The sequence below is a fragment of the Pseudophryne corroboree genome, chromosome 8 (genome assembly GCF_028390025.1).
Source record: "Pseudophryne corroboree isolate aPseCor3 chromosome 8, aPseCor3.hap2, whole genome shotgun sequence".
Lineage (NCBI taxonomy): Eukaryota > Metazoa > Chordata > Amphibia > Anura > Myobatrachidae > Pseudophryne > Pseudophryne corroboree.
In genome coordinates this window covers 302,482,834-302,554,922 of record NC_086451.1, presented here as the reverse complement: position 1 = coordinate 302,554,922, position 72,089 = coordinate 302,482,834, and the positions used below count along the sequence as shown (strand labels likewise).

Here is a 72,089-nt window from a genome sequence, read left to right as displayed (position 1 = left end):
GGAACTGAGGGCCATTTACAATGCCCTGAGTCAGGCAAGGCCTCTGCTTCAAAACCAGCCGGTACTGATCCAATCAGACAACATCACGGCAGTCGCCCATGTAAACCAACGGGGCGGCACAAGAAGCAGGATGGCGATGGCAGAAGCCACAAGGATTCTCCGATGGGCGGAAAATCATGTGTTAACACTGTCAGCAGTGTTCATTCCCGGAGTGGACGAATGGGAAGCAGATCTTCTCAGCAGACACGACCTCCACCCGGGAGAGTGGGGATTTCATCCAGAAGTCTTCCAAAGGATTGTACACCATTGGGAAAGGCCACAGGTGGACATGATGGCGTCCCGCCTCAACAAAAAGCTATAAAAGATATTGCGCCAGGTCAAAGGACACTCAGGCGATAGCTGTGGACGCTCTGGTAACACCGTGGGTGTACCAGTCGGTTTATGTGTTCCCCCCTCTGCCTCTCATACAAAAGGTACTGAGAATAATAGGAAGGCGAGGAGTAAGAACGATACTCGTGGTTCCGGATTGGCCAAGAAGAGCTTGGTACCCAGAACTTCAAGAAATTATATCAGAGGACCCATGGCCTCTGCCGCTCAGACAGGACCTGCGGCAGCAGGGGCCCTGTCTGTTCCAAGACTTACCGCTGCTACGTTTTGACGGCATGGCGGTTGAACGCCGGATCCTAAAGGAAAAGGGCATTCCGGAGGAAGTCATTCCTACGCTGATTCAAGCCAGGAAAGATGTAACTGCAAAACATTATCACCGCATATGGCGAAAATATGTTGCTTGGTGTGAGGCCAAAAAAGGCCCCAACAGAGGAATTTCAACTAGGTCGATTTCTGCATTTCCTACAAGCAGGAGTGTCTATGGGCCTAAAATTAGGCTCCATTAAGGTACAGATCTCGGCTCTGTCGATTTTCTTCCAGAAAGAACTAGCTTCAGTACCTGAAGTTCAGACATTGTAAAAGGAGTGCTGCATATTCAGCCCCCGGTTGTGCCTCCAGTGGCACCTTGGGTTCTCAACGTGGTGTTGAGTTTCTTAAAATCACATTGGTGTGAGCCACTAAAAACCGTGGATCTAAAATATCTCACGCGGAAAGTGGTCATGTTATTGGCCTTGGCTTCGGCCAGGCGTGTATCAGAATTGGCGGCTTTGTCATATAAAAGTCCTTATCTGATTTTCCATATGGATAGGGCAGAATTGAGGACTCGTCCCCAGTTTCTCCCTTAGGTGATATCAGTTTTTCACTTGAACCAACCTATTGTAGTGCCTGCGGCTACTAGGGACTTGGAGGATTCCAAGTTACTGGACGTAGTCAGGGCCTTGAAAAATTATGTTTCCAGGACGGCTAGAGTCAGGAGAACTGACTCGCTGTTTATCCTGTATGCACCCAACAAACTGGGTGCTCCTGCTTCTAAGCAGACTATTGCTCGCTGGATTTGTAGCACAATTCAGCTGGCGCATTCTGCGGCTGGACTACCGCAGCCAAAATCTGTAAAAGCCCATTCCACAAGGAAGGTGGGCTCATCTTGGGCAGCTGCCCGAGGGGTCTCGGCTTTCCAACTTTGCCGAGCTGCAACTTGGTCAGGGGCAAACACGTTTGCTAAATTCTACAAATTTGATACCCTGGCTGAGGAGGACCTGGAGTTCTCTCATTCGGTGCTTACGGAGTTCCCAGCATCCACTAGGACGTCAGAGAAAATAAGAATTTACTTACCGATAATTCTATTTCTCATAGTCCGTAGTGGATGCTGGGCGCCCATCCCAAGTGCGGATTGTCTGCAATACTTGTAAATAGTTATTGTTAACTAAAGGGTTATTGTTGAGCCATCTGTTGAGAGGCTCAGTTGTTTTCATACTGTCAAACTGGATATAGTATCACGAGTTGTACGGTGTGATTGGTGTGGCTGGTAAGAGTCTTACCCGGGATTCTAGATCCTTCCTTATTATGTCAGCTCGTCCGGGCACAGTGTCCTAACTGAGGCTTGGAGGAGGGTCATAGTGGGAGGAGCCAGTGCACACCAGGTAGTCATAAATCTTTCTAGAGTGCCCAGCCTCCTTCGGAGCCCGCTATTCCCCATGGTCCTTACGGAGTTCCCAGCATCCACTACGGACTACGAGAAATAGAATTACCGGTGAGTAAATTCTTATTTTACTTTAATAGTTCATTCTGAATTTCTCAATAGGAAACTTTTGGCCTAGGGGTGCTGTGAAAAAAATTCTGATACTCTAGGGCGCCGTGATTCAAAATAGTTTGAGAACCACTGGAATATGATATATTAATATCACTTGCAATAAAAATAGTATTGGAGTTGAACTGCACTATGCCAAAAATGATTTAAGTGTAATAAAATAAACAGCCTAACAGCGTGTATATAAATTATTTAACTTATCTGGCAACTGGTTTGTTCAAAGTGAAGTTCACTGATTATTTATATCACTGAATACCCTGATAAAAAATAAATATATTTTTGGAAGAAACTTATTTTGCTTTTTTAAATGTGTTGTAAAATATTGATTTTCACCCGCAACAGGTCATGGTTTGCGGATTTCTATCTATGGAATGAGGTGGGGTATTTACTGACCCAGCAAATAGAGTAACTCACCTGTGAATGATTAACGAAATCCACAAAATGTGACCTGTTGGTGTTACTTAATAAGGAATGGAGTTGAGAACCCCTATTCTAAAGCACTGATTTTCCACCAGTGTACAATACAGTAGTTATTAATGTAATAATGTTAACTATCCACTAGAGGGAGGCAGACACAATGTGAAAGGGGACATGTAAAAACACTACTAAACAAAGGTGGTCATTCCGAGTTGATCGCAGCCAGCAACTTTTTGCTGCTGCTGCTGCAATCAACTAGTTCACGCCTATGGGGGAGTGTATTTTGGCTTAGTAGGTCTGTGATCGCTTGTCAGCCCTGCTAAGCTAAAAAAATTTCAAGCAGAAGTTGTCTAGCCCTGGACATACTTACCCTGTGCGACGATCTCTGCGTTGCTGGAGCCGGCTTTGATGTCAGACATCCGCCCTCCGTTCTCCTGGACATGCCTGTGTTTTCTTGTCCACTCCCCGAAAACGGCCGAGAACGGTACGGATCCGCCCAGGAACGCCTTCTTTCTGTCAATCTTCTTGCGGTCGGCTCTGAGACCGCTTTCTTCATATAGCGTGACGTAACTCGGCAACCATTGTCGCCGGGGTAACGATGCATGTGCGCAGTGCAGCCGCTGTGCATGCGCATTCCAGACCCATTCCCACCGCAGCGACAAACCACTGCGTGCGAACGGGTCGGAATGACCCCCAAAGTTGCTGTAGGATCATTTGATACAGTTCAAAAACATTCTCCTCTTGAAGTGCATTGTTTTACTGAAGCTCAAAGAGCACACCAGAGGAACTTATTTACTGTAACTCTCTGAAGTTATTAATGTTAAATCTTCCTTATTTTCGGCTTTGCCAATGTTTTCATAATATACTGAGAACACGTACTTATAGCCAGGAGCAGTGGCGGAACTACCGCCAGTGCAAGCGGTGCCTTGCACTAGGGCCCACCACTGTCAGGGGGCCCAAAGCTGACTCATTACATGCCGCTGTGTGCTGCGGGCCACCGCCGCCCGCCAAGGAGAGGAGCAGCAGGGATGCAGCGGCCACAGGGAAGGGGGGGGGGGAGGAGGGAGGTGGAGGAGCGCAGTTTAATTGGCGGAGGCGCTGCTGCAGCTGTCCCTCTCCTTCCACATAGGCTGTCCTCCGCCGCTGTGAATGCTGGGATGCGCTTCTCTCATCACAGTGGCGGTAGGCAGCCTATGTGAAAGGAGAGGGACACCTGCAGCGGCGCCTCCACCAATTACATTGCGCTGCTGTGGCTCCCTCCTCCCCCTCCCTCCTTCTTCTTCTCCCCTGCCCGGGAATTGCGGCTGCCTGACAGTGACTGCCTGCACCGAGGAGCCTGACTGCCAGTGGAGACAGTAAGTATAATCTATTCTTTCTTTCTGTCTGTCTGTCTGTCTATCTATTCTGTCTGTCTGCCTTAATGTGTAAAAAGTGGGCACTGTCTGCCGTAATGTGTAAAAAAAGGGATGCTGTCTGCCGTAATGTGTAAAAAGGGGACACTGTCTGCCATTATGTGTAAAAAGGGGACGCTATCTGCCGTAATGTGTAAAAAGGAGACGCTGTCTGCCGTAATTTATAAAAAAGGGGACGCTGTCTGTTATAATGTGTAAAAAGGGGGACTGTCTGTCGTACTGTGTAAAAAAGGGGACTCTGTCTGCCGTAATGTGTAAAAAGGGGACGCTGCCTGCCGTAATGTGTAAAAAAGGGGATGCTGTCTGCCGTAATGTGTAAAAAAGGGACGCTGTCTGCTGTAATGTGTAAAAAAGGGGCGCTGTCTGCCGTAATGTGTAAAAAGGGGGACTGTCTGCTGTAATGTGTAAAAAAGGGGACTCAGTCTGCCGTAATGTGTAAAAAGGGGACGCTGTCTGCCGTAATGTGTAAAAAAGGGGACGCTGTATGCCGTAATGTGTAAAAACGGGATGCTGTCTGCCGTACTGTGTAAAAACGGGATGCTGTCTGCTGTACTGTGTAAAAACGGAACGCTGTCTGCCGTACTGTGTAAAAACGGAACGCTGTCTGCCGTAATGTGTAAAAAGGGGACGCTGTCTGCCGTAATGTGTAAAAAAGGGGACACTGCCGTAATGTGTAAAAGGGGATGCTGTCTGCCATAATGTGTAAAAGAGGGGACGCTGTCTGCCATAATGTGTAAAAAGGGGGACTGTCTGCTGTAATGTGAAAAAGGGGACTCTGCCGTAATGTGTAAAAAGGGGACGCAGTCTGCCGTAATGTGTAAAAAAATGGGACGCTGTCTGCCGTAATGTGTAACAAAGGGGACGCTGTCTGCTGTAATGTGTAAAAAGGGGGACTGTCTGCTGTAATGTGTAAAAAAGGGGACGCTGTCTGCCGTAATGTGTATAAAAGGGGACTCTGTCTGCCGTAATGTGTAAAAAAGGATGCTGTCTGCCGTAATGTGTAAAAACAGGACGCTGTCTGCCATAATGTGTAAAAAAGGGGACGCTGTCTGTCATAATGTGTAAAAAGTTGACGCTGTCTACCATAATGTGTAAAAAGGGGGACTGTCTGCCATAATTTGTAAAAAAGGGGACTCTGCCTGCCATAATGTGTAAAAAGGGATGCTGTCTGCCATAATGTGTAAAAAGGGGACGCTGTCTGACGTAATGTGTAAAAAAGGGGACGCTGTCTGCCGTAATGTGTAAAAATGGGACGCTATCTGCCGTAATGTGTAAAAAGGGGGACTGTCTGCTATAATGTGTAAAAAAGGGGACTCTGTCTGCCGTAATGTGTAAAAAAGGGGACGGTGTCTGCCGTAATGTGTAAAAACGGGACGCTGTCTGCCGTAATGTGTAAAAGGTGAACTCTGTCTGCCGTAATGAGTAAAAAGGGGACGATGTCTGCCGTAATGTGTAAAAAGGGGAATCTGTCCGCCATAATGGGTAAAAGGGGCTCTACCTGGTGTAGTGATGCTACTGTGCAGCGTAATTTGAATAAGGGAGACTACTGTGCACCGTTATATGAATTGGTATTATTTTGTGGCCACAACCCTTCCCCATGAAGCCACGCCCCTATATTTTTTACAGCGCGCACTGCCCCTGTTTTACATAGAGGGGGGGCTCTGATGCCGTTTCTTGCACACAGCGCTAAAATGTCTAGTTACGGCACTGTTGCTAGGTATCCATTTCCCTGGCCCTGAGCAGGTCCCCCTCACCATATCCTCTCCAGGGGTGATGGGGTGGACTTGGACATGATGGGGGGGTGGCTAAAGCATTTTGTCGCACCTGGGTCCATCGCTCGCTAGTTCCGCCACTGGCCAGGAGCTAATCATTACATCCACCCCAAATTTTGCTATGGGTCGTGGTGATGCACACCATTCTCTAGCTGCTCCAACTCTGCTTCTCTGAGCATGGGGCGGGGCCTGCACACCTGTAGTGAAGTCTCATTTGAGCCTCATTAAGCATGCTCGTGTGTAACAGCCACTCCTGCAAGCTGCATGCAGTTGTGAACTAAGGCTACTGCAGGTTGTCAACTGCTATGACCCCTTACCTCTAGGCCCTATAGCCACTGCACCCCTTACAATGGTGCTATTTATACAAAGGTTATAGATAGGACTAAAATTTATAGACTAAAAAAAAAAAGTGTGATGCCGACACACAAAATTAAAAAAAAAAAAAAATCATACACTGGTAAAATGAGATGAAATGCAATGGTTCAGTTGATAAGTATTTATAATACCCAAACAAGAAGTAAGGTGAGGGAGGAGCTGTGCCTGATTGGAAAGAGGGGCAGCAAATGACAGTAAGCGTGAGCGCACCACCTAATGCGCCCAGGTATGAGTTGAGTCGGCATCTGTGACTGTCCTGCTTTCAGATCATAAGAACCCAAATAGCGTTTCACATACTGAACGCTGTTAAGGGTTTTTCTACCCCTGATATGGTATAGAAGCTAATACAAGTCAATGTAGTTATGAGGTTGGACTGGATTATATATTACTGTTGTGCGTAACTCACCCTCTTCATTATAACAATGCTTAAACATTTTGTATATACTATACAGTAAAGTACATAGAAAAAAAGCTTAAATTGGTAGATTTGCTAATTTTTTTATTTTTTTTATTTTTACTAACCACTGATTCTCTGCAGTTTTTGGTGTTTTGTGAAAACTGCTATTTTTTTTTAAGGTAATATAAGAATTGCTTCTTTAAAAAGTATCTGAAATTGTCATTTGTTAAAAGAGATGCTTTAGTAAATATACCCCAGATCACATAAATCCTCCCAGTGCACATTTAACCACTTAACTGGCTAATAATTTTCCAAAAAATGCTAAAAAAATGTTGGTTTGTTTTTATGATTGAATTAGGTCAAGAGTCAAGACATCTGTTTAAAGCAAGAAAATTGCAATATTGAATAGTGCAAAGAATGAGTGCCTGGAGCTATTCAATTAGCTGCAGGTTTCTGCTCGTACTCTCCTGAGGTGTGAGTAGAAATTTGACCAAACTAGTGGTGCGATGTCAGTTGTGGCCTTGCCGCCTGTGCGACCAGTATCGCACTTGGCACTTAAGTCAGAGAATGCCTTTTACCGCAGTGATGGGATGGTGACAAGCTATTTATAACTGAACTTAATGTAAGTGAAATGTGAAGACTTTATGTTGGATTTATGCCTTCATAATATAATCTGATGCTTTTCAACAAACAAATTGTGCCCTTTACAAACATCTAGTTGCCCACCAATAAAGCAGGTCATCAGCAATCCTGATATTTTAGAACCCAGATAGTGTATAATGTAGAGATGAGCGGGTTCGGTTTCTCTGAATCCGAACCCGCCCGAACTTCATGTTTTTTTTCACGGGTCCGAGCAGACTCGGATCCTCCCGCCTTGCTCGGTTAACCCGAGCGCGCCCGAACGTCATCATGACGCTGTCGGATTCTCGCGAGACTCAGATTCTATATAAGGAGCCGCGCGTCGCCGCCATTTTCACACGTGCATTGAGATTGATAGGGAGAGGACGTGGCTGGCGTCCTCTCCATTTAGATTAGAAGAGAGAGAGAGAGAGAGATTGACCTGATTTACTGGAGCTTAGGAGTACTGTAGAAGTGTAGAGAGTGCAGAGTTTACTAGTGACTGACCACAGTGACCACCAGACAGTGCAGTTTTGTTTTATTTAATATATCCGTTCTCTGCCTGAAAAAAACGATACACACAGTGACTCAGTCACATACCATATCTGTGTGCACTGCTCAGCCCAGTGTGCTGCATCATCTATGTATATATATCTGACTGTGCTCAGCTCACACAGCTTATAATTGTGGGGGAGACTGGGGAGCACTGCAGTGCCAGTTATAGGTTATAGCAGGAGCCAGGAGTACATATTATATTAAAATTAAACAGTGCACACTTTTGCTGCAGGAGTGCCACTGCCAGTGTGACTGACCAGTGACCTGACCACACTGACCACCAGTATAGTTAGTAGTATACTATATTGTGATTGCCTGAAAAAGTTAAACACTCGTCGTGTGACTTCACTTGTGTGGTGTTTTTTTTTTTATTCTATAAAAAACTCATTCTGCTGACAGACAGTGTCCAGCAGGTCCGTCATTATATAATATATACCTGTCCGGCTGCAGTAGTGATATATATATATTTTTTATATCATTATTTATCATCCAGTCGCAGCAGACACAGTACGGTAGTTCACGGCTGTAGCTACCTCTGTGTCGGCACTCGGCAGTCCATCCATAATTGTATACCACCTACCCGTGGTTTTTTTTTCTTTCTTCTTTATACATACATACTACTACATCTCTTTATCAACCAGTCTATATTAGCAGCAGACACAGTACAGTACGGTAGTTCACGGCTGTAGCTACCTCTGTGTCGGCACTCGGCAGTCCGTCCATAATTGTATACCACCTACCCGAGGTTTTTTTTTCTTTCTTCTTTATACATACATACTACTACATCTCTTTATCAACCAGTCTATATTAGCAGCAGACACAGTACAGTACGGTAGTCCACGGCTGTAGCTACCTCTGTGTCGGCACTCGGCAGTCCGTCCATAATTGTATACCACCTACCCGTGGGTTTTTTTTCTTTCTTCTTTATACATACATACTACTACATCTCTTTATCAACCAGTCTATATTAGCAGCAGACACAGTACAGTACGGTAGTTCACGGCTGTAGCTACCTCTGTGTCGGCACTCGGCAGTCCGTCCATAATTGTATACCACCTACCCGTGGTTTTTTTTTCTTTCTTCTTTATACATACATACTACTACATCTCTTTATCAACCAGTCTATATTAGCAGCAGACACAGTACAGTACGGTAGTCCACGGCTGTAGCTACCTCTGTGTCGGCACTCGGCAGTCCGTCCATAATTGTATACCACCTACCCGTGGTTTTTTTTTCTTTCTTCTTTATACATACATACTACTACATCTCTTTATCAACCAGTCTATATTAGCTGCAGACACAGTACAGTACGGTAGTTCACGGCTGTAGCTACCTCTGTGTCGGCACTCGGCAGTCCGTCCATAATTGTATACCACCTACCCGTGGTTTTTTTTTCTTTCTTCTTTATACATACATACTACTACATCTCTTTATCAACCAGTCTATATTAGCAGCAGACACAGTACAGTACGGTAGTCCACGGCTGTAGCTACCTCTGTGTCGGCACTCGGCAGTCCGTCCATAATTGTATACCACCTACCCGTGGTTTTTTTTTCTTTCTTCTTTATACATACATACTACTACATCTCTTTATCAACCAGTCTATATTAGCAGCAGACACAGTACAGTACGGTAGTTCACGGCTGTAGCTACCTCTGTGTCGGCACTCGGCAGTCCGTCCATGATTGTATACCACCTACCCGTGGTTTTTTTTTCTTTCTTCTTTATACATACATACTACTACATCTCTTTATCAACCAGTCTATATTAGCAGCAGACACAGTACAGTACGGTAGTCCACGGCTGTAGCTACCTCTGTGTCGGCACTCGGCAGTTCGTCCATAATTGTATACTAGTATCCATCCATCTCCATTGTTTACCTGAGGTGCCTTTTAGTTGTGCCTATTAAAATATGGAGAACAAAAATGTTGAGGTTCCAAAATTAGGGAAAGATCAAGATCCACTTCCACCTCGTGCTGAAGCTGCTGCCACTAGTCATGGCCGAGACGATGAAATGCCAGCAACGTCGTCTGCCAAGGCCGATGCCCAATGTCATAGTACAGAGCATGTCAAATCCAAAACACCAAATATCAGTAAAAAAAGGACTCCAAAACCTAAAATAAAATTGTCGGAGGAGAAGCGTAAACTTGCCAATATGCCATTTACCACACGGAGTGGCACGGAGTGGCACGGAACGGCTGAGGCCCTGGCCTATGTTCATGGCTAGTGGTTCAGCTTCACATGAGGATGGAGGCACTCAGCCTCTCGCTAGAAAAATGAAAAGACTCAAGCTGGCAAAAGCAGTAGCACCGCAAAGAACTGTGCGTTCTTCGAAATCCCAAATCCACAAGGAGAGTCCAATTGTGTCGGTTGCGATGCCTGACCTTCCCAACACTGGACGTGAAGAGCATGCGCCTTCCACCATTTGCACGCCTCCTGCAAGTGCTGGAAGGAGCACCCGCAGTCCAGTTCCTGATAGTCAGATTGAAGATGTCAGTGTTGAAGTACACCAGGATGAGGAGGATATGGGTGTTGCTGGCGCTGGGGAGGAAATTGACCAGGAGGATTCTGATGGTGAGGTGGTTTGTTTAAGTCAGGCACCCGGGGAGACACCTGTTGTCCGTGGGAGAAATATGGCCGTTGACATGCCTGGTGAAAATACCAAAAAAATCAGCTCTTCGGTGTGGAACTATTTCAACAGAAATGTGGACAACAGGTGTCAAGCCGTGTGTTCCCTTTGTCAAGCTGTAATAAGTAGGGGTAAGGACGTTAACCACCTCGGAACATCCTCCCTTATACGTCACCTGCAGCGCATTCATAATAAGTCAGTGACAAGTTCAAAAACTTTGGGTGACAGCGGAAGCAGTCCACTGACCAGTAAATCCCTTCCTCTTGTAACCAAGCTCACGCAAACCACCCCACCAACTCCCTCAGTGTCAATTTCCTCCTTCCCCAGGAATGCCAATAGTCCTGCAGGCCATGTCACTGGCAATTCTGATGATTCCTCTCCTGCCTGGGATTCCTCCGATGCATCCTTGCGTGTAACGCCTACTGCTGCTGGCGCTGCTGTTGTTGCTGCTGGGAGTCGATGGTCATCCCAGAGGGGAAGTCGTAAGACCACTTTTACTACTTCCACCAAGCAATTGACTGTCCAACAGTCCTTTGCGAGGAAGATGAAATATCACAGCAGTCATCCTACTGCAAAGCGGATAACTGAGGCCTTGGCATCCTGGGTGGTGAGAAACGTGGTTCCGGTATCCATCATTACTGCAGAGCCAACTAGAGACTTGTTGGAGGTACTATGTCCCCGGTACCAAATACCATCTAGGTTCCATTTCTCTAGGCAGGCGATACCGAAAATGTACACAGACCTCAGAAAAAGAGTCACCAGTGTCCTAAAAAATGCAGCTGTACCCAATGTCCACTTAACCACGGACATGTGGACAAGTGGAGCAGGGCAGGGTCAGGACTATATGACTGTGACAGCCCACTGGGTAGATGTATGGACTCCCGCCGCAAGAACAGCAGCAGCGGCACCAGTAGCAGCATCTCGCAAACGCCAACTCTTTCCTAGGCAGGCTACGCTTTGTATCACCGCTTTCCAGAATACGCACACAGCTGAAAACCTCTTACGGCAACTGAGGAAGATCATCGCGGAATGGCTTACCCCAATTGGACTCTCCTGTGGATTTGTGGCATCGGACAACGCCAGCAATATTGTGTGTGCATTAAATATGGGCAAATTCCAGCACGTCCCATGTTTTGCACATACCTTGAATTTGGTGGTGCAGAATTATTTAAAAAACGACAGGGGCGTGCAAGAGATGCTGTCGGTGGCCAGAAGAATTGCGGGACACTTTCGGCGTACAGGCACCACGTACAGAAGACTGGAGCACCACCAAAAACTACTGAACCTGCCCTGCCATCATCTGAAGCAAGAAGTGGTAACGAGGTGGAATTCAACCCTCTATATGCTTCAGAGGTTGGAGGAGCAGCAAAAGGCCATTCAAGCCTATACAATTGAGCACGATATAGGAGGTGGAATGCACCTGTCTCAAGCGCAGTGGAGAATGATTTCAACGTTGTGCAAGGTTCTGATGCCCTTTGAACTTGCCACACGTGAAGTCAGTTCAGACACTGCCAGCCTGAGTCAGGTCATTCCCCTCATCAGGCTTTTGCAGAAGAAGCTGGAGACATTGAAGGAGGAGCTAACACGGAGCGATTCCGCTAGGCATGTGGGACTTGTGGATGGAGCCCTTAATTCGCTTAACAAGGATTCACGGGTGGTCAATCTGTTGAAATCAGAGCACTACATTTTGGCCACCATGCTCGATCCTAGATTTAAAGCCTACCTTGGATCTCTCTTTCCGGCAGACACAAGTCTGCTGGGGTTGAAAGACCTGCTGGTGAGAAAATTGTCAAGTCAAGCGGAACGCGACCTGTCAACAACATCTCCTCCTTCACATTCTCCCGCAACTGGGGGTGCGAGGAAAAGGCTCAGAATTCCGAGCCCACCCGCTGGCGGTGATGCAGGGCAGTCTGGAGCGACTGCTGATGCTGACATCTGGTCCGGACTGAAGGACCTGACAACGATTACGGACATGTCGTCTACTGTCACTGCATATGATTCTCTCCCCATTGAAAGAATGGTGGAGGATTATATGAGTGACCGCATCCAAGTAGGCACGTCACACAGTCCATACTTATACTGGCAGGAAAAAGAGGCAATTTGGAGGCCCTTGCACAAACTGGCTTTATTCTACCTAAGTTGCCCTCCCACAAGTGTGTACTCTGAAAGAGTGTTTAGTGCCGCCGCTCACCTTGTCAGCAATCGGCGTACGAGGTTACATCCAGAAAATGTGGAGAAGATGATGTTCATTAAAATGAATTATAATCAATTCCTCCGCGGAGACATTGACCAGCAGCAATTGCCTCCACAAAGTACACAGGGAGCTGAGATGGTGGATTCCAGTGGGGACGAATTGATAATCTGTGAGGAGGGGGATGTACACGGTGATATATCGGAGGATGATGATGAGGTGGACATCTTGCCTCTGTAGAGCCAGTTTGTGCAAGGAGAGATTAATTGCTTCTTTTTTGGGGGGGGTCCAAACCAACCCGTCATATCAGTCACAGTCGTGTGGCAGACCCTGTCACTGAAATGATGGGTTGGTTAAAGTGTGCATGTCCTGTTTTGTTTATACAACATAAGGGTGGGTGGGAGGGCCCAAGGACAATTCCATCTTGCACCTCTTTTTTCTTTTATTTTTCTTTGCGTCATGTGCTGTTTGGGGAGGGTTTTTTGGAAGGGACATCCTGCGTGACACTGCAGTGCCACTCCTAAATGGGCCCGGTGTTTGTGTCGGCCACTAGGGTCGCTTATCTTACTCACACAGTCAGCTACCTCATTGCGCCTCTTTTTTTCTTTGCGTCATGTGCTGTTTGGGGAGGGTTTTTTGGAAGGGCCATCCTGCGTGACACTGCAGTGCCACTCCTAGATGGGCCCGGTGTTTGTGTCGGCCACTAGGGTCGCTAATCTTACTCACACAGCTACCTCATTGCGCCTCTTTTTTTCTTTGCGTCATGTGCTGTTTGGGGAGGGTTTTTTGGAAGGGACATCCTGCGTGACACTGCAGTGCCACTCCTAAATGGGCCCGGTGTTTGTGTCGGCCACTACGGTCGCTAATCTTACTCACACAGCTACCTCATTGCGCCTCTTTTTTTCTTTGCGTCATGTGCTGTTTGGGGAGGGTTTTTTGGAAGGGACATCCTGCGTGACACTGCAGTGCCACTCCTAGATGGGCCCGGTGTTTGTGTCGGCCACTAGGGTCGCTAATCTTACTCACACAGCTACCTCATTGCGCCTCTTTTTTTCTTTGCGTCATGTGCTGTTTGGGGAGGGTTTTTTGGAAGGGACATCCTGCGTGACACTGCAGTGCCACTCCTAAATGGGCCCGGTGTTTGTGTCGGCCACTACGGTCGCTAATCTTACTCACACAGCTACCTCATTGCGCCTCTTTTTTTCTTTGCGTCATGTGCTGTTTGGGGAGGGTTTTTGGGAAGGGACATCCTACGTGACACTGCAGTGCCACTCCTAGATGGGCCCGTTGTTTGTGTCGGCCACTAGGGTCGCTAATCTTACTCACACAGCTACCTCATTGCGCCTCTTTTTTTCTTTGCGTCATGTGCTGTTTGGGGAGGGTTTTTTGGAAGGGACATCCTGCGTGACACTGCAGTGCCACTCCTAAATGGGCCCGGTGTTTGTGTCGGCCACTACGGTCGCTAATCTTACTCACACAGCTACCTCATTGCGCCTCTTTTTTTCTTTGCGTCATGTGCTGTTTGGGGAGGGTTTTTTGGAAGGGACATCCTACGTGACACTGCAGTGCCACTCCTAGATGGGCCCGGTGTTTGTGTCGGCCACTAGGGTCGCTAATCTTACTCACACAGCTACCTCATTGCGCCTCTTTTTTTCTTTGCGTCATGTGCTGTTTGGGGAGGGTTTTTTGGAAGGGACATCCTGCGTGACACTGCAGTGCCACTCCTAGATGGGCCAGGTGTTTGTGTCGGCCACTAGGGTCGCTTGAAAAAAACACCCGAATCCAAAACACACCCGAATCCGACAAAAAAAATTCGGTGAGGTTTTGCCAAAACGCGGTCGAACCCAAAACACGGCCGCGGAACCGAACCCAAAACCAAAACACAAAACCCGAAAAATTTCAGGCGCTCATCACTAGTATAATGTAGATTTTATTCCACATTTTACAGTAGTATATAAAGGAAACAACAAATGTAGAGGTTAGTGTACAAAGCAAAACACATATATACTGTAAAGGCTCACCCCTCATGAGGGCAGCTATTACTGTAAACAGAGTAAACTCTAAGATCCGGGTTAGTATATAAAATAGACATCCAGTAACTAAAACAGTATATAAGCAGACCTTCAAATCTGGTGGCAAATGTACTGCATAAAATATTTTTTTCCAATCTGGTGAATAGCGAACAAAGGGGGTAATTCCAAGTTGATCCCAGCAGGATTTTATGAGTAAATTAGGTGAAGTACATGTATTTAAACTTATCCGAAGTGATTTTCTTTACATTTTTGTTAAAAAAAAAATGTTTTTTCAAACATCGCAACATTGGTTAACACCATCAGAACATCTCGACCATCGGAACCATCGCGACCATCGCGGCTTTAATTTTAAAATCCGGGACAGCCACCAGGTGCATGGCGGTGCTTGGGGATGTTAATTTACACTTACCCAGTGGCTGCTATTGTCTGCAGCCGCTGGATGGGGAGTCCTGCCGTGCTGACTGATCAGCAATGATCCGCAGCACGGCAAACACTGGGGGGAGGATGTGGGAAGGCAGCAGCAGTCGGAAGTTTCTCTTGTGTGACTAGGTCAGATAAAGCACCTGCTGGTGCGGTTACATCTGATGCGACCATTCCAGGCAAGGGGTTAAGATTCTTGCCTAGTTGCTCTGATTAGTTGTCCACTATATTTTCTTGTTGAAAGTGGAGTGCGCTGTTTCTCAGATTCCATGTTTTTCCTCCAGGGAGGCTTCATTCTCTGTACCAAGATGGACACCGGCATAAGTACTCCACATGTGTGGCGCCATCTTGTCACTCTGTTAGAGTGCCATAGTGTGTGACAATTGGTTAGACCTGCGATATACTGCAACTCTTTCCAGTGATCCTGCATTGCTACCTGCTGGTGAGCAGGTGAGTTTGACACACCAAACTGTACAACACTAATAACCACTCCACTGGTTAAGTAACTGGGCTTTTCATAGGTTTTAGCTATCTGCTGGTGTGTACACAAACTCTACAATATCATCAAGCCTGTACACACACATTTCCAATACCACATCTTGCTACTATTACAAAGTGGAGCCCCGGGAGTTCTCTATTAGATGTGTATGACAGACCCTGCTGGCTCTACCTCCTAGCAATCAACAGAGCAAGACTTTGAAACAACAGGTACCTTTTTATGCTACTAGGTAACAGTGCTCAGTCCACCAATGATGGCTAGCACGCACTGGTCAGAATCAACCCTATGCCTGGTTTAATGTTCATTCAATATTTTTTGGGATCTCAAACTTTTCCAACCATCTGGGATTATGGATGAAGTTATTGGATGAAAATGTCGTGTTCTTGGCTACTATTAATATTGATGCATGCAATGGAATTCTTATCAGGCAGGTAAAAAAAAATAGTATTTTGGGAATATTATCTTGTTTAGAAAGGTCAAGTGTATTTTGGTCTAGTGTCTATGAGGTAAGGTTTAAATGGACATCTTTTAGAGGAGAGACAGCCATTAGATTTCCTACTAGGTACATGAGGCACGTGCATAGGGGCAGCACTTGTTAGTGGGGGCACATCAGCAGAGGCGTAACTAGGGTTTTTGGAGCCCAGGGCAAGATCAATAATAACGCCCCCCCCAAAAAAAAAAAAATAATAATAAATTAATAAAATGATAATAAAAAAAAAATACAAAAGGAAAGTATGTGCAGACGCCACCGGTGTCACTGCATATAAAGATGTCAGGGTGTGTGTGTATGTATGTGTATGTAGGCGCAGTGGTCGAAGTTGAATTTTTGAAGGTGGAATGAAAGAGTGCAGATAGCAATTATGCGCGCGCCGAAGGCGCGCGCGCTCCGGAAAAGGGGTGTGGTCACTCAAAAGGGGCGTGTCCTTCAGTGTAGTAGGACCCCTTATACTATCTAGTACTGGTGCCCCTTTCACATTATAGCACACGGTATGAGCCGAAATTCAAATTATAGCACACAGTATGAGCCGAAATTCACATTGCCCCACACGGCATGAGCCGAAATTCACATTATAGCACACAGTATGAGCCGAAATTCACATTACCCCACATGGTATGAGCCAAAATTCACATTATAGCACACGGTATGAGCCGAAATTCACATTATAGCACACGGTATGAGCCAAAATTCACATTACTCCACATGGTATGAGCCAAAATTCACATTTCCCCACATGGTATGAGCAGAAATTCACATTACAGCACACGGTATGAGCCGAAATTCACATTACAGCACACGGAATGAGCCAAAATTTACATTACTCCACATAGTATGAGCCGAAATTCACATTATAGCACACGGTATTAGCCAAAATTCACGTTACAGCACATGATATGAGCCAAAATTCCCATTATAGAGTTAGGGGATCCTACCCCCAGAATTAACATGGCCTGTGGGGCACTATGATGAGGGGAGCCCACCCCCTTAATAGACTAATTGCAGAGTTTAGCAGCGGAAGGGCTGCAGCGGTTTCTCACCCCAAGCTGCGGCGCTTCTGCCACCTCCGACACTCCACATCTTCGGCACCACCCGGGATGCAGAGCACCGCACCGGGTATGCACCCTTTTCAGTGTGGCCTGCTGCGCTCCGAAGGGGTTCTTGTTTCATGCTGCAGGATCCCGATGTGCGCCTTCCTCCCCGCTGTTACTGTCACGGTAAGCATTAGTATCGTTTACCGCAGAGGCCATTTTCTGAGGCATATGTGTTAAACCTCAGGAACTGAGATGCCCTTCTCACCATACAGCTGTGTGGCCGAGCCAGGCGGGGGGACAGCCAGCAGCAGCATGCCGGATATCAGCAGCAGAGGGTGCGGGCTGTACATACTTGAGGCAGCTGGATATTCAACAGTGCTGAAAGCCTCCGGAGCCCGCACCCCCGGAGCTGCAGTACACCGGCAGAGGACACCCATCCCCCGAACCCTGCGTAGCCCAAAGCCGGAGATCAGCAGCATGTTGAACGCGGAAGCAGAAGCTGCTTATTGCCGGTCAGCATGCTGCTGATCTCCGGCTTTGGGCTCCGCATGTGCATTACAGCCCCCACCCTCGGCTGCTGATATCCGGCATGCTGCCCCTGCTGCTGGCTTTCCACCCGCCCGGCTCGCCCACCCAGCTGGATGGTGAGTGAGAAGGGCATCTCAGTGCCCGTGGTTTAATACATATCTCTCTTCGGTAAATGGCCATTAGTACATCCCACACACACTGATTACACACACACAGACTGGCCACCCCCAAATCCTACACACACCCACTCAGACTACACACACACATTCTCATACTTTCCTCTCCCCCACACACACACTGGACTGCAAAAATGTACACACTGACACTGTTCCACACACACACAATTAACACACACTCACACTGTCCCACACACACAATTAACACACACGCACACTGTCCCACACACCAGTGGCGTGCGGTGAGGTCAGTGGCGTGCGGTGAGGCACTACAGCCATAATGTCCGCCGAATCCTGTCGATGAACCCTACCGCCACCGAGCCAATGCCCACCACTGCCTCTGAGCCGATGCCCGCTGCCACCACCAATGGCTTACAAACTCGCCCACCATCAACTGACCCAGCCCTCCGCCACTAATTTGCAACTCAGTCCAAAGTCGCCAATGCCCGCTGCATGCCTGCTCATCATACTTATGATATATTGTACATTTTTATAGAAAAAAATAATAATCAGTGTTTGGGACTGGGAAGGGAGCGGGAGGAGGACATGAATGCAATTTTGTTGTCCAGGGTTTCCATTAACTTAATGGAGAAGGGTCTGAATGGGTTAAAAATGTAAAAAAAAAACTGCGTGAGGTCCCCCTCCTAAGTATAACCAGCCTCGGGCTCTATGAGCCGGTCCTGGTTGTTTAAATACTGGGAAAAAATTGGACAGGGGTTCCCCGTATTTAGACAACCAGCATCGGGCTCTTAGTCCAGTCCTGGTTCCAAAAATACGGGGGACAAAAGATGTAGGGGTCCCCCCGTATTTTTAAAACCAGCACCGGGCTCCACTAGCCAGGGACATAATGCCACAGCCAGGGGACACATTTATGTAGGTCCCTGCGGCCGTGGCATTACCCCCCCAACTAGTCACGACTGGCCGGGGTTCCCTGGAGGAGTGGGGACCCCTTAAATCAAGGGGTCACCCCCCCTCCAGGCACCCAAGGGCCAGGGGTGAAGCCCGAGGCTGTCCCCCCCATCCGTGGGCTGTGGATGGGAGGCTGATAGCCATGTAAGTAAAAAAAGAATATTGTTTTTTGTTGTGGAACTACAAGGCTCAGAAAGCCTCCCCGCTTGCTGGTACTTGGAGAACCTCAAGTACCAACATGCAGGGAAATAACGGGCCCGCCGGTACCTGTAGTTCTACAACAGAAAAAATACCCAAATAAAAACACAACTCACACACCGTGACAGTAAAAATTTATTAAAGCACACTGACACACTCACACATACTTACCTATATCCCACGCCGGTCACGTCCACTTGTCCAGTAGAATCCAATAGGGGTAGCTGTAAAAATGAGAGACACATTACTTACCTACATCCCACGCCGGTCACGTCCACTTGTCCAGTAGAATCCAGTAGGGGAATCTGTAAAAATGAGAGACAGATTACTTACCTACATCCCACGCCGGTCACGTCCACTTGTCCAGTAGAATCCAGTAGGGGAATCTGTAAAAATGAGAGACAGATTACTTACCTACATCCCACGCCAGTCACGTCCACTTGTCCAGTAGAATCCAATAGGGGTACCTGTAAAAATGAGAGACAGATTACTTACCTACATCCCACGCCGGTCACGTCCACTTGTCCAGTAGAATCCAATAGCGTTACCTGTAAAAATGAGAGACAGATTACTTACCTACATCCCACGCCGGTCACGTCCACTTGTCCAGTAGAATCCAGTAGGGGTACCTGTAAAAATGAGAGACAGATTACTTACCTACATCCCACGCCAGTCACGTCCACTTGTCCAGTAGAATCCAATAGGGGTACCTGTAAAAATGAGAGACAGATTACTTACCTACATCCCACGCCGGTCACGTCCACTTGTCCAGTAGAATCCAGTAGGGGAATCTGTAAAAATGAGAGACAGATTACTTACCTACATCCCACGCCAGTCACGTCCACTTGTCCAGTAGAATCCAATAGGGGTACCTGTAAAAATGAGAGACAGATTACTTACCTACATCCCACGCCGGTCACGTCCACTTGTCCAGTAGAATCCAATAGCGTTACCTGTAAAAATGAGAGACAGATTACTTACCTACATCCCACGCCGGTCACGTCCACTTGTCCAGTAGAATCCAGTAGGGGAATCTGTAAAAATGAGAGACAGATTACTTACCTACATCCCACGCCAGTCACGTCCACTTGTCCAGTAGAATCCAATAGGGGTACCTGTAAAAATGAGAGACAGATTACTTACCTACATCCCACGCCGGTCACGTCCACTTGTCCAGTAGAATCCAGTAGGGGAATCTGTAAAAATGAGAGACAGATTACTTACCTACATCCCACGCCAGTCACGTCCACTTGTCCAGTAGAATCCAATAGGGGTACCTGTAAAAATGAGAGACAGATTACTTACCTACATCCCACGCCGGTCACGTCCACTTGTCCAGTAGAATCCAGTAGGGGAATCTGTAAAAATGAGAGACAGATTACTTACCTACATCCCACGCCAGTCACGTCCACTTGTCCAGTAGAATCCAATAGGGGTACCTGTAAAAATGAGAGACAGATTACTTACCTACATCCCACGCCGGTCACGTCCACTTGTCCAGTAGAATCCAATAGGGGTACCTGTAAAAATGAGAGACAGATTACTTACCTATAGCCCACGCTGGTCACGTCCACTTGTCCAGTAGAATCCAGTAGGGGAATCTGTAAAAATGAGAGACAGATTACTTACCTACATCCCACGCCGGTCACGTCCACTTGTCCAGTAGAATCCAATAGGGGTACCTGTGAAAATGAGAGAGAGATTACTTACCTACATCCCACGCCGATCACGTCCACTTGTCCAGTAGAATCCAATAGGGGTACCTGTAAAAATAAGAGACAGATTACTTACCTACATCCCACGCCGATCACGTCCACTTGTCCAGTAGAATTCAATAGGGGTTCCTGTAAAAATTAAAATGATACTTACAAACTGCAATCCACAGGAGGAGAGAGAGAGAGAGAGAGAGAGAGAGAGAGAGAGAGAGACTAACCTGCTGCTGCTGCTGGGGAGACCGGCACACACTGCAGGGCCATGACGGGAGGACGGAGCCGGCGGAGGAGGGGGAGAGCCGCACACCGCCGCTCCTGTCAGCGGCAGCGGAGGAGGATGGGGCGCACATTACAGATGCCAATAACTGCCGGGACAATTAACACACACACACACAATTAACACACGCACACTGTCCCACACACAATTAACACACACGCACGCACACTGTCCCACACACACAAATAACACACACGCACACTGTCCCACACACAATTAACAAACACGCACTGTCCCACACACACACAATTAACACACTCACACTGTCCCACACACACACACACTTAACACACGCACACTGTCCCACACACACACAATTGATACACACGCACACTGTCCCACACACACACAATTAACACACACGCACACTGTCCCACACACACACTCAAACTGTCCCACACACACACAATTAACACACTCACACTGTCCCACACACACACACACAATTAACACACTCACACTGTCCCACACATACACAATTAACACACACGCACACTGTCCCACACACACACAATTAACACACACTCAAAACTGTCCCGCACACACAATTAACACACTCACACTGTCACACACACACAATTAACAAACACGCACTGTCCCACACACACAATTAACACACTCACACTGTCACACACACAATTAACACACACACACTGTCACACACACACACACACACACACACACAATTAACAAACACGCACTGTCCCAAACACACAATTAACACACTCACACTGTCACACACACACAATTAACACACGCACACTGTCCCACACACACACGCAGTCACACACACACAATTTACACACACTCAAACTGTCCCACACACACAATTAACACTCACACTGTCACACACACAATGTCCCACACACAACACACACGCACACTGTCCGACACACACACACTTAACACACACACACACAAAAAAAAAATGTCCCGCACCCCCTTCCCGCTCACCTGCACGCCACTCACTGCTGTCAGGGCAGGGGCCGCACGCACGCACGCCGCCCCCCCCCCCCGAGGTCGCGCACGCGCATGCGCGCACCTCCGCGGTCGCGATCGCGCACGCGATCGCGTACACACACACACACAGTCACTTTGCAGGGGGGAGTAGGGGGAGGCTCCTGGCTGCCGCTGCCTGTCTATTGTGACAGGCACAGCAGCCGGGGAGACAGGGAAAGCGCCGCGGGTAGCGCCGGCGGAATCCCTGAAGCATGGGGCGAGTGGGCCGTGCAGGTGTCGGTGGCGCCCCCCTCTGTTGGGGCTGCCATGGCGCCCAGGGCACGTGCCCTGCTCGCCCCGTGCTAGATACGCCTCTGCACATCAGGCTAATGAGGCCAGGTGATTCTTTTGTTTTGTCATTCCAATTTCTCTAACGTCCTAATTCTATTTCTCGTAGTCCGTAGTGGATGCTGGGGACTCCGTAAGGACCATGGGGAATAGCGGCTCCGCAGGAGACTGGGCACAAAAGTAAAGCTTTTGGACTACCTGGTGTGCACTGGCTCCTCCCCCAATGACCCTCCTCCAAGCCTCAGTTAGATTTTTGTGCCCGAACGAGAAGGGTGCACACTAGGTGGCTCTCCTGAGCTGCTTAGTGAAAAGTTTAGTTTTAGGTTTTTTATTTTCAGTGAGACCTGCTGGCAACAGGCTCACTGCATCGAGGGACTAAGGGGAGAAGAAGCAAACTCACCTGCGTGCAGAGTGGATTGGGCTTCTTAGGCTACTGGACATTAGCTCCAGAGGGACGATCACAGGCCCAGCCATGGATGGGTCCCAGAGCCGCGCCGCCGGCCCCCTTACAGAGCAAGAAGACAGAAGAGGTCCGGAAAATCGGCGGCAGAAGACGTCCTGTCTTCAACAAGGTAGCGCACAGCACTGCAGCTGTGCGCCATTGCTCTCAGCACACTTCACACTCCGGTCACTGAGGGTGCAGGGCGCTGGGGGGGGGCGCCCTGAGACGCAATAAAAACACCTTGGATGGCAAAAAATGCATCACATATAGCTCCTGGGCTATATGGATGAATTTAACCCCTGCCAGAATACATAGAAAAACGGGAGATAAGGCCGCCGATAAGGGGGCGGAGCCTATCTCCTCAGCACACTGGCGCCATTTTCCCTCACAGCTCCGTTGGAGGGAAGCTCCCTGGCTCTCCCCTGCAGTCACTACACTACAGAAAGGGTTAAAGAAGAGAGGGGGGGCACTAATTACGCGCAGTATTAAAGATACAGCAGCTATAAGGGGAAAAACACTTATATAAGGTTATCCCTGTATATATATAGCGCTCTGGTGTGTGCTGGCAAACTCTCCCTCTGTCTCCCCAAAGGGCTAGTGGGGTCCTGTCCTCTATCAGAGCATTCCCTGTGTGTGTGCTGTATGTCGGTACGTTTGTGCGACATGTATGAGGAGAAAAATGATGTGGAGACGGAGCAGATTGCCTGTAATAGTGATGTCACCCCCTAGGGGGTCGACACCTGAGTGGATGAACGGTTGGAAGGAATTACGTAACAGTGTCAGCTCTGTATAAAAGACAGTGGTTGACATGAGACAGCCGGCTACTCAGCTTGTGCCTGTCCAGACGTCTCATGGGCCGTCAGGGGCTCTAAAGCGCCCGTTACCTCAGATGGCAGATATAGACGCCGACACGGATACTGACTCCAGTGTCGACGGTGAAGAGACAAATGTGACTTCCAGTAGGGCCACACGTTACATGATTGAGGCAATGAAAAATGTTTTACACATTTCTGATAATACGAGTACCACCAAAAAGGGGTATTATGTTCGGTGAGGAAAAACTACCTGTAGTTTTCCTGAATCTGAGAAATTAAATGAGGTGTGTGATGATGCGTGGGTTTCCCCCGATAACAACTGATAATTTCTAAAATGTTATTGGCATTATATCCTTTCCCGCCAGAGGTTAGGGTGAGTTGGGAAACACCCCCTAGGGTGGATAAAGCGCTCACACGCTTGTAAGAACAAGGGCTCTACCCTCTCCTGAGATGGCCGCCCTTAAGGATCCTGCTGATAGAAAGCAGGAGGGCATCCTAAAAGGTATTTACACACATACTGGTGTTATACTGCGACCAGCAATCGCCTCAGCCTGGATGTGCAGTGCTGGGTTGGCGTGGTCGGATTCCCTGACTGAAAATATTGATACCCTAGATAGGGACAGTATATTATTGCCTATAGAGCATTTAAAAGATGCATTTCTATATATGCGTGATGCACAGCGGAATATTTGCCGACTGGCATCAAGTCTAAGTGCGTTGTCCATTTCTACCAGTAGAGGGTTATGGACACGACAGTGGTCAGGTGATGCGGATTCCAAACGGCATTTGGAAGTATTGCCTTATTAAGGGGAGGAGTTATTTGGGGTCGGTCTTTCAGACCTGGTGGCCACGGCAACAGCTGGGAAATCCACGTTTGTACCCCAGGTCGCCTCTCAACATGAGAAGACGCCGTATTATCAGGCGCAGTCTTTTCGTGGGCAAGCGGGCAAAAGGTTCCTCATTTCTGCCCCGTGACAGAGGGAGAGGAAAAAGGCTGCAGAAATCAGCCAGTTCCCAGGAACAGAAACCCTCTCCCGCCTCTGCCAAGCCCTCAGTATGACGCTGGGGCTTTACAAGCAGAATCAGGCACGGTGGGGGCCCGTCTCAATGAATTTCAGCGCGCAGTGGGCTCACTCGCAAGTAGACCCCTGGATCCTTCAGGTGATATCTCAGGGGTACAAATTGGAATTCGAGACGTCTCCCCCTCGCCGTTTCCTAAAGTCGGCTTTACCGATGTCTCCTTCTGACAGGGAGACAGTTTTGGAAGCCATTCACAAGCTGTATTCCCAGCAGGTGATAATCAAGGTACCCCTCCTGCAACAGGGAACGGGGTATTATTCCACACTGTTGTGGTACCGAAGCCGGACGGCTCGGTGAGACCGATTCTAAATCTAAAATCTTTGAACACTTACATACAGAGGTTCAAATTCAAGATTGAGTCACTCAGAGCAGTGATTGCGAACCTGGAAGAAGAGGACTACATGATGTCTCGGGACATCAAGGATGCTTACCTTCATGTCCCAATTTACCCTTCTCACCAAGGGTACCTCAGGTTTATGGTACAGAACTGTCATTATCAGTTTCAGACGCTGCCGTATGGATGGTCCACGGCACCCCAGGTCTTTACCAAGGTAATGGCCGAAATGATGATACTCCTTCGAAGGAAGGGAATTTTAGTTATCCCTTACTTGGACGATTCCCTGATAAGGGTAAGATCCAGGGAACAGTTGGAGGTCGGTGTAGCACTATCTCAGGTAGTGTTGCGGCAGCACGATTGGATTCTCAATATTCCAAAATCGCAGCTGATTCCGACGACTCCTCTTCTGTTCTTAGGGATGATCCTGGACACAGTTCAGAAAAAGGTGTTTCTCCCGGAGGAGAAAGTCAGGGAGTTATCCGAGCTAGTCGGGAACCTCCTATAACCGAGCCAAGTCTCAGTACATCAATGAGATGGTTCTGGAAAAAATGGTGGCTTCCTATGAAGCAATCCCATGCGGCAGATTCCACGCAAGAACTTTCCAGTGGGACCTGCTGGACAAATGGTCTGGGTCGCATATTCAGATGCATCAGCGAATAACCCTGTCACCAAGCACAAGGGTGTCTCTCCTGTGGTGGTTGCAGAGTGCTCATCTTCTAGAGGGCCGCACATTCAGGACTGGGTCCTGGTGACCACGGATGCCAGCCTGCGAGGCTGGGGAGCAGTCACAGGGAAGGAATTTCCAGAGCTTATGGTCAAGCCTGGAGACATCACTTCACATAAATATCCTGAAGCTAAGGACCATTTACAATGCTCTAAGCTCAGCAAGACCTCTGCTTTAAGGTCACCCGGAGTTGATCCATTTGGACAACATCACGGCAGTCACCCACGTAAACAGACAGGGTGACACAAGAAGCAGAAGGGCAATGGCAGAAGCTGCAAGGATTCTTCGTTGGGCGGAAAATCATGTGATAGCACTGTCAGCAGTATTCATTCCGGGAGTGGACAACTGGGAAGCAGACTTCCTCAGCAGACACGACCTCCACCCGGGAGAGTGGGGACTTCACCCAGAAGTCTTCCACATGTTTATAAAACTCGACAAGTATTGCGCCAGGTCAAGGGACCCTCAGGCAATAGCTGTAGACGCTCTGGTAACACAGTGGGTGTACCAGTCAGTGTATGTGTTCCCTCCTCTGCCTCTCATAACCAAGGTACTGAGAATTATAAGATGGAGAGGAGTAAGCACTATATTCGTGGCTCCGGATTGGCCAAGAAGGACTTGGTAACCGGAACTTCAAGAGATGCTCACGGAGGATCCGTGGCCTCTACCTCTAAGAAGGGACCTGCTCCAGCAAGGACCCTGTCCGTTCCAAGACTTACCGCGGCTGCGTTTAACGGCAGGGCGGTTGAACGCCGGATCCTGAAGGAAAAAGGCATTCCGGATGAAGTCATCCCTATCCTGATCAAAGCCAGGAAAGATATAACCGCAAAACATTATCACCGCATTTGGCGAAAATATGTTGCGTGGTGCGAGGCCAGTAAGGCCCCGACGGAGGAATTTTCAACTAGGTCGATTCCTACATTTCCTGCAAACAGGAGTGTCTATGGGCCTGAAATGGGAGTCCATTAAGGTTCAATTTTCGGCCCTGTCAATTTTCTTCCAAAAAGAACTAGCTTCAGTCCCTGAAGTTCAGACGTTTGTGAAAGGGGTACTGTATATACAGCCTCCTTTTGTGCCTCCAGTGGCACCTTGGGATCTAAATGTAGTTTTTGGGTTCCAAAAGTCACATTGGTTTGAACCACTTAAATATGTGGAGTTAAAATATCTCACATGGAAAGTGGTCATGCTGTTGGCCCTGGCCTGGGCCAGGTGCGTGTCAGAATTGACAGCTTTATCCTGTAAAAGCCCTCATCTGATTTTCCATTCGGACAGGGCGGAATTGAGGACTTGTCCTCAGTTTCTCCCTAAGGTGGTTTTCAGCATTTCACCTGAATCAACCTATTTTGGTGCCTGCGGCTACTAGGGACTTGGAGGACTCCAAGTTGCTAGACGTTGTCAGAGCCCTGGAAATATAGGTTTCCAGGACGGCTGGAGTCAGAAAATCTGACTCGTTGTTTATTCTGTATGCACCCAACAAGCTGGGTGCTCCTGCTTCTAAGCAGACTATTGCTCGTTGGATTTGTAGTACAATTCAGCTTGCACATTCTGTGGCAGGCCTGCCACAGCCAAAATCTGTAAAAGCCCATTCCACAAGGAAGGTGGGCTCATCTTGAGCAGCTGCCCGAGGGGTCTCGGCTTTACAACTTTGCCGAGCAGCTACTTGGTCAGGAGCAAATATGTTTGTAAAATTCTACAAATTTGATACCCTGGCTGAGGAGGACCTGGAGTTCTCTCATTTGGTGCTGCAGAGTCATCCGCACTCTCCCGCCCGTTTGGGAGCTTTGGTATAATCCCCATGGTCCTGACGGAGTCCCCAGCATCCACTTAGGACGTTAGAGAAAATAAGAATTTACTTACCGATAATTCTATTTCTCGTAGTCCGTAGTGGATGCTGGGCGCCCATCCCAAGTGCGGATTGTCTGCAATACTTGTACATAGTTATTGTTACAAAAATCGGGTTATTATTGTTGTGAGCCATCTTTTCAGAGGCTCCTCTGTTATCATGCTGTTAACTGGGTTCAGATCACAGGTTGTACGGTGTGATTGGTGTGGCTGGTATGAGTCTTACCCGGGATTCAAAATCCTTCCTTATTGTGTACGCTCGTCCGGGCACAGTATCCTAACTGAGGCTTGGAGGAGGGTCATGGGGGGAGGAGCCAGTGCACACCAGGTAGTCCAAAAGCTTTACTTTTGTGCCCAGTCTCCTGCGGAGCCGCTATTCCCCATGGTCCTTACGGAGTCCCCAGCATCCACTACGGACTACGAGAAATAGAATTATCGGTAAGTAAATTCTTATTTTAGTTTTTAACATTTTATTTTGCAACTATTGGGAGTTGGATAATGTGCAGCAAATTGTGGTCTGGGAGGTGGTAGTGTGGTAAGATTGGGGCTGATTTGGCAGTCCTGATGCATCAGGCGGAAGGGGGCAGTCACGTGATGGTGGGGGGGGCAGCCAATAATGTGCCTAGGGGCAGTCTGACCACTAAATCCGCCCCTGAAGACAGCATGCCATCCATTCAAACGGAGTGACCATCTACATAAAGCAAATTGAAAAAATGTAAGTGCTAAATGGCCTCACAGAAGTCCTGACAGACCTTATACCTAGTCTGTCTCAGCATACGACATCTACCATGGGGTCAGGGCCGGTGACAAGGGGGGTCAAAGGGGACACCTGTACTGGGCACCAATGATCAGAGGGGCCCCAAGGATATGCCACTTAGTGCCCGGCAGGGTTGTAAGCCGTCTTGTCCAAATAGGGCAGTGAGCTGTAGGCGGTGTGGGAGCAAATCCGCCCCGCATGCCAGGCCCTACCCCCCTCTCCCTGCAGATGTGTGAAAGCATTGCACAGCGGCGATGCTTTTGCACCTGCCAAGTAGCTCCCTGCCTATGTAGCCTAGCCATGTTTTTGGCCGCAGCAGCTGCATGTGACATCACGCAGCCACCACGGCCCGCCCCGCAAACAGTACGGACATGCCTGCATTGTCCAGACCATGCTCCAAAAACGCTGCCGCAATGTCATCAACACGCCCCATTGACCGCATTTGCCTGTCAATCATTTGCATCTCACTGTGTGCGCATGCTGTTGTAGCAGTGTCCAGGTCTGAATTATGCCCTATATCGCAGGGACGTGCAGTCAGGGGAGGCAGTGCCTCCCCTGTCATTAATGATTAAAATAATACAAAGAAGATACTTATGACACATATTCTGTGTCATAAGTATCTCCTTTATATTAATCTAATCATTACTCCTCTGTAAATGGGGTTGGGAGGCACCGATTGTGGTGCCTCCCATTGTCAATGGGAAAGGTGTGGGAGTGGGGGCGGGCGCAGGCGGGGCCAAGCAATGGGTAGTAAAAGCCCATTGAAAATGCAATGGAAAGCGGCACCATTAGAAGTGCTGCTTTGATACAGGGACGTGCTTTCAACCCATGAAAGCATGCCCCTGTCAGTGATGCCACAGTCAGTGGCCCGCGGATCTGTCACTGGATCCGATGTCATCACTGTGTGGACATGGGCGGAGGTGTGTACGTCGGTGGCGGTGGGATGCAGCGGAGGTGGGGGCAGCGGTGGGATGCGGTGGTGGTGCAGGCGGCGGGATGCAACTGAGGTATTTGCGGCATTCTGCTGAGTTTAGCAGCAGAGCGGTCCCAGTATCAAAAATGGCGCCTCAGCGTCATTTTTGAAATTCAAGATGGCCACCGCAAACCAATCACACCCCGTCCCCTCCAGGTGACTTATATGTCAGCGCCAGGCAGCGGCGTCAGTCCAACGGCGGAGGAGGAGCAGTGAAGAGATCCAGAAGACAGAAGACGACGTGGAAACCCTGGGGAGGTGGTGGCCTTGCAAAAGAGCTTAAAGGCCGCCGCCCCCCAGGTGAAGACGCTGGAAGCCCTGGGAAGGCGGTGGCCATGCAAAAGAGCTTAAAGGCCGCCGCCTCCCAGGTGAAGATGCCGGAGGAAGACGCCGAAGCCCTGGGGAGGAGGCGGCCCCCCAGGTGAAGACGCCGGAAGCCCTGGGAAGGTGGCGGCCATGCAAAAGAGCTTAAAGACCGCCGCCCTCAGGTGAAGACCCTGACTAATAAAACTTTTTTTAAGACATTGTTGTGTTTTATTTTAATATTTTCTTTACAGGTGGACTACAGGTGCCAGCGGGCCCTTTATGTCTGGGCATGCTGGCACTTGTGGTTCTCCAAGTGCCAGCATGCTGGGGCAGACTTGCTGGGACCTGTAGGCCACCTGTAAATAACAATATTAACATACAATGAACCCCTCACCCACCGCCACCGGGGGTGCGGGGCATAGCACTGGGCTATCAGTGAGAGAGTTAGATTTGGGTGGGTCATCTTGTTTCTGTGAAGGGTAAATACTGGCTGCTTTATTTTTACACTGCAATTTAGATTTCAGATAGAACACACCCCACCCAAATCTAACTCTCTCTGCACATGTTATATCTGCCACCCTGCAGTGCACTGTGCACATGGTTTTGCCCAACTGCTAACAAATTTGCTGCTGCGATCAACTCTGAATTAGGCCCTATATTGTCCAAAACTGTATGTTCGGGGTGGTGGCTGGGTAACGTCACTGAACGATATCATTAGTAATATTGGCCCTCATTCTGAGTTGTTCGCTCGCTAGCTGCTTTTAGCAGCATTGCACACGCTAGGCCGCCGCCCTCTGGGAGTGTATCTTCGCTTAGCAGAATTGCGAACGAAAGATTAGCAGAATTGCGAATAGAAAATTCTTAGCAGTTTCTGAGTAGCTCGAGACTCCTACACTGCGATCAGCTCAGCCCGTTTCGTTCCTGGTTTGACGTCACAAACACGCCCTGCGTTCAACCAGCCACTCCCCCGTTTCTCCAGCCACTCCCCCGTTTCTCCAGACACTCCCATGTTTTATCCTGGCACGCCTGCGTTTTTCCGCACACTCCCAGGAAACGGTCAGTTTCCGCCCAGAAACACCCACTTCCTGTCAATCACACTCCGATCACTTCAACGATGAAAATTTTTCGTTCGGACGTGAGCAAATCTACTAAGTTTTGTGCTAAAATACTTAGCGCATGTGCACTGCGTACCATGCGCATGCGCATTTTCGCCTTAATAGCTCCGTTGTGAAAATCGTCAATGAGCGAACAACTCGGAATGACCCCCATTGTTCACTGCGTATGCACTATATCGTTTGCCCGTAAGTTCAAGGGAAAACACTGACGATTATCGCTCATGGAGCATATCGCCTACAGCTACACTACAATGTTTAGAGATTTTCCTGAAGTAGCATAGCCTCCAATAATGCAGGCTGTCCTGTTATTAGTGAGGATAGAGAGGTGGTGATGGGAGACACCTCCACACAGTATATACACTACTTTCCTTCCATAAAGGAAACCACATAGGGATAACAGGTCCTCATTAAGCCTTCTATACAGTATATACACTACTTTCCTTCCATCTGTGAACCACATAGGGAAAACAGGTCCTCATTAAGACTTCTATACAGTATATACACTACTTTCCTTCCATCTGTGAACCACATAGGGAAAACAGGTCCTCATTAAGACTTCTATACAGTGCATACACCACTTTCCTTCCATCTGTGAACCACATAGGGAAAACAGGTCCTCATTAAGCCTTCTATACAGTACATACACCACTTTCCTTCCATCTGTGAACCACATAGGGAATACAGGTCCTCATTAAGCCTTCTATACAGTACATACACCACTTTCCTTCCATCTGTGAACCACATAGGGAATACAGGTCCTCATTAAGACTTCTATACAGTACATACACCACTTTCCTTCCATCTGTGAACCACATAGGGAAAACAGGTCCTCATTAAGCCTTCTATACAGTACATACACCACTTTCCTTCCATCTGTGAACCACATAGGGAATACAGGTCCTCATTAAGAATTCTCAGTCCAGTTCTTTAGCAAATTTCACAAACGTGAATTGCAACCAGAGAAAATATGTAATGGTCCTCACTGTATCACCCCTATGCATTCTTACTATTTACTATACAACTCATATAAAAAATGTAAAATGCATTTTTACCAGATGAATGCACAGAAACAAATCGTGTCTTGTGTAACTGAATCCTCATGAAACAACAACAAAACGCATTTAGTGACAAGGTAACTTGGAAAATAAGTAAAAACTGGTACTGTTTTCAGTAGAAACAAAAAGAGATAACGCTATAACACTTATATAATTACCATTATTAGGTTTCATTTAGAACATCAACATCACCCTGAAAATTCAGTCAGAATTGTATCCTTTTAATACTGTATATAGCATTTTATTTGATATTACCTAGTAATAACTGCCTACTGTAAACCTAATCTGGATGATGTTGACATCCCCCTCATTTGTGATATTTTATATAACCAATTACACTTATTTTTAAATATGAACTTACAGTAGTTGGGGGATGTGTATGGCTAAATTGTTCTACTGCATATTAAAAATGATGGAACAAAAAAGTCTAACTTTAAGCTGGTTTAAAATATTTCAAAACATTGAAACATGTATTGTTTTGCAGTACTTTCAAAGGAAAGAACCATCTTTGCAAATACTCCCTATAGATCTGCAGTAGTTACTTTCAGTGAAAATGCTGAAGTGTGTTAGAATGACATGAGAAGACTATACAGAGTGCTAGTATGTGCACAGACCTTACAGCTGCATGAAGCACTGAATAGTCTTTTTAGAAGAGGACAATTGTTGCCACCTAGTAATCTCTGACTCCCCGTGTTGCTTTAAATGCTTGCACCGGTTACTGCTTACAGATTGTCCCTAAAGGTACCCACCCCATTGCTGATGACAAGGATTATGTGACCCTGTGGAAGGGACAGTGGCAGGACCAATGAGAGGGGCAGAGGTGCATGCTCCCTGATGACAGTGCAGTACATGTTACATCTTCTCCCCATCACACTCAGAGCAGTCAGCATGCAGACTCCAGCACCTTCCCCACAGGACAGCTCCACAGAGACAGCGTGTCCCCAGCAGCCTTCTGCTCACACCCGTATCCCTTACTGCATAGACAGCATTCTGGGAAGAGCACTCACCACAGAAAGCAAGAAGAAAAACCCAGAGGACCTACCAGGGACTTCATTAAAAAGTTGTGAGTATTTATCCTCCTGTCAGAGTTCTCAGCTTGCCCTGTGCCGGGGGGAGAGAGGGCACCCTGAGTATATGTAATTAACAGCTACAGTACGTTATTATACAAGTCCTAAAACCCTTTGTGTTTGAGTTAATGTAACATAACATTTTGATGTATCAGTTATTAAAAGGCCTTAAAACGTATAAACTGTTTTTTTTTTTCTATAACTGAATGTTATGGTATTACTTTTAGGTTGGATAAACTTTATAGCACTAAGTGGTTTTTGGATGGTTAGTTGTTTTTAAGTGGAAGGCTAACAAATATAAATTGTATTGCTGCAGTTTTCAAATCACTTATTTAGATTAGAATATTGTTTAGCTTGCACATCATAAATAATTATGTATCTTCATGGATAGACACATATCTTGAGAGAACTGAAATGCAACTTAATACAACAATAACATGGTTCAGATTGCATCAAATGTAAATATTTTGACAATGCCTTTATAACATAAGTTGCTTCTTTATATAATAAGAGTACTGAGCAGTTAGTAGAACTTTCTAAAATGTTTAGGGTTTCTTTTTAACCCTGTAACAACTTGTGATACCTGTCTTGCATGTATTACAATTTAGTAATATGAGTTTTATCCCTTTATAAATGGTGGTAACTGTATATAACACCTATGAATCAATATTTAAATGTGTGGTTGAGAACTAGATAGCAGACTTTTTAAACAGTGCATACAATCAACTTCAACATAAAAGCTCAGACAGTAACACGGCTTACGGCTACTATGTATAGGTAATAAGCAATTGCCAAGGGATCTGCAAATATATACTAGTGTGTTATCTCAATTTGCTTTCCCTTTTGTAAATATATATTTAATGTTAACAATTATAGATTGCCTGCTTTACACTCTACCTGTAACTTGTATACTATACAGATTTGTTTATTTGGCACCGTAAAAAAAAATGTATGCAGTGCATTAAGGCATACCAAACTATTATACGGAGAGTACAAATTAAGTAATCATTAATGCAAACAAAACCTGTAGTAATTAAGAATGCTATAAAATTATATTTTCAAATACCGTAAGGAGTTTGCAGACTAGTTTCTCTCACAAATAGTTTTATTATTGTAGGCTGTGCTGGGAGTTAAACTGCCGTAAAGCCCAATCATACGAGCATAATACTAGAGAGGATCATGTTACAAACCTAGGTAAATATGTAAAAATCTGCTTTCTCCGTGATGGAAGCTCCTGACATATCATGTGTTTTATTAAATCTATACAGTAAAAAAAAATAAAAAACTTTTTTTTAACCTATGTTGCAAGCTAAACCAAGTCACATGTAAAAAAAATAACTGGAATAGTCTAAGCTGTATGATTCTTGTTTTTAACAGGTATCTATAATCCTACACCCCATGTCCAACACAGGGTGGGAGAAAGTTCACCAAGCACAGTGTCCAGCAAAAGCAGCGCTTCAGGAGAGAGACCAAGGAGGAATGGTGAGGATCAAAATGCAGTAAGGAAAGAACCAGCTGAGAAACAGCTCAGTACTAGCTGTGACCCGTCCATATCCTCGGGGGCAGAGAAGAGAAAACAGCGACGTTACCGCACCACCTTCAGTAACCTGCAACTAGAGGAGCTGGAGAGGGCATTCGTGAAGTCCCATTATCCAGATGTGTTCACCAGGTCATTTTCATTATTTTACTTTTACTTTTTTTTTACATTAAAGTGTTCATAGTACTGTACAGTTCCTAGCAGGTGATATTCCAATTAATTTTATTTCAAAACTAACCAGGCCCATTTTAAAAATACATTAACATCCAGCAAATGAGCATAGTTAACTATCCTGAGACTGGTATGAGCTCTAAGCATATGTCACTCAAAACAGCACCAAGATACAGTACAGGGATAGGTAGCCTTAATACACCATCAGCTCCTGAACCGCACCGTATCCTATGCATTAGGTTTGTTGTAATGTATTGGAGACAGAAAACAAGGACACTCCTTTAATATGAAATGATCTCAGTACTAAAGAAGTGTCCTTATTCTTTATTTTGAGTGACAAATACAGGACAATTACTCATTGTTAGGGTTTGTAGAGCATATGTGGACTTTCCCTGGATAAGCTTTATGTGTACCTACGGATTACTTCCTCCCACTCCTACCTCCAAGATTTTCACGTGCTGCACCACTTCTCTGGAATTCCCTACCTCTCCCCCTCAGTCTCTCCACTTCTCTACAAAACTTCAAACGGGCTCTCAAGACCCACTTCTTCACCAAACCCAGCCAAATCTCATCCTAACCCTCTGTTCAACGCTGTCTATGTACCCCATCTATGTCACCCCTGTCTGTCTACCCCTCCCGTTTAGAATGTAAGCTCTCACGAGCAGGGCCCTCTTCCCTCATGTGCTTATCCTTTTTCTTACTTAAATAATCTTCAACTGCACCAAATCCAGCAGTCTTCTGCCACCTGATACTTATTCCAGTGTCATCTGCTGATGTAGCTAACTATGTTTATTTACCCTGTACTTGTCCTATATTATCGTCAACTGTAAGTTGCTGTTTTCCTGTTTGATTATTTGTTTATGTACTCTGTAATTGGGCACTGCGGAACCCTTGTGGCGCCATGTAAATAAAGGATAATAATAATAATGTTTGAAACAGCCACTGAAAAGGCCTACACTGATTTCGTAACAATCTAGACTCTTTTTGTTCACTTTCACTTATGCTGATTGGGCATTGAAAGTGAAAGCAATCCTCACAGGTAAAACTTGCACATTTAATAAATGAACCACCTATTGTCCATATTGCAAGGCCTGTGTAAGTTCTATTCATGTCCCATTCATTAGTGGGTGAACCAATGGAATTAAGCAGAGGTTAGGATGCACAAATGTATCTTTCCTTCCTGGCTTTATCCAGGTGTCTCAGTCCTACAACAAAGACATTTTGGTCTGACATTTTCACAAGTCAAAAATGTAGTCAATCCTAGTGTACTGTAGTGATGAATTTTACCCAGAATTAATTAATCAACAGCATAAGTTGCTGTTGATGGGTGGCCCATTAATCCAATGATTTATGGGGGGTTTGTGTGTTTTTCTTTTATACATCTAATGCCAGTGGCAGGTTAAAGGCTGTTTGAAAAATTCTGCAGGGAGTAGTGTGTCTCCTGTTCACTGTCTATTGCTGTCTGACTCTGATGCAATAAAGATTATTATAATTTACATAAATGTGACCAAATCACATTGATATAACAATAACATATCAGAAATAACATAACCATTATACACATAATAGTTCATTCAAAGTTTCATATAACTTGATTCCAACTTTAGGAATTAGCATCATGAATAAACTGTACTATACACCATGCTCATGGGAACATTAAGATCTTAATTTAGTCTGCCATAAAAAGATCTGACAGACACATCAATTTTAGCAGACAAGTCAATACAAGTGGTACGAAACATAACTTGTACATTGTACCCAGTCCCAGATAAATCACTGCAAAGTATATTCACAAAACATTTGTTTGACTATAGGCTGCAACTTGTTTATTAAGGAAACAAGGCAATGGCATTTAGCTCTGTATTCATTACTGGATGTGAAGCTTTAATGCACATTAACTTTCATTTATATACACAGTACTTACCACAGAATTCATAGTAAGCCTGAGCTCCAGGCAACTACCACTGTTTCCAAAATGCAAATTAAGTAATCATTAATGCAAACAAAACCTGTAGTAATTAAGAATGCTATAAAATTATATTTTCAAATACCGTAGGGAGTTTGCAGACTAGTTTTCTCTCACAAATAGTTTTATTATTGGAGGCTGTGCTGGGAGTTAAACTGCAGTAAATCCCTTGCATAGCAGATTGCCGGAAATAATAACAGTTCTATTAAAAGGTTTTAAACCAAAATGAATACACAGCATTAATTGCGCACAAATAGTAGTATAATATTATTACATAACCCACAGCTAGCCACATCTGTCTTTCACAACTACCACACCTTGTAAGTGATAATTCTTGTAGTACAGCATGCATAAACTTACTCCCATCTACATATAATCCCACCCCCTTTCTATCCTACTGTATCTACTATTTATTTCATCTCTGGCTAACCCCAAAGTTCCTTTTTTTATCTCTCTTTTCTCTTCTTTTTTTTATATATATATTTTTTACACTTTTTATTTTATTTTCACATTTTTATTCTGGGCATATGTAGCATATGCAATTCCATTTTTATTTTTATATATATTTTTACATTTAGATTTTTACATTTTTTTATCCGCATGTATTTTTTATTTTTGAATCTTAAATTGGTTTAATTCCCCATTTGAAGTTAAATTATATATTGACTGTAGATTACAGGCCTTTACATTTCACATACATCCACAATTTTTATACCAGACCCCTTGTATACCACCATTAGCGCGCCTATATATTGTAATAGGGTGTAGTATTGAAGGTCGACAGCAAATAGGTCAACAGTGTCTAGGTCGACCAATATTGGTCGACAGTAACTAGGTCGACAGTGTCTAGGTCGACCACTATTGGTCAACAGTAAATATGTCAACAGGGTCTGTAGGTCGTCAGGGTCTTCAGGTCGACAGGTCAAAAGGTCAACATAAGTTTTTGATGTTTGTTTTGTGTCATTTTCTCCGTACAGTGACCAGGAACCCCAATTAGTGCATCATGTCCCCTCGCATGGCTCGCTTCATTCTCCATGCTTTGGGCAAGGTGCCCCGCTGCGCTCAGCACAGGTTACTTTTTCCAATCGTAGTCAGCATGGATCGTTAAGTATGAAAAAGTTAAAAAAAAGAAAGTAATAGTGAAAAACTCATGTAAACCTTTTGACCTGTCAACCTAGTTGCTGTCGACCAATAGTGGTGAACCTAGTTACTGTCGACCTAGAGACCGGATCCCATAGTAATATCAGCCACTCTATCTGAAGAAAGCTGCTTGTACCCTATATACAGGTGCACTCTAGTTATTATTTAGAATTTTAGGAGAATGGGTTACAGCAGACAGAATTTCATAGATTATAAGCATATTAGAAGTCATACACATATATCTAATGACTACTGTATACAGTATGTAGGGGGCAAAGGCTGAATTCAGTAACAGGAGATGGCCAATCAGTGTGAGAACAACTGTACCGACTGTAATAGAAGAAACCTGTCATCAGAACTTTGGGATTATGTTGCAAGGATATGTAGACACATTAATAACTACAATATATTATTTTGTTTTTTATATTTGAAAAGGTAATTTACAGTTTAACTGCAATGTTTACATGCGCCAACTCTTTTTTTTATCTAGCCAACTTAAGGAATGGAGGATATATAGCTTGATAAAGTTACAGCTCTTATAAATTACTTTGTAATATGAAATTACAGCATGAAAATAACAGGCAGTGTAGGTTGTGTCCCTATATTATAAAGGAGCTAAACAGAAAATAGTTATTTTGATAACTCAGTGTAATTGACATCTGTTCATACATTTCAAAATAATGAATGAATATTTTATACTTTCCATATAGCTGAATGTATATATAAGCATAAATATGTGTTGCTCACACTTTATATACATCTACAGGATACTAGACAAATCAGAATGAGTACTTTCTGTACATACTGATTTTAAATGTGTTTTAGTAAAAATAGAATAAGAACATTGGAGGGTTTCCAGTAATCTGCGATAACCTGTTTTCATGCAAAAAAAAACTGACTCTTACCACAAACTGTGAAAAAAAACCTATCCAATTAGCTGCGAAAAATGTTCCCACAATAATTCTACCGCAAATTTCACTTCACCTACTCTGAGTAGATGAAACGTTGGGTAAAATACCAATTTTAAGGTAAATATGTCAGAACTTGCTTCAGAACCGCTGGTACCCCCCCCCCCCCCCCCCCCTTCCATTTAATGACTAAATAGTTACTTAGATACTTTTAATTGCCCAATAAGTACATGTCTGTTTTGGTGTGAAAATGTGCAAAGCAATGGAATTTGGGGTTCAAGGTATACTATAGGTATTTTGGGATGTTTTATGGGTGGGATAAGTGTTTTTAGGCCTGCAGGTGGGAGTAGTCAGTCTGTTTACACTTTTTTTTAAAGTCGCATTTTATGACATTACATGACCCAAATATATACTTATACCCATTTTTATACACCACAAATTAAATTTGAGCATTTGTTTTGCTGAAAAAAAAAACTTGATTTTATAATTTCTTTCCATTTATTTAACCCAAATTAAGTACCTCAATTTTATTTCATATGACCTACAGATGAATGGGTCGCATGTACATCTTAAGCGCCATGATGAGCGTGGCTACATCTGTAAAATACTGTATAATGCTATACTGTTGTCCTATGTTAGTTTGGCATTTTTTGAGGTATAGACTGATTTCCCCATTTTCACCCTGATTTTTCACTTGTTTATTTTTTGCACAAGTTCCGTTTTCGCACGTTTGAATAGGATAGGGTGAATAGCGGGAGTGTGCATACCTGAGAAAATTCATTTTTATGGCAATTTTCACACGATAGATGAAAAAAAACTTCTTACCAAAAATGTAGTTTGGGAATTGCATACAGAGCAAAAAACATGATAAAAAAACTTTGGACCGTATTCAGAGGTGAACGCAGCCACTGCGTCCATCGAGTCATGCACCTGCATCCCATAAGGATGTGACCGCTAGGTGATTGACAGTGGTGACAGTCCAGGGAAAGGTGTCGATGCAGCGTTTCACAGGCATGGTCCAGAAAACACAGGCATGTCCGGACCATTTTAGGGGCGGCTGCATATCGTCGTGAATAAAAATTGTGCCGGACCGCATGCCATAGCAGCCAGGGGTCGACCACAAATCGATACATTTGCAATTAAATTGCAAACCCATAATGGGCGGCACCACACACATGCTGGCCAGCCTTGCCCCGTGCTGGGTGCCCCCCCCAGCATGTAAGTAGATGGACGCAGATCTTGCTGCGAAAGCGGCAGCCAAGGCAGCTGCTTAGGGCCCCGCAGGTGCCAGGGGCTCTGTGCTGAATCACATTTCCTACAGTATTTACATTCATTGTGCTTGTTAGTTCTGCCAGTAGAGACTCCGCTGTTGGGCACAGGTATAGCTGCGGCAGTGCTGCTGGGAAAGGCCCACTTTTACGCACTTTACACATCTCCTGGGTGTCTTAAAGTTGCAGCCATGGTTGCATGAAGGGAAACGCTCCAAGTGCTGCCCGCAGCACAGCCACTGAGAGACAGGCTCAGGCACTGCAGGCAGTCTGGGCACAGGGGTAGGCTATTGGAGCTGCTATGTTTACATACACATTCTTGGTTGGATTGCCTGTTAAAGCTCTTTGCATAAAGGGGTGGGCATGGCGAATGCCAGATTATAGGCAGGACGGACAGCCAGGGCTCCCCACAAACTGCCCTCTCCCCAACACTGCTGTAGACATTACCCTAACTGCCGGCTCCAGGGATCAGCGCAGTTGGTGAGTTATGTTCACTAATTCAGTCCCTGTACAGAGTGGAGTGGGCGTGATGGACAATCATAGCCCTGCCCCCCTCATGGGCATAATACCGCAAATTCAAGGGTGTATGTTGAAGGTGGCCTAATGCCAGGAAGTGTCCGTTCACCAAAAAGACCTTATGCTCGAACAGGTAGTACCCCCCCCCTCCCCCCCCCACACACACACTCTCTTTGGCACTCTCTATCTCTGTCTCCCTAACATCCTCTCTCCCCTCCCTATCTCTCTCTGATACTTTCTCACTCTGTCTCCTCCCCCTATTTCTGTCCCTGACACCCTCTCTCTCTCTCTCTCACTCTCTCTCTCTCTCACACCTTCTTTCTCTCTCTCTTTCTGACACCCTCTGTCTCTCTCGCTTCCCCCTTCTCCCTAGCACTCCCTCTCCGGCCCCTCTCTCTCTCTTTGACACCCTCTCTCTCTCTCTTGCTCCCCCTTTCTCCCTAGCACCAGCTCTCTCTCTCCCTGACTTTCTCTTTCGCTCTCACCTCTCTCTCCAGTATGACACAAGTAAAACAGAGTAGCTTGTTTGTGCCGAATATCTGCTACCATATCTACTATATCTTATCTGTCCTGCTTGTAATTCACATGGAAGTAATCTGTCCTGCTTGTAATTCACATGCAAGTATTATTTGTAGAAAAACTGAATTTGTACAATTAGTCTATTCGGATTTATATCACTCATCTTCACGTATTAAACCTACATATTTCATCAAACTTTATATGGTTACTGATAAACACTTGACATATATATAAACGTGTGTGTTTTGGCCCTCCCAGTATTTGTTAAATGCACTGGGTGCCTGCATATGGAGGTAGATATACAATGGAAAATGGTGAAGCACTCCTGGCGTCTGGAATAAGCAGGCTTAAGGTGGCATACAGTCAGGCAATGTTTCAGTTTATTGTGTGGCATCTTTGACCTGACAAAAGTGCCACACATTAAATGGCGCTGAAATGTTTCCTGTTTGTATGCCACATTAAGCCTGTGTATTCCGCCAGGAGTGCTGCACCATTTTCCACTGAATATTGATGCCAAGCTATGTGATGTGAGTGCCAAACCACAAATTGAGTATTTGTACAATAAATATATATATATATATATATATATATATATTAAACATTCAACTGGTCGGCGGTACTCCGGTACCTGATAGATAATTCATAGTAACAAGTTGATATCTTCTACTTTTCAAAACTTTATTAGTGCGTTTTCAATCACAGCAAAGCAGCATGTGATGCTTGAATAGATGCCTTGCGCACGGTATCCAAACATTGCAGAGAGATGAGCCTGGGGGTTGCACCACTGGGCATGCCCCCAAAATGACAAAAACAGGGGAACATGTCCTGAGGCCATGCCGTCCCACCCAAATCCATACTCCCTTATCGGAGGTGCTCTGGGGTCCTGCTATCGATTACTGAATAGTTGGGAGGTATGATATCAGTTTGTTAAGTGCATCCTTTTCCTGAATACCTTTGCTCGGGTGAATAGTACTGTACATATTTGTTGGATAGCAGCAGTGGGGGGTTCTTTGATCTCTGGCAACTGTTTTGTTATTGCTGAACTCATTTTATTTTGGGCTTGAGTGAATATTCTAATCTTTCAGGGGTTTTTTCTACAAAACAATAATTTTAATAATTTAGGCCAAATGGTTCTTATCTGACTTCAAATTCTATGTTTCTGTTTTTTGCAGATGTGTACACCAAACTACCATATAGTGCTATGGATTGTTTGAGGAAGGGGGGCCCAAATCGGTGTCATGCTTAGGGCCTCATTAGGTGTAAATCCGCCTCTGCCATCTCTAAGTAACCCCCTTTTTCCATATGTACAGATTAATAACAGATACTAAGATTTACAGCCACATATTGAGCTAGGCACATGCAAGTTGATCGCAGCAGGAAATTTTTTAGCAGTTGGGCAAAACCATGTGCACTGCAGGTGTGGCAGATATAACATTTGCAGAGAGAGTTAGATTTGGGTGGGTTATTTTATTTCTGTGCAGGGTAAATACTGGCTGCTTTATTTTTACACTGCAAATTAGATTGCAGATTGAACACACCACACCCAAATCTAACTCTCTCTGCACATGGTATATCTGCCTCCCCTGCAGTGCACATGGTTTTGCCCAATTGCTAACAGAATTCCTGCTGCGATCAACTTGGAATTACCCCCAGGGGACTATAATTTGGGTTATGCATACAGCATGATAGAATTACATGCAATAGACTGCAATGAGCTCTCTGTGCTGTTTCAATGGTCAAAGTAAAAAATAAAAAAAACGGGGACAAATCTTTACAACATGGGATTTAAGGCCCATACACACTGGGCGAATTTGAGCTGAAAGCAGCTCACTTTTGGTGTGTTTAGCTGCTTTCAGCTCAAAGCCGCCCAGTGTGTATGAACAAGCGATGAGCGGCGAGCGCTGATGCGCGCTCCCGCTTCATCGCTGGCGGCCGCCGTTCATCTAATAGTATTACCAGTAGATGAACGGTGGAGTGAGCGGCTTTCCATAGTGTCCTGCTATGGAAAGCTGCTCACCCCCGCTGACATCGCTGGGCAGCGGGGAAAAGCGTTCAGTGTGTATGCACTTAACGCTTTTCAGCCCAGCGATGTCAGTGATCATCGCTATGCAAACACGCTGGGCAAAAACGCCCACTGTGTATGGACCTTTAGAGACACTTGACAAATATGTTACTTAAATTACTTCTGTCTCAGGTTTAAGGTTAATCCACATGAACGGTTTCTTGGGCTTCATTTCAAACAGGATGGAATCCATTAACCTTTATTGCACACCTGCTCTCTTGTCCATATGCACAGCAGTAATGTACACAGCTCTGAAGTTACCACAAGAAAATGATGCTAGTAGCATAGAGGTCAATGTCTAATGTAGCGTACTGTGTTACAGACACTGTCCCCTCTATGCTAAATTTCCAAATCATTTAAAGTGGTGGGAACCCCTGCTGACAGGGCATTTTATTTTCCTATCTATAGTAGCTACTGTGTAGAAAGGAGATGCCCAGTTGCAGCTAGTGAGTAGCCTTTAAAATATATTTTAGTCAGTGGTTCTCAACTTAGGCTACTAGAACACGGTCACGGAATGTAAATAGCTTGTCAACAATAAAAATGGCAACAGCTAATATAGACCCCAGAATTTAGACACCAGTATGATGACCAATGTAAAATGCTACTTAATGCATTTTACGAGAGATGGCAGCAGGGCTGACACCAGAAATTGTGGGGCCCGGGATTGACAAAATAGACAGGGCTCTCCCTCCCCCCAAAAAAATTCTGCCGCACTGCTCCACCCCTATGTAATGTCATACATTGTGACGTTACATATAGGCTAAGTGTTGTGGACCTACAGGAACTGAAAACTGATGCGCAGATAAGGCTTGTTTTAAGAAGGTCTGCTGCTGATTCACAGACTGGTGCAGCTCTACAGGTATTGGCGGTCGTAGCAAGGGGTAGGGCCCGGAACACCAGTCCCCACAGTCCTCCCCCAATGGCTGCCCTGGGTGCAAGTATAGTTATAAACAAGATCATTCAAGGTACTTGTAATGGTGGGGAGGGAAATCCAGAAGTTAATTATACACAAAGGGAAACAGTGACCTAAGGATTTCAAGTCCTAAGTATCACAGTAGAGACCTGACAACAAAATGAAAAAGTTTGTCCCTGTATTCTTGTAAAAGAAAACAGATGTGAACTAGTTTTTCTGTCAATTTAACATTTTCCATACATTTTAATATTTTAAAAATGTATATGCTCAATTCATTCTGTTCATGTGTCATTTTTTTAATCTTGTTTATAGCACATTTATTGCTTTTATATATAGTGGCACCTAAACATTTTACCTAATAGTAATTATATTCATTACACTTGTTTTGCTTTGCAAATGTTGAGTGAACAAATATTGCAAATAGCCTTCCTTTGGTACTCAGGTGAAAAATGACTGCCTACCTCCCAACTTTTCTTGGCTTGGAAGAGTAACAAAATCACGTGACGGAGGTGCGTGCCCAAATTTAAGGGGCATGGCTGGTTTTTGCCACTATCGAGGAATGCCTAGCGCTCTGTGAGCTGCTGGTATGTCCCCTGTCCCCCTCTTCCAGTGAACAGACACTGTGCACATCGTCTATTTACCACTGAGCAGTGGGTGAGAGAGGGTCTCCCAACTGCCCCCCACCCCCACCGCGGGACACTGTGACCAGCGGGAGGGACAGCGGGACAGTCCCGAAAAAACTTGACTGTCCCGCTAAAATTGGGACAGTTGGGATGTATGTGATTGAGAACCACTGTTCTAGGTAAATAAGTAGCAAACCCATATAGTAACATAGTAACATAGTTTCTGAGGTTGAAAAAAGACAATTTGTCCATCGAGTTCAACCTATTTGTGGTCTCATATGCTGTATTATTATCAGGACTAATTCTAACTTGTGCTAAAGTCAGCCGTTATGTTTACTACTCTTTTTTATAACTGTAGTGTGTGATCTGTTCACCATAACCCTGTATATCCTTATCCATTAGGAATGTATCCAGCTCATTCTTAAAAATGTTGACCGAGTCCACCATTACTACTCTCTCAGGCAGGGAATTCCAAACTCGTATTGTCCTTACTGTGAAAAAGCCTTTTAGCCTTAGTATGCGGAACCTCCTCTCTAACCTAAGCAGGTGTCCACGTGTTCTCTATGTCGATCTTACTAAAAACAGATTCCCCGCTAGCTCTGTGTATTGTCCCCTTATATATTTAGAAATGTTGATCAAGTCCCCTCTTAATCTCCTCTTTTCCACTGTAAACATGCCTAGCCTCGCAAGTCTTTCCTAGTATTCCAGTGTCTCCATTCCTCTGATTAGTTTAGTTGCCTGCCTCTGAACCTTTTCTAGCTCCAGGATATCCTTCTTGTAGTACGGTGCCCAAAATTGTGCACAGTATTCAAGATGTGGCCTCACTAGGGATTTATATAATGGGAGTATATAGTTTGTTATACTGTAGTTAGTCTGCAACAAGTAACCTTTGGATCGCCACTTAACACTGAAGCGTCATAGATTGCCTTTACCTAACAACATATTAAAGTATATTATGAAGGGTTTGTTCTGCTATTATAACACATGATGACAGATTTGCCTGTTTCCTCCAGCAGAGAGGACCTTGCCGTGCGGCTGAACCTCACTGAAGCAAGAGTGCAGGTATGTATTAATCCTCTTTTCCGATACACAGGGCCGGATGCTGAGGTGATCATATGAACTTATGCCAGTTAGTGTAGTATAAATTGTGTAAATCTGCACTGTGGGCGCCCTTATAGAGAACGCATACATATATGCTAGTGCATACTTCCCGCCTGCTGCCACTGTCACCGCCTTATAACTGCAGAGACAGAACAGGGGAGAGAGAGGATTCTACAGTACAGTAATGAGAGAGAGGATTCTACAGTACAGTAATGAGAGAGAGGATTCTACAGTACAGTAATGGTTTTTCACACAAATTTGCAAACCTGCAAACATGGAGGAATATCTTTTGGAGGAATATCTTTTGCACCTACTACAGGGCAGGTGCAAATGCATGCTAACGATAATGACTTAGCATAACCAGGCACGTATGTTACCAAAGCAGAACTGGATAGGATACACTTCAAGTTTTTCAAACTGAGGATCGCACTGCGCTCTTTATAATTAAAAAGAACTTGACATGGCAAAGTCAACACTAATAAAAGACATTAAAAAAAGACACTAATAAAATTAATAAGTATTTAATTGAGGACTAACATCATAAAAAGGAGTAAAATGTTGCATACAAATCAATGATAATATAAAATGCAATAATATTTATACAATATTTAGTGTGCATAGTAGAATCCTGTCTCTTGCCAAATAAAGTATATATATATTTCCACTGACAAATCTGGTGTGCTGGCTGCAGAGATGTATTAAAGTGGCATATACAGATGTGCCCAACTCACCTTGCTAGTTGTGTTATCGCGAAAAGTGTGCCCATGACTATTTGCGGACACGCGTACACTCCAGCTTCCATAGGAATGCATGTTGTGTATGCACGGCTGCGACTAGTTGTGGCAGTCTGCATAACGTCACTTCCTGCAATGCGTATGCATGCGGCAAGCAATTTTATGCAAGCTGATGAAGGATACATCTGTAGGTAAAATGTCATTCAATAGCGGCAATCCAGTTTTGTAAGAAGACTAATTACCAGTCAGTTCTGGTGTTGTGCAGATACTTCTGTACTGAAGATCTTGCATTCCCTAGATACAGTATGCAGTCCAGTTTGCCTCTGCTTATGCGGTTGCTGAAATATCCAAATGCCGATTGCTCGGTCCAGTGTTGCTGTAGTAAGTTGCCGACACAACTACGAAAATGCAGGTGAACAAAAATGCAAGGTGAACCCCAATCTCAGACCGATTTTGCTTCTATATGGAAGCTTTATCAAAGAGTTAGCATGACTCTGCATATATGGGATTAATGTCTGTTTTAATGACCAACACTGCATCAGGCCTGTAAACTTTAATGGAAGTCACAGGAATATTTATAAGAAAATGTCTTTTAGGACCCAGTAAAGCTCACACTACTGGTATTTAAGTAACTGTGTCTAATTGATGTTTTCATATGAAGTTCGCTAGCTCCTGGCAATGAACAGTTAGAGTGCTGCTCAACAGCCGTCTTACAACACAGACAGATTTTTCCAGTAATATTTAAACACTAACCCAGTGGTTGTCAAACTGTGTGCCGTGGCACCCTGTGGTGACTTGGGACACTTGCAGGGGTGCCCTGGGTTGGTGGTCCAAGACCAAGTAAAATTATTTATGGTCAGTGTAATAGGCAAAACCAGCACTGGTGGCTGTCATTCATAAAATATGTGGACAAACAGAAGCAAATCTTGTCCCTTACCACATAAGTGGGTCACAGGGATAACACACAAACACAATTTACTTAATTTAATATCTCCTTCTACATTTCTCAATGAGAAACTATTGGCCTAGGGGTGCCTTAAAAACAATTCTGATACTCTAGGGTGCCATGAATCAAAAACGTTTGGGAACCACTGCACTAACAAGTAACATTGCTAGTCTCTATTTTTCACTAGGATTTTTACAGTACATTAGAAATTATATATTTTAAAATATTTTGTTCAAATATAACTTTCCACATTCAGAAATGTTATGTTGGTTTACAGTATTTGGTTCAAATGATAGTCATTTGGGCTTGAAGTTCCATAGTTATACTCATCAGTTATTAATTAAGGATGACTATTAATTTCACATTAATTTCACATTTGCCATTGTTACTGTTTATTTAATAGGTTATTTTAGTTGTAGCATTATGTAGATTGTAAATACTCTCATTTATTTTCCTCTTAATAAAAGACAAAACTAGACTGAAACAGACCCATCGGGATTATTGAGGTGTTGTTAAGGCTACTTTTGGACAATAGATGCCAGATGTAGACTAGAACAAGAGACACAGAGGTCTTTACCTACAGCTAGTTGTCATAACCATAAAGCATTATGTACTTGAAGACATTGAAGGTCCTCACAACCTCAGTTTCAAAATAGAAGGGACTTTTAAGTGAGAGCTAATATACCATAGGAATTTGGCGACTAGCTTTAGGCCTGGGCAGGCAGCAAGTTAGCTTGTATCAGTAAATGAAGCCAGAAATCAAGGCAAGCTTCCTGAACCCTTAATGTAATGATGTTGGCGGTGGGGCTGCCAACTCTAGGAAGTTGAGCACTGCCCAGAGCATCCCTTGAACACTGCTGGTGATGGCACTGCTCGCACATCCCTAGTTACAGCTCTAAGGACAGTTAACAGACAGTTTATACCAAATATTCATATGTAGCCTAGGTCAGGGCAGTAATAATATGTTCCAGTTAAACGTAACCAAGTCTAGGCAGTAGCAGGCAATGGGTTCCAGTGAAATGTACCCAAAAAGCCAGTCCATGGTAGAGAACAGTGGAGGTTTTGCACACTAAGGCTTTGTTCTCCCTGACATTTAAACTACCCTTAACTACTCAGAACACTGCTAAAGAGCAGGCCTTGGTAGCGAGACAACACTGCAGCCATTTGACAACCAGGAAGTCTAGTATCAACATCTTAGTATCAGTAGTCTAGCAACAAGCATACAGAAAGAAAAATATGGCAGCAACTCCATGCACAATGACCCACTGATTGGAGCTATGAATACTAACAGGTGTAAAATTGGGGACATCGGGGGTGATTCAGATCTGATCACTGCTGTGCTTTTTCGCACAGCGGGCGATCAGGTACTAACTGCGCATGCGTATGCACCGCAATGCGCACACACGTTGGACAGCAACAAAGGGCATCGCCGGTCAGCGACGGGATGGTGTGAAAAATCTGATCGCATGGGCGTTTGCAAGGTGATTGACAGAATGAAGCCGCTTGTGGGTGGTAACTGACCGTTTATTAGGAGTGTCCGGAAAAACGCAGCCATGCTAATGCCTTTTCAGGGAGGGTGTCTGACATCAGCTCCGGCCCCAATCAGCCTGTTGTGATCGCACTGTAGGAGTAAGTCCTGCGCTGCGCAGAGACTGCACACAGTGGATTTTAGCAGCTCGGCGTACACATAGGATCACACACTTGCACAGCGAATTTACACTTCCCCTGTAGGAGGTGACTATTTGAATGCAGGACAGGAAAGTTAGCAGCCCAGCGGTCAGGTCTGAATCACCCCCATGGTGACATAACTTAACTCTTATTTTCATATTATAATACTCATGGATAACCTACAACCTTCTGCAGTACGTCTGTGCTTTTATTGATGTATTACATGAATATAGTCTTAAAATACCCTTTCAGCATATATTGTTTGAAGAATTTGTAATTTTTCATCTTTTTTCTGTTGCAGGTTTGGTTTCAAAATCGGAGAGCCAAATGGAGAAAACGAGAGAAAACAGAGCTGCTGAGTGGTCTCCCTGCCTTCCCCGTCACACATCCTTTAGGGCTATATTTTGATCTCCCTTTAAATTCCAGCCACCTCATGGATACTGTCTGGAAAACATTGCCTTTTTCAGCAGTGACATCAGCACCAGTCAGCCCAGCATTTTCCCCGCCACACCTTGGCTCACTCAATCTAAATCATATGTCTTGGACATCCCTCTTCAGAAATCCGGTTTTGAGTCCTTACTTTGGAAGGTAAAAGATCTTCTTCTACACCAAAATGATTTGGGTATATTTGCTTAAATATGACACGTTAACATAACCATTGACAACAGTCATTGTGTGATGTGTCATTTGCTGTAAGTTATGCAGACACCCAGACTGTATCTTTTCATATTTGTGCTTTATTGGGTATTACTTAAGGAATCACCTATATACACACTAGGGCTTTGAAAAAATCACTAAGTGTGTCTACAGATGAAGGCCAAAGTATTCTCAGAGAGAGTAGAAGATGCGGAAAACATGTCGTATCATAACAATATTTACATCCCATGCCTCCCAGAAGGCAACATCCATCAATATTTAACATTCTTTTAACAAAGTCCAGGAGTGAAACATTCTCCAAATGAAGAGAAGCAATAGGACACAAGGACATGCACTGAGACTGGAGGGGGGGAGGTTCAGGGGTAATTTGCACAAGTGGAATAGCCTCCCATCAGAGGTGGTAGAGGCTAAGACAGTAGAGCAATTTAAACATGCATGGGATAGACATAAGGATATCCTTACAAAGAAATAAGGATCAAATAAGTTTTGAGATAAAAATATGGTTAAAAAAAGGGCAGACTAGATGGGCCAAATAGTTCTTATCTGAATTCAAATTCTAATATAGAGTTGTGGGTTAGTGTATATTTTCCAGAACCTCCACTCAGATTTCTTTTCTTTGTGTTTTTTGGTATGCCCTCATCATTGAATATTAGAGATCATGACCTCATCCTGCTGGAGGCCTTGCCAATGCGTATTACATATCTAAAAGCGCTCTTATGTTGAACAAGGACACTCTACTGTGCCTGCTGAAACAAACTTGTCTAAAGCAAATCCTTACTGAAGTCAAGCTAGTCCAGAGTTAGACCTCTAAACAACTGTTATAAAACACAAATGATCTTTATAATGGACGACACAGAATTTAGTCTATTACTTTGGCCAGGGAAGAGGCATCTATATCTAATTTACCTGTCATTTAAAATACAAAGGTGCATTACCTTTCTGACTTATAAATCCTCAAACCATTCTAAAAGTGTCTGCCCTATGATTCATTGTACTCCACTGCGGGAGCAAAAGTCCTGGACAAAATTGCTCATTATTGTTTACATATTAGAGGCAATTATGTATCTGCACACACACAATTTATTCAATAATAATTGGAACAAAAGTTCCAAAAAGAACCCCTATAGATTGTTGGTAATTACCATTCTTTATGGGGGTGCTACCAACTACAGCTATGGTAAGTACAAAGGAAGAGAGAAGAAAGGGCTGTATTATCGGTGCACATGAAGAGGAGTGATCCGGTTATCACATCCACTTAAAATTTAACTTTTATTATTGTTTCCATAAAAAATAATGTGAAATAACATACATAAACTACGAGCTTAAGCGAAACATAGAGGTTAAAATTGTTGACATCGACAAAACATACAGAGTGCAATGAAAGTTAATAAATGTGATTAAAGATTAAAAATGTGTGTCCACGTGTTTATTCTAATGTCCAAATGTATATAGTATTTTTCATACGTTAGGCCAGTAGTCCCTTATTATTTCATCCACAGTTTGTCTCCCAACGTTAATCTAAGTATTAAATAATAAATAATAATTTTTTGGGGACTTAAACTTATATCTTGTACATTCCAGTGGAGCATTCACATATTATGAATGTATGTGAACATTGTGATGGTATAGTGGAAAAGCACTATCTTGGAGAGTGGTAGTATAATACTAAATATAGATTCGGTTGAGACCAGATATGATGAGACAGTTGCTATTACACCCAATTTAAATAGAGGATGATCTAGCAGCTATTAGTTTATCAAGTACACTGTTTATAGTGTTCTTATAATTGTACTAAATTGCACTGAAAAATGTTCTTATAGTAAAATGTTCTTAAATAAAACCGTCTTTTATAATAATAAACTCTGGATATTTAAAGGTGAAGCAGAGTTATTGACCAAGCAATATACAGATGTGTCCACTTACATCTTTGCTTTTTTACAAATTTGGCACAACATGCAAAACACGGCTAAGCTGTTTTTCACAAGTAGCGAGTGGATGAATTTTAAAATTTTTGTTTTCCATAATAGAATATGTATAAAGTAACATATTAAAGAAGCAAATTAAGAAAAATGACAAGGCATGGCTAAATCTCTGAGTCTATAGCATGCAAAACTGTGCCATACATGGTGGGATATAGCAAAGTTGTATGTGGACAAATCTGTACCTATGTTGAGGCACTAATATACATAAGCTGAAGTATATTATCTATCAGAATTGGATCTAAAGATTGATGCATTATCTATTGATCCAGTGATATACACAGACTTAAATGTGATCAGTTGGGAAGGTGTCACTAGTCCTAAATAATGAAGGTGCTTTTCCTTCTAAGGACAATAATACTGTGAACACCTTATTATTACAACTGTCATATACTTAATTTGTGTCGATACTGAAAACTGAGGGAGATATATATTCCCCAAGGTATATATTGGAACTAGGTCTAGTGCATCGCCCCTATCGATGATCTATACCCTTGATGGTGTATTGCGTTTTCACAGTGGACTATATATGTGTTAGGAACGTATACTTTATGTAATTAACAACTCTCACTACATTCACTATGAGAAAATTTTTCAGTGCAAATTAGTACAATCATAAGAACACTATAAACAGTGTACTTGATAAACTAATAGCTGCTAGAGCATCCTCTATTTAAATTGGGTGTAATAGCAACTGTCTCATCATATCTGGTCTCAACCGAATCTATATTTAGTATTATACTACCACTCTCCAAGATAGTGCTTTTCCACTATACCATCACAATGTTCACATACATTCATAATATGTGAATGCTCCACTGGAATGTACAAGATATAAGTTTAAGTCCCCACAAAATTATTATTTATTATTTAATACTTAGATTAACGTTGGGAGACAAACTGTGGATGAAATAATAAGGGACTACTGGCCTAACGTATGAAAAATACTATATACATTTGGGCATTAGAATAAACACGTGGACACACATTTTTAATCTTTAATCACATTTATTAACTTTCATTGCACTCTGTATGTTTTGTCGATGTCAACAATTTTAACCTCTATGTTTCGCCTAAGCTCGTAGTTTATGTATGTTATTTCACATTATTTTTTATGGAAACAATAATAAAAGTAAAATTTTAAGTGGATGTGATAACCGGATCACTCCTCTTCATGTGCACCGATAATACAGCCCTTTCTTCTCTCTTCCTTTGTTTACATATTACACATACAACACTTTTCCTGGATAAGAAGGATGTTTTGGGGATTAAGTTAGCCAGATATATGATGTAGAAGCCATGGGTTAGTCATTTCTAAAAAGTAAATCACCAGGCCAAAATGGTCTGCCAGTTGAGTTCTACTGAAATGTACATCCCGCCAAAAAATTGTCTTTAGATTCTGTAATGCTTATGGATCTTTCCTTAAAACTCTTCCAAAAGCCATGTAAAATGCAATTATATACATTATTCCAAAGCTGCAAAAGATATCTTACGTTGGTCCTCAGACCTGCATCACAACTAATGGGCTGATTTAGAACTTTGGATGAAAAGCAAAAAAAATGAGTAATTTACAACTTGGCAAAACGTTATTGCAACTCAGAGTTATTTACTAAATGTCCATTTACATTGTTTTGTTTTTGTTGTTGCTGTTTGTGGGAGGGTTATATCGATTTCATATCAATGCAAATAAATCTCAATTGATGTTGTGCTTCAGGGGCTAAAACACATATTTACTAATAGATAAATTTTGATATTGATTTTTAAATGTTAGTAAATGTTTGTTTTAACCCTGGAAACCCAACATCGATTTAGATCGATTTCCATCGATTTGTAATTGAAACAAACCAATGGAAATTGACCTGTAGTAAATAAAGTCCCAGGTATGGCAGATTTAAAATGCGCAGAGATTTGCTTGAGAAGATTGTGTCCAAACTCAAATCTTAATTGCAGTGTAAAACTAACGCTGTTCTGTTGGCTGTTGTACATGCAAAAGCAGCCAGTATTTACACTGCATGCAAAACAAATGGATGTATTTCCACCCATTACAGTGCAAAATGGTTTGTCCAGGTGCAGAGTTACCCCTTGTTTGTTGTTTGCTCCCATCTCAGAATCAGCTGTATCAGGTGATTCCATCATTGGTCACTGAGATTAAGTAAGCTTGATGCCCAGTTAGTTTGGGGATATTAGTATCTGTTTTACAAACATGTAAAACTTCCATGTGGATTGTGGGAATGGCTGATAGAAGCTTTGGATGTAGAAAGGAAAGTTGGCTTGTTCCATTAGCAATAGGAAGACTCATCAGACTTGTTTCTGTATCTAGGTACCCAGAATGATACGCCTTCTCTTTGGCAATATTTGCTATTGCTATGGATCTTTGCCAATGATGATGCTCTCTGATCCTGGTATATGTGGTTTGCATATAGGATTTTGTGGGATAGGGTGTTCTTAAGTGGATGATATGCTTCTTTCTGCTGCGGGGTACACTGGGCTCCACAAGGATAGACATAGGGGTGTAGAGTAGGATCTTGATCCGAGGCACCAACAGGCTGAAAAGCTTTGACTGTTCCCAGAATGCATAGCGCCGCCTCCTCTATAACCCCGCCTCCCTGCACAGGAGCTCAGTTTTGTAGTTGGTGCCACAGATAGCAGGCACTTAACAGAGGGGCTGCGCTGGGCAGCCCTGAGAAGAGCTTTTTAGAAGAAAAGTGAAGACTTCAAGGGCAGCAGCAGTGGTAAATGTCTTGTGACATTCACTGCTGCAGCTCCATCTCTCCCCAGCGGCGCTGTACACTCCCGAGCCCTGGTTGCCGGGTAACTACAGCAGGAGGCTCCGGTTTTCTTCCATGGTCCGGCACACATGACGGGGGCTCTCCGGGATCATGTGGCCTCGCTTCGGGAGGTGGTGAGTGGGTCCCGCTTGCGGGACCCATACTTTATCGCGATTCGGCGCGGTCAGTGGGAGGCGGGCTGCACGCGCTGGCGGTGGACACTGTGGCAGAACAGGCGATCCCACTAGATCACCAGGGCATGGGTGCAGGTCAGGTTTTCTCTTTAAACCATTTTAATAGTAGCCCACAGTACCCGGTGGTTTTGCCAGCACGGGGATAGGGCTTAGACCTGGAGCCCCTCCCCCAGCCCCAGGGCGCCATTTCCCGCAAATGTTCCCACCCTGGAGCTGCATATCTGTCTCTTCCTCACTCCCTGTCAGTGTCTGGGCGCCATTTCTCTCAGCTACACTGTTCCTAAGACTGCTTGGGCAAATCCTTCTGTGTAAAGCCGCCTGGTTGTCAGCGCTGTGACTTTACATGACACTTAAGTATTCTACCTGCCTTTTAGACAGTTTTAGTTAAGAAAGAGTGCATTTAGTCAGGGTTTTCTAGTACAATTACCCTGTGATATATACATCCAGTTCTAACTGTGCAGTGTTATATCTATTGACTACATAGCTATATAAGCTGGTCCAGTGCAGTATTATTGTTAGTAATAACCTCTGCATTGTACAACTGTGACTATATGTGTGTGCATTAGCTTGCTGGGTGGTTTCCATTTTGTGTCTCTCACTCAACTTGCTATCCCTATATTATATAACCTGAGGGGGCTTGGTGCGTCAGGTTTTATAATAATATAGGATATTCACAAGATATACTCTAATACGTATTTTTCTCTGAGATTTTAGTCACCGTATCTCTCCTGTGTCCCTGCTTGTGCTGAATACACTGCGCAGGGGTTTGGGTAAGAGGTATTGTGCTGCTGCCAATTGTACTGTGTTACCTGATACTGCAAGTTATATCATGTCTGCTTCTGATGGTAACGGTTCTGGGGCGGAACACACTGCCGGTGTTGCTAAAGCCACAGATCCATATGAGGAGAATATAGCAGCTGTGGGTTCTGGTTCTGGGGGCTCCTTGCCCCCCAGTGGGACTGTGGCAGTGGAGGTCCATAATGACCCACCGTGGGCTGCTTTTTCTACGCTTCTGCATACGCTAGTCAATAAACTAATACCCCCTATGGGACCCCCTATGCCGGTGCAACCGTATGTGGTCCCTGAAGCTAATCCGCCGTGGACGGACAATTTATCTGCTCAGTTGAATAAGTTGAACCAGTCCCTGACTACTAAAAAGTCTGACCCTCGCTTGCCTAAGCCCAAGGGGGCCTCTAAGCGAGCTCTTATCTCCTCACAATCCACTGCTGTCACTGACACCTCGTCTGATGAAGATGGCACTTACACTGACCCCACAGATTCTGACTCAGATACTGCTGATGGGGAGGGTGGTTCACATGTGGATGTTCCTGATCTTTTGGAGGCTATTAATTTGATTTTACAGATTACGGATGATCCTGAGCCATCCGTCCTTCCTAAGAAACAAGATAGGTTCAAGTGTCAGAAGGTGGTTAAGCAAGTTTTACCTCACTCTGACCACCTAGTGGATATACGTCAGGAACCCTGGGAAAACCCGGGTAAGAAGTTTGTGCCTCAAAAGAAGATGCTGGCTCGCTATCCCCTTGCGTCAGAGCTGTCTAAAAATTGGGAAACACCTCCTCCAGTAGACTCACATGTGGCTAGGATGGTGGTTTCTTCAGCTCTACCTGTCACTACCGTCACGTCTCTAAAAGAGCCTACGGATAAACATGTGGAGGGTTGTCTGAAAGCAATTTACACCCTCACGGGTGCTGCATAAAGGCCCACTGTTGCAGCAACATGGGCTGCAGAGGCTATTGAAGCATGGGCCTTGGAGTTAGAAACTGAAATCTCTTCTAACCATGCTAGACAATGCTTGTCATATATTGTCACAGCTTCTCGCTATATTAAAGAGGCGGCTTCTGATGCCGGTATCCTAGCAGCCAAGGCCTCTACTACATCAGTCCTGGCTCGCCGGATTTTGTGGCTGAGATCCTGGTCTGTGGATCTGGACTCTAGAAAAACCCAGGAGGTACTCCCTTTCAAGGGAGATATTCTGTTTGGGGAGGACTTAAATAAGATTGTGGCTGACTTGGCTACTGCCAAAACTGCCTGTCTGCCAAGTACCGCTCCTTCTGTCTCGAAGGCTAAAGGTACTTAATTTCGCCCCTTTCGTCCTTCAGGTAAAGCAAAAGGTCAGGCATACAACAAGCAGGCCCGCACTTCCAAACCTGGTAAGCCAAAGCCCAAAAGAGCCTGGGCGGCCCGTCAGCCAGCTTACAAGACCGATAAGCCTACCACATGACGGGGCGGGCCTCCCCCTGGGGGATCCCAGGGTGGGGGGCCGGCTTCTAGGGTATACCCAGGAATGGTTGAAGACCACTTCAGATGCCTGGGTACGGGAAGTCGTCACTCAAGGTTACGCCATAGCCTTCAAAAACTGACCCCCTCAACGAGTTTGCCGGACAGACGTCCCGTTGGACCAGACAAAGGCAAACACTCTACATTCGGTGGTACAGACCCTCCTGGATACAGGAGTCGTCGTACAGGTGCCTCTTGCGCAGAGGTGCCAGGGGTACTATTCTCCGCTGTTTCTAGTCCCGAAACCGATTGGGTCCTCCCAGCATATTCTCAACCTCAAGGCATTGAACAGGTTTGTGAAGGTTTCCAAGTTTCGTATGGAAACCCTTCGCTATATAGTTCTGGCCTTGGAACCTGGGGACTACATGGTCTCCCTGGACATACAGGATGCTTACCTGCATATTCCTACAGCAGCGTCACATCAGCAATACCTGAGGTTTGCGATTGGCAACCTCCATTACCAGTTTCGGGCGTTACCTTTTGGTTTAACTACGGCTCCGCAAGTCTTCACCAAAGTTATGGCGGTAATGACGGTGGTACTCCGCCGTCAAGGGGTCAGGATACTGCCGTATCTGGACGACTTGTTAATCCTGGCAAATTCCCCAGAACTTCTCCTACGTCATCTGGATATGACTGTCCAGTTTCTACAAGCCCACAGGTGGCTCATCAACTGGAAGAAATCCTCCCTGGTCCCTGCTCAGAGCATGGTGCACCTGGGAGCGCTATTGGACACTCACAACCAGCGGTTGTTCTTGTCTCAGGAGAAAGTCCTGCAGCTTCAGGACAGGGTTCGTTGCTTCCTTTCTCGTCCGCAAGTGTCGATACATTCGGCGATGCAGGTGCTGGGCCTCATGGTATCAGCATTCGACATGGTGGAGTATGCTCAATTCCATTCTCACCCCCACCAGAAGCTGATTCTAGCCAAGTGGGATGGCCTGCCTCACCGGATCTGGTCTCACATGATCTCATTGACTCCGGAGGTCAGTCTGTCGCTGCTATGGTGGCTACAGGACCGACAATTGTGCAGGGGCCGTCCATTCTGGATATCCAACTGGGTCCTGTTGACGACAGATGCCAGTCTAAGGGGTTGGGGCGCAGTGCTGGAGCAACACTCCCTTCAGGGTCGGTGGACCAAGGAGGAATCTCTCCTCTCGCTCAACATTCTGGATTTGCAGGCGGTCTTCAATGCGTTGATTCTGGCCCAGCATTTAATTCAGAACCATCCTGTTCAAGTACAGTCGGACAACGCCACCACGGTGGCTTACATAAATCATTACGGCGGCACTCGAAGCCGCTTGGCAATGAAGGAAGTCTCACGGATTCTACATTGGGCAGAACGCCATCTACCGGCCATATCGGCAATATTCATTACGGGAGTCCTGAATTGGGAAGTGGACTTTCTCAGTCGTCAGGACGTACATGCCGGCAAGTGGGGCCTCCATCCAGAAGTGTTTCAACTACTAGTGGAAAAGTGGGGCCTTCCAGACGTGGATCTGATGGCGTCTCGACACAATCACAAGGTTCCGGTCTTCGGAGCAAGGACAAGGGATCCTCAAGCAGCATTCGTGGATGCGCTGGCGGTGCCGTGGAGGTTTCGGCTGCCGTACGTGTTCCCTCTGGTGTCACTCCTGCCCAGGGTAATTCGGAAGTTCAAGCAAGAAAAGGAAATCTGCTTCTCATAGCTCCAGCGTGGCCCAGACGGCACTGGTTCTCAGACCTGCATGGCCTATCGTCAGAGCGTCCAATTCTACTTCCACAACACCCAGACCTCCTCGTTCAGGGCCCCTGTGTCTACCAGGACTTAGCCCGGCTGTCTTTGACGGCGTGGCTCTTGAAGCTTCCGTCTTAAGGGCTAAAGGGTTTTCTGAGGCGGTCATTCAAACTATGTTGCGAGCCCGGAAACCGGCTTCGGCTCAGATTTACTATAGGGTCTGGCATTCTTACTTTGTTTGGTGCGCATCTAACGATTATGACGCTTCCAAGTTTAGTATAGCCAAGTTGTTGGCTTTTCTTCAGCAGGGCCTGGACTTAGGCCTCCCTCAAGGTTCAAATATCTGCCTTGTCAGTGTGGTTTCAGAGAAAAATTGCGACCTTACCCGATGTGCATACCTTTACTTAGGGTGTGTTGCGTATCCAACCTCCTTATGTCCCGCCTGTGGCTCCTTGGGACTTGTTTGTGGTTTTGGAGGCACTACAAGAGTCTCCTTTTGAACCTCTTGGTTCAACTGATCTTAAGTGGCTTTCCCTTAAGGTGGTGTTTCTGCTGGCTATTGCTTCAGCTAGAAGAGTGTCGGATTTGGGTGCCTTGTCCTGTAGTTCCCCATATCTGATATTTCACCATGACCGGGTGGATCTTAGGACTCGTCCCGGATATTTACCTAAGGTGGTTTCTTCGTTCCACCTTAACCAAGAGATTGTGGTTCCGGCACTTGTTTCTCCTGATCTGTCTCCCAAAGAGCGGTGTACGGGCTCTCCGTATCTATGTGAAGAGAACTGCTTCTATTAGGAAATCTGATTCTCTCTTTGTGCTGTTTGGATTTCACAAACGGGGCTGGCCTGCTCACAAGCAAACTTTGGCCAGATGGATTAGAATGGTGAGTGCACATGCTTATGTGAGGGCTGGTCTGTAAGCTCCTGCTCACATTACGGCCCATTCTACTCGGTCTGTTGGACCTTCTTGGGCGGCCCGCCATGGTGCAATTGTACAAGGCGGCTACGTGGTCCTCTGTGAACACGTTCAGAAGGTTCTATGCCTTCGATACTGCCGCTTCCCAGGATGCTTCCTTTGGACGCAGGTTTCTTGTGCCCGCTACAGTGCGTCCCCTCCCATAAGGAACTGCTTTAGGACATCCCCTATGTCTATCCTTGTGGAGCCCAGTGTACCCCGCAGCAGAAAACAAATTTTATGGTAAGAACTTACCTTTGTTAAAACTCTTTCTGCGAGGTACACTGGGCTCCACAAGGCGCCTACCCTGACGCACTTAGCTTCTTTGGGTTGGTATGGCATTAGCCACTGACACTTCTCCTGTCGTGAGAGTGTGGTGTTTGTGGCTACTAACCGTTGTCTCTTTTCCTGCTACTGCATTGGGCTGGTTAACTAAAAACTGAGCTCCTGTGCAGGGAGGCGGGGTTATAGAGGAGGCGGCGCTATGCATTCTGGGAACAGTCAAAGCTTTTCAGCCTGTTGGTGCCTCGGATCAAGATCCTACTCTACACCCCTATGTCTATCCTTGTGGAGCCAAGTGTACCTCGCAGAAAGAGTTTTAACAAAGGTAAGTTCTTACCATAAAACTCGTTATATTTGGTGGTATGTTCTTGAAGGTCAGCTAAGTTAAATCTAACCCATTGCCCATGGATGGGGATGCTCTGCTTGTCCAGAGTTAAGTATGAGACAATTAAAATATTTATGCAGAAGGATTTACTCAAAAGAGAGAACAAAGCTATCCTGTTGTTCAAAACTCCCTCTGTTACTTATAGGTAGAATTACTTAAAGAAGATCTATCCACCCCCTTATTGGTGTACATTCTAGGGCTCTTCTATTGGTCTGCATTCTAGTGCTCTTCTGCTAAGGTTAGTTGGTGGCTTGGCTCACACTGAGCACAAAAAAGTTTACTTTCTTCTTCATTTATTATGCCTTTAAGCTAGCAGCACTTAATTGAAATGCCTCCAGTTTGCCAATTGTAAAATTTTGGAAAAAGTTGGTAAATGTAAAATTTTTGTTTTTAACATCCTGACTATGAAAACGGCTGCTGTGAGAGCTATTCTTCTCAGTGCAGAAGATATCACCAATGTCTCCTGTGTTATAGTTTTTTTTTAATAGGAGTGACTCTTAATTCTGTCTTAAATATACATAAACAGCTAAGATGTTACTTTGAGTATCCTTCAACACAGAATGGTGCATCCTAACCAGTTAAGTGAGATAGCTGTAGCCATAACTCAGGCTCATCTCTGCCACTCAGCCTCTAATTTTTTATATTTAATTTCAGGTTCCTCAGTGTAATAAACCCACTTGTCACCACATCTCCTTTGCTCATGAAAAACCCAAATTCCAATTCAGATTCTGAACTGCCAACCCTGAATGATTCAGTTGTCATGGATTGGAAGTCACCGTTGTCCAGTGTTGGAGGTTTAAGACTCACCCCTAATGAACACTCTGAACACGTGTCTCCTGTAAACTTACTGCCAGACTTCTCCAGCATCAGCAAAGACATTTGCTAACAAGTTGGAAATGTTTGCTAAATGCACCATTTCACAGAGCAGAGTATGTGTGATTTACTGAACATTCAAGTCACAAGTGAAACACTGATGATGAAGTTAGCATAATCATATGCATTGCCACTCCCACTTGATGACAGAATGAGTCATCAAGTCACAGCCAACCCTTCTTTTCCTGCCTCCTTCAAGCGTGTCTTGATTATCTTCTGTCCATTTTTTTTTCCAAATATGGATCAAATAACAATGATATCACTGTTGGAAGAAATGTACACCTATATGTATATGTATGTCATGCAGTATACTGTGCACTTCCAAAAATATACTGGTAGGTTTATTGGCTCCCAACAAAAATTAACCCTAGCGTTAATGTGTCTGTGTGTACATGTGATAGGGAACATAGATTGTAAACTCCACTGAGGCAGGGACTGATGTGAATAGGCAAATATTCTCTGTACAGCGCTGCGGAATATGTGTGCGCTATATAAATAACTGGTAATAAAAATAATAAACTTGCGCGCAGACACATACATACAGTAAACACACACACACACATACTGTACACACAGACACACTGTAAAGATACATTTTAAGCAGACAGCACTTATTCCTCTGTAGTTCTACTTGAATGACTGTGTGCAGCTATTACCCAACTCTTGAGTCACATAAGTAGTATACAAGTACTGTCATCACTGATTGCAAGCTACTGTTCTTTTCCTGATACAGGATCATTGTTTCTGTTTCTTTCACATTGTTGCTCATTATTATTTTCATTTCTAATAATGACAACCGAAAAGTTGAGATACTGTATAGTGAAAACTTTCATAACCTGGAAAAGTCTCTCACCTGATGCCTAAGCATTCAGAGGCCTATTTATCAGCAAGTGATAGAGCTCATTGTGAATGATAAAACGTGTTGCATATGATAAATGGTGTCCAGCCAATCAGCTCCCAACTGTCATTTTTCAAACACATGACAGTTAGGAGCTAAACACATGATAGGAGATGATTGGCTGAAGCACCATCGCGCTCTTCTATAATCTTTACCTTACATCAGCGCTGACGAACGAACTGTGTCCCCGAACTGGCCTCCTACCGTGCATGCGCCGGTTTTTGCTAATTCCTGGCCCATGCGCGGTAGTGATTTCCGGACACGGTGGCCATTTTGTTTATCCTGTCTCTATAGTAACCCGACAGGCGTGATGCATGCCGGGATTGCTACGGGAGGGGGAAGCCGGAGAGCAGGACGGACACCGCTGCAGCGGTGTCCATAATGTCTGCCCGGAGCAGACGAAGCCATTTTAGGTAAGCGAGCGCTCGTTCTTAAATAGACTTTAGTGTGCAGCAGTATAGGGAAAATGAAAGGCTAATAGCGCTGCTAGTTAGCAGCGCTATTAGCCTTGTTAAATAGCAATTGGTCCCATTTACCACCTAAAATGAGTTTCCAGCAAGGAATGTCGTTGATAAATGGGGGCCAATGAGTTTTAACATTTATCATTCACCATGAGTTTTATCATTTATAACGAGCTTTATCATTTATCATATACAACAAGTTTTATCAATCACAAGTTTTATCACTCATTGATAAATGGACCCCATAGTCAATTATTGTGAACTGCTGTCTTCAATTAGAAAGAAGCTTGATGTGCCTTTAAAAATAAAATATAATTTCGGTCTGTTGCGGTATATTAAGTCTACATTCAGAATATGGACACCAGAATGTTGATATTGACAGAAGTCGGCACTGTTAATGTAGACTGTTGGAATGTGGAGTGTTCTTTTGATTGGTGACCAATCTAAATAGTTAAAGGCATTCATTATGCAGAATAGTCTAGTCACAATTATGTGTGTGCATATGATGGAACAAACGGCATTTAGTTAGGTGCATGTGGTATAAAATTATCTACAAGGGGTAGGTGACACAAACCTTTTCCACCTTAAAAGAAACCCTTCATTTAAACACCACTTCAGAGAGGCTAGTATCAGCTCATTTCAATGGAATTCCGTTTGGTTGACCTAGGCACACAAGACGCTCCTAACTCACAATATGATGCTAATACATTATTATTTTGCAATCTATATTATAAACAACTGACTATGATATCTGGAAGTAAGATATCACTAAAGCCCTCTTACAGTACATTCATTAGTTATGAAGACATAAATGGGTGAATATGTAAGTTCTTTGGGGGATAAGGAAAAGCTCATTTAAGAAGAAGGATGATTTACAACAGGGGTATTCAAGCTGCTGTGGAACAACAAATACCAGTATACCCTGGGATGAGAAGATCCACATATTGAATACCCCTGGTCTACAGTGTATCTTATCTACACTTTCATTTAAAAAAAAAATAGTTTGTGAACCTGCTCAAAGCCACAGACCACACGTTGCAATGTATGTGCAATGTTCTCTGAATATAACGGGTACATCTATTGCAAATAGTTCAGTGGTTCCCAAACACAGGGGTAGATGTATTAACCCGTAGAAGTCATAAGGAAGTGATAAACCAGTGATATAGCAGTGTTAAGTGCAAGGTGATAATGCACCAGCCAATCAGCTCCTAACTGTTAATTTACATATGGGAGCTGATTGGATGGTGCGTGTATCACCTTGCATCTATCACTGGTTTATCACTTCCTCATGCCTTCTCCAGGTTAATACATCTGCCCCATGGTCCTCAAGGTCCCCTGCACAGTCCAGGTTTTAAGGATATCAATGCTTAAGTACAGGGGACATACTTAGTACCTCAATCCGTTTGATTATACCACCTGTGCACAAGCATGGATATCCTTAAAACCTGCACTGTTAGGGTGCCTTGAGGACCATGTTTGGGAAACTCTGAAACAAGGGCCCTCATTCCGAGTTGTTCGCTCGGTATTTTTCATCGCATCGCAGTGAAAATCCGCTTAGTACGCATGCGCAATGTTCGCACTGCGACTGCGCCAAGTAACTTTACTATGAAGAAAGTATTTTTACTCACGGCTTTTTCCTCGCTCCGGCGATCGTAATGTGATTGACAGGAAATGGGTGTTACTGGGCGGAAACACGGCGTTTCAGGGGCGTGTGGCTGAAAACGCCACCGTTTCCGGAAAAAACGCAGGAGTGGCCGGGGAAACGGTGGGAGTGCCTGGGCGAACGCTGGGTGTGTTTGTGACGTCAACCAGGAACGACAAGCACTGAAATGATCGCACAGGCAGAGTAAGTCTGGAGCTACTCTGAAACTGCTAAGTAGTTAGTAATCGCAATATTGCGAATACATCGGTCGCAATTTTAAGAAGCTAAGATTCACTCCCAGTAGGCGGCGGCTTAGCGTGTGTAACTCTGCTAAATTCGCCTTGCGACCGATCAACTCGGAATGAGGGCCAAGGTAATAACCAATTAAGTGCAACTTAGTAAAACTAAGTATAGTCGCTAACTGCAACTCACAAATTTGTATTGCACCATTCTGTAATAAACTACTCTTACACACTAGTATGAAACTGGAAATAAATTGTTCTGTAAAGAAATCCATTGTACAAATTGTCTGTAATGTAATTTAAAAAATATATAATTTAACTATTTTTTTCCATTTTCTTATAAGGAAGAAAAATAAAAGGAAACTTTTTAGTGATTCTGTTGAATTGTTTTGCTTTGAAGACTGACATGTAGAATATGTGACATGCATGCATACAGTATGTGGGGTAATGTATTAATGTGGATAAGGATGTAGGGAAATAATATATGGTCAGGGTTGGCTTGTATCATATAGTTTTACCGGTGCTGAGTACACAAGCTATAGTGCTGTTACATGGAGACCAATTTGTGTAGGGAGGCACTTGATATGCCGGCTGTCGGGATCCCGGCGCTCAGCATACCGGCGCCGGAATCCCGACAGCCGCCATACCGACAACTTTCTTCTCTCTTGGGGTGTCCACTACACCCCTGGAGGAAGAATAAATAGCGTACGCGTGCCACTGTGCCCGCAGCGTGGCGAGCGCAGTGAGCCCACAAGGGGCTCTTTTGCGCTCGCCCCCTGCCAGTATTCCGGTGGTCGGGATTATGGCGCCGGTATGCTGCGCACCGGGACCCAGAGCGCTGGCATACCGTAGTACACACATTTGTCTACTTGTCCATGTGGAGTTCAAAGAGTTTAGAGTAATGACAATTACTCTAAATGGAATAAAAGAAGTGATATGGAAAAGAAGACCTAAGGCTATTTAGATATAACAAGTAATGATCATAATATAATTTGCAATATGTAATTAATATATTTGTATGCATCTATGTACTGCTAATATATCTCAACATATTTAAATTATATGTAACTTTAATTGGAACTCCACCTTTAGAGGCTTATATGGTCTATGCAAATGTTTAGTTTCACTACCCTTAGACGTGGCAACAGATATGCTGTGCAAATACCATTGTATCAAGAACATACCTAAGTTTGTACTTTGTTGTATCCAGTGGCAACAAAAATAATATCCATGTACTAAAAAAAAATAACCTAAGCGACAGACATTTTTAAAGGTGGTCCTCACCTTTAATGTGATTATAATACTTCTTTATTTATTGTATTATATTTGTGTTTGAAAACCTTAGACCTCACTCATGCTTCTGTAACCAATAAAAAGCGACTTAGATTAGGTTTCAAAATATGAAAGGATAATTACGTATTATTATTATTATTATTATTATTATTACCATATTTTATGGTCACATAACTCCTCAGTGGCTCCTAATATATTTATAATGTACTTTATAGGATGCAGCGGCGTCTGCACAGGGCTACTCACTGTTGCCCACAGTTTCATAAGGATGGCCAATCGACCATAGATGACTAGCAATCATCAATGGGTTTTTATGAGGGTGGCCAATGGTTTTGCCATTGGTGGCAGAGATCAGATGATTTCACCTTTGATGGCAGAGGTGGTTTGATTTTTGATTTTCCAACCCAATGTCTCTCCACTCAGCCCTGCTACCTTTCCCTGTTTGGTCATTGAACAAAACCATTGCTGATTTACCTACCATGGTTTCGTGTCATTGATGATAAGCACTGACGGTACCATGGACACGGGTCATGGGCATATTTATAATGGGTGCAGGATGTGCCATGCACACAGGTCCTTGGGTTTAGGGTGGCCCATATTGCACAGCTTACATCCATTCACAGTAAAAACACCCCATTGGCAGTGCAGAAATCATGGGAGTCTGCACTTTTCTCCTGAAAATGTGCGCAATTCACAAATTACCAGGAAAATTACACTGGTGCTATGTTCCTGTAGTTCAGCACATGCACATGCGTAATAGAGTCTACTTGTATATGTGGGGGTGGGGTAAGGGGGCTGGATAGAGACTTCATGTGACTCCGTCCTCTATTAAACAGCCCTTGACAGTGCCATTGGACTGTAATGATCAGTGACATTTAGTAAATAATTAAACTTAATACAGATATTGTATTATATTGCAGTATATGCACTATTAATAGTGTGTGTGTGTGTGTGTGTGTGTGTGTGTGTGTGTGTGTGTGTGTGTGTGTGTGTGTGTGTGTGTGTGTGTGTGTGTGTGTCTGTCAGTCACTGCTAATAAAAACATAACCACTGGTACCACCTGGCCCATCTAGTAGTGTCACGCTGTGGCCGCAATTGTTCGGTCCACTGACAGCGTCTCCAGCATGCTCCAGTCACTTTTTAAAAAATCTGCAATTGGTGGATTTATACGGCAGTACCCCAAGACTAATACAGCAGTACCCCTGGACTCATACGGCAGTGTCACACAGGATGGCACTTTTCAAAAACTAGGCCCCAAACAGCACCTCATGCAAAGATGTCGAAGAGGTGCAATGAGGTAGCTGTATGACTACATATGCTGATTAGCTGATCAGTATTCTTCAGGGAGTAACAGCTGCAGTTGATTCTAGAGCGCTTCTAAAGGATCCCTGTTTGTTCGTTGTATACAGCTGTATGACTAAGCCAAGCGACACAAACAATTCCCACTGGAATTATACGTCCAAATCACTGGAATTATACGTCCAAATCACTGGAATTAATTGGCAAGATCACTGTATTTATACGTCCAAATCACTGGAATTAATTGGCAAGATCACTGTATTTATACATCCAAATCACTGGAATTAATTGGCAAGATCACTGTAATTAATAATTATACGTCCAAATCACTGGAATTAATTGGCAAGATCACTGTAATTAATAATTATACGTCCAAATCACTGGAATTAAATGGCAAAATCTCGCTATCGCCTGCCTAGTGAAGTGGATCTAGATGGGATTTGGTACCGGGGACACAATACCACCATCAATTGTCTAAATCCCACTGCACTAATGGCGGATAGCGGACACACGTCTAACACCAACATAAGTGTCAAGGCCTCAGTTATGAGGGCTTCCATCGTCATGTGAAGCTGAACCACTAGTCATGAACATAGGCCAGGGCCTCAGCCGTTCCTTGCCACTCCGTGTTGTAAATGGCATATTGGCAAGTTCACGTTTCTCCTCAGACCATTTACATTTCTTTTTAAATCTTTTTACTGAACTTTGACTTTTTGGATTTTACATGCCCTCTACTATCACATTGGGCATCATCCTTGGCAGACGACGTTGATGGCATTTCATCATCTATGTCATGGTAGTGCAACATAGTATTTTTATCCCACACCAGACAGAGAATGATATTAATCACAATCCGTTATAGAACCAGCTATAAATATATCCCAGAATTTGGGTTTTTGAAATTCACAAAGCTGGAGGTGCTCCAGCAATCAAAATAAGCTAAACATACTCATACATATTTAGTTGGGAAAGACCAACAGAATAAATAGATTGCTTTTTTGGAGCACTCTTTTAAATACTTTAAATACTTAATTTGACATGATTATAGTATTTTAAAACGTAACCTTTATTGTATATCAATAAAATAAATGGGGTAATTTGGAGACATTATAGACATAACTGTAAAAATGTATATACTGTATTGAACCCCATGTCTCTCTTACACAAATAAAGAATAAACATCCACTTGTATGGTGAATTTTATTATAAGGATTTCTATATATTTTTTTCTAGCAAAATTGCTTTACTTATATGCTTGGATCGTGACCAAACAAAGAAATGCTTCCATAGAGCTTTATGTCGACAGCTTATATATATTTTTTTCTAGCAAAATTGCTTTACTTATATGCTTGGATCGTGACCAAACAAATAAATGCTTCCATAGAGCTTTATGTCGACAGCAAAAGGCACATAAATGCCGCACTGTTGCACTGTATCAATATCCTCAATAGGCTGTACTTTTCCCAGATTGCCTACAGTTTGTTAGGTTCCTGGTGCTCAGAACAAGGGAGATGTTATGAAGCGAGTCCAGAGCACCAGGACGTAATGCTGGGAAAGGGGAATGGAAAGGGAATAGCCCCTGGCGCCCTATCTCCGTTGTCTCGCCCGTGCTGTCAGTACACTCTTGTGAGACTATGGTTGCTTGAGCCCATGGCAGCCGCGTTTGAAGGGCGGATTACGTCTGCCCAACTTCGATGCCCCCTCAGGTCTTAATGAGAGACAAAGAGTGAACTGAGACAGGGTGATAACAAGGGGCCCTCTGACTAAACAACAAGGCCAGGGGCTACTAACAAACCTAAAACCAAAGTATGTGCGGCTTGCTGCCAAAGGAAAAGAACAACAAAGGAAATGCTGACCACACGCCGACACAATACGTTTGTGTACCGGCGGTGACAGCATAAGCAGAACCCTCTGCAAAACACCAGTGACAGAAATAATAACAGAATACAGCGGCCTAGGCCGACGGACGCGGCAGAGCCGCTACTCACGGAACCGGTACGAATACTGGCAAACGGACAGGAACCCCCAATGCTGCCGACACAGACTCAGAACTGGAGGACAGGCAGAATCCCAAATGACAGACCGGTGGACACCAAGAAGCCAGAAACTCGACCAGGCATAGGCAAAGCCACCGGACTTCTGGACAGGAACGCTTCACAGCAGGACACGGGATCAGACACAGGAATCGACACAGGGACTGACACAGGGACTGACACTGCTACACAGGAGCTCAGGAACTGGCAGGTACAAGCTCAGAACTCAAGCAGACTGGAAACCTAGAAATATCACCAGCGTCTGTGAATAGCACTGAGCCAGCATATAACAGAGAGGCCTAATTAATAATCTCATGCAGCTGCCCTGTTGCATGACTCCAAACTGACAAGATGCAATTAGCAGCCAGGTGAGGCTGAACACATGGGAACAAGCTGCAATTACACAGACTCACCAGCGGCAGCAACCAAGAGTATTCTTAAACAGAGCAACGGGAAATCCTGGCCTGCAAGACAACTTATAAACATAAAATACCTAACTGACATGCAAAACAGGAATGAGCCACAGCCGTGGCTCATAACACAGTTATGGTAAATTCACTGTTTCTCATATAAATGATTCTTCCAAAAGGCACATAACTGCCGCACAGCTGTGCTCATTGTCTAACACACATGCGCCGCACACCTTTGTTCATAGACATGACACAAATGTCACACACCTCTGCTTCAACTGCATAACTTAATTCAAATGGTTTACGCGTACAGTGCACAATATTACATTCTTGTATTCCATTCAAATCCCACAATGATGGTGCCTCTCAAAAAAGGGGGGGCCACTGGTTGAATTTACTATGGGCAGAAGACCTCTCAAAGTACAAAAATATTTTAGTGTACCACACACAATACATTTATAAAAATTCAATATGATATATTCAGATATCTGGGGTACCCCATTAAGCAGTATGGTAGCCGACAGTATGCAGTGAAAATATAAAACCACTGCACAGACGTCAGCAATATACCATCTGCTGTATTTGTTCACCATTTAACCATAATAATTAGGATTCATTTAGATAATAATTTGTAAATTACATACAAAGCACACATAAAAGTGTAACTTGATTTGTAACAATTGCAAAGTTTGCAAAATGTAAAGAGCAGTATGGTCCGTTTATACAACGCTCCTCATCTGCTGCCCAACATCTGCATAGAGCGGATGAAGGGTGAGAGTAAGGATAGTTGCCGGGTCATTGAAAAATCAGGTATAGCATGACTCTGTCTTCCCGTATCTGGTGTTAGGCGGGTCCTGTTACCTATGGCATTGCAGGACCCGAATGCGCCAGCGGGAGATGAGTGGGTGCTAGAAAGAAAGAATGAATGTGTGTGTATTGTGCAAGGTGCGTTACCGGCCTTTACAGCGGGATGTTTCATATGCCGGGAGCAGGTGTGATACGGCTGCAAATACCGGTAAATTCCGGTTCTCGTAGGTGAATTCCTCCTGCTGTATAGAATCAGTGATTAATAACTGAGGTTGATCTCGGCTTCAGCGACAAATGATTTCATGTGCCGGGAGCAGATATAATACGGCTACAGATAGCGGTATGCTCCGGGTGCCATAGGCGGCTTCCGCCTGCAGTGAGGGGCCAATTACCACTGACTGAGGTCTAGTCTCCGTAAAGTCCAGTCTCTGTCTATGAGATCAGATCTCGGCTCATACAGCAGGAAGTTTTACATGCCGGGGGCAGGTATGATACAGCTGCAGATAGCGGTATGATCTGGCTGTCGCGGGTGACTTCCCCCCTGCTATGAAGGGCCAATTGCTGCTGTCTGAAGTTTAGTCTCCATGAAGTCCACTCAATGTCACATATCAGGAGCAGATGTAATACGGCTGTAGATGGCGATATGCTTCGGCTGCCGTGGATGAGTTCCCCCTGCTGCGAGGGGTCAATTATCACTGACTGAAATCCAGTCTTTGTATGGTCCAATCACTGAACGTACGTTTCACCATATGAGGCTTGATCACCAGGGGGCCCCCTGGTGATCAAGCCTCATATGGCGAAACGTACGTTCAGTGATTAGACCTTACAAAGACTGGATTTCAGTCAGTGATAATTGACCCCTCGCAGCAGGGAGAACTCATCCACGGCAGCCGGAGCATATCGCCATCTGCAGCCGTATTACATCTGCTCCTGATATGTGACATTGAGTGGACTTCATGGGGACTAAACTTCAGACAGCAGCAATTGGCCCTTCATAGCAGGGGGGAAGTCACCCGCGACAGCTGGATCATATCGCTATCTGCAGCTGTATCATACCTGCCCCCGGCATGTAAAACTTCCTGCCGTATGAGCCGAGATCTGATTTTATAGACAGAGACTGTACTTTACGGAGACTAGACCTCAGTCAGTGGTAATTGGCCCCTCACTGCAGGAGGAAGCCGCCTACGGCACCCGGAGCATACCGCTATCTGTAGCCGTATTATATCTGCTCCCGGCACATGAAATCATTTGTCGTTGAAGCCGAGATCAACCTCAGTTATTAATCACTGATTCTCTACAGCAGGAGGAATTCACCTACGAGAACCGGAATTTACCGGTATTTGCAGCCGCATCACACCTGCTCCCGGCATATGAAACATCCCGCTGTAAAGGCCGGTAACGCACATTGCACAATACACACACATTCATTCTTTCTTTCTAGCACCCATTCATCTCCCGCTGGCCCATTCGTGTCCTGCAATGCCATAGGTAACAGGACCCGCCTAACACCAGATACGGGAAAACAGAGTCATGCTATACCTGATTTTTCAATGACCCGGCAACTATCCTTACTCTCAAGCTTCATCCGCTCTATGAAGATGTTGGGCAGCAGATGAGGAGCATTGTATAAACGGACCATACTGCTCTTTACATTTTGCAAACTTTGCAATCGTTACAAATCAAGTTACACTTTTATGTGTGCTTTGTATGTGATTTACAAATTATTATCTAAATGAATCCTAATTATTATGGTTAAATGGTGAACAAATACAGCAGATGGTATATTGCTGACATCTGTGCAGTGGTTTTATATTTTCACTGCATACTGTCGGCTACCATACTGCTTAATGGGGTACCCCAGATATCTGAATATATCATATTGAATTTTTATAAATGTATTGTGTGTGGTACACTAAAATATTTTTGTACTTTGAGAGGTCTTCAGCCCATAGTAAATGCAAACAGTGCCCCCCCCCCCTTTTTTTTGAGAGGCTTCATCATTGTGGGATTTGAATGGAATACAAGAATGTAATATTGTGCACTGTACGCGTAAACCATTTGAAATAAGTTATGCAGTTGAAGCAGAGGTGTGTGACATTTGTGTCATGTCTATGAACAAAGGTGTGCGGCGCATGTGTGTAAGACAATGAGCAAAGCTGTGCAGCAGTTATGTGCCTTTTGGAAGAATCATT

The 72,089-nt window shown here is 44.5% G+C and overlaps 1 protein-coding gene across 1 annotated transcript; it reads left to right on the top strand.

Moving 5' to 3' along the window:
• The first annotated feature begins 32,460 nt into the window (after positions 1 to 32,460).
• On the top strand, positions 32,461 to 61,056 carry LOC134949836 (homeobox protein ARX-like). The gene is made up of 5 exons (XM_063938549.1): positions 32,461 to 32,635; positions 34,017 to 34,308; positions 45,279 to 45,324; positions 49,013 to 49,299; positions 60,594 to 61,056. Exons 1-5 carry the CDS (start codon positions 32,461 to 32,463, stop codon positions 60,823 to 60,825), a joined length of 1,032 nt encoding a protein of 343 aa, XP_063794619.1. The 3' UTR covers positions 60,826 to 61,056.
• The last annotated feature ends 11,033 nt before the right edge of the window (positions 61,057 to 72,089 follow it).

Bases quoted from the DNA above. Each gene is read 5' to 3' on its own strand.
- LOC134949836 (XM_063938549.1), top strand. From the start codon at position 32,461: ATGCAGACTCCAGCACCTTCCCCACAGGACAGCTCCACAGAGACAGCG. The intron at 32,636-34,016 runs GTGAGTATTTAT...TGTTTTTAACAG, and splicing joins AGGGACTTCATTAAAAAGTT to GTATCTATAATCCTACACCC. The intron at 45,325-49,012 runs GTATGTATTAAT...TTTCTGTTGCAG, and splicing joins TCACTGAAGCAAGAGTGCAG to GTTTGGTTTCAAAATCGGAG.